Raw genomic sequence first — 72,089 nt, forward strand, 5'->3', positions numbered from 1 at the left:
CAGAAAAAAAATGTTGTCTAACACTGGATAAATCTATCTAACACCGGTGATTATGCGAGAAATATTAAGCCGACATATGAACTAAAGTATCTATTGTTACTTGATCATACGTCATCGTTTTTTTTTCTAAATGTTGAGTTTCACCCCAAAGCAAGCTTTCTTCTTGTCATGTAAATTTTTAAAAAATATATTCTGATTTTGCTTCATAGAAATATTAAGATAGGAGCACAATAATTGTACATCGATAAGTTTTAAGAAAGGAAATGATCTTCGAAGACTGCAAAAAAAGGTGTCTTTAAGAAATTCCAGCTTCCTCTAAATATCAACTTTAGGATTCTTTTAGGAAGAATCAGGGTAATTTTTTCACAGTGATTTTCGTTGATGACCTATCACAAAATGAGAAAATTTCTGAGTTCCATTTTTATTAAGAAAGCAGTCGTCTATGATGTAAAAATGTATAGTTTTAATTTTTTTGTGAGTAATGCTTGTTCAGAGATTACAAAAGTTGTGTGTTTTGATGCTACTGATTAAAAACAAGAGGCCCACGGGCCTTATAGGTCATCTGAGAATCAAATAACAACTTTCCTGCGATTATATTTGGTTTGTGTTTTAATCCAAAAGCCATGAAATTCACAAATTTGAAGAAGGCACCATTGCTTATCAAAGGGCAGATTTCAAAGCATTAATTTAGTTTTAGTCAACGTACCCGCCTGGTACCCCTGACCCAGCGGGCCTGAAATTATCTAATTTGAAAGAGGCCCTTATCTTTATTATAAGGAAAGCATTTTTTATGTTTAGGTTTAGTTATGAACGTGAGAATAAAAAAAGTCCCGAAGGAGAAGGAAATAAAAAAAAATTGATAAATCAATTATGAACATTTGAACATTCTTTTTTATGCTATTCAAATAGGCTCCTGACCACTGAACACGTAATGCGTTAAAACAAATAGGAACGTAGAACATTTAATTGTTTATTTCATCATTTGCCAGTTTGGGCCAGTTATATAAATTTTGTGATGTTGGTTAAAATATATTTTAAAAAATCAATTCTTCAAAAGCTTTGCAATATATCTTCATTTTTAATATGTGTTAGGTGAATGTGTAGATATTGTTCTAAAATTTACTTGATGCCTAAAATTATAATTCCTATCATAAAACAGACACGGAGTATTGGGGAGTAGGGTGAACATTTTTATAATTAAGTGTAAAATAATTTTTCTGGCTGATACAAATGATACTACATGCCTGTATATACTTTGTATATTCTTGCCTTTGAATATTTGATTTTTTAAAAATTTCTTCAGGTTATTGTTTATTCTTCCTCAAATGGACTTAACTTCTCCCATAGTTTTATTCATTACATCTGATGCATAAGCAACCTTTTCCTGAAGAATAATGCTTAGACTGTAAGCTATAACACAGACCTAATCAATGTCACTGGCAATATGCAATAGCTACCACGGGCAGTTTAAAACCTGGGGGAGGAAAATAATTTACAGACAGATACGTTCGAAACGAAAACAAAATTATCTCACCAGCATGTCATTGTGCAACATAGTTGTCAGCATTTCATTTGTCCTTTGAACGGATGAAACGCTTTGAATGGCACTCGTATCGATGAATTTTACACTAAACCAAGCTTTCTTCTAACACCCTACTAATGTGTTCGGAACCTTTTACTTATCGGTGTTCTGCAAATTATAAGACCCGATGAGTTCAGAGTAGCTTTAGCAGTGATTCTAGCGGGATTTAGCGAGACTTCAACGAGATAGGGTAAATTATTCACGGAAATGTGGCTGGGAAGTGACTAGCACGTGGAGACACGGTAAACAGAAAAGTTATTTTGCGTTTCAGCTTTTACCACCCTAGAATCAGCTGTGTCAGAAATGTCTGTAGAATTATGTGCTTCAGTCAATTGATCTCTCTTACATTCATACAAACTTAAATAAACATTCTCTATAATACAAATTTCTGCAGTCGTGAATTAAAATTTCTTTTTGGAAGAGTATTTTTGCATGGGATCTGGGACTATATTTTTGGCGTCAGTTAGCAAATGAGGCACCAGTATGATTTTAACTGACCAATCAGCTGAATGAGTATTGCATTATTGGTTACCACGAACACTACAGAAATTTTACGCTTGAAAAAAGGAAAATCTTATCTTATTGTAAAGGAAAAGCATTTTCAAAAATATTATTTTCATGCTCATAATGACAAACAATTCATTTGTTCAATAAACGGTGGAAGTCTAGGTTTCTGAAAGTCATACTGAAAAAGCGATTTGCGTCTGTATTAATTCCTTTGTTGTACTATCGGTGAATACAATTGCCAGGTGGATTCCCTAGCGTGACCACAAACGTAATCAAAGTTTTTGCCATTTATATGCATAAGAGATGCTGCTCGTTTCCCTTACCTTTAAGCGCTGGTGTTCTGAACTAGACACAAACTGCATTTTATTAAACATTTTTTCCAGTTAACAATAAATTAAAAAAAACGCCCGTACCATCTTTATAACTTTCTTATCTTTGTATTTTGTTATTTTATTATTATTATTTTGTATTCCATTGACATGACCTGAACCACGTGTTCGAAGTAAAATTTAAACATGTATTTGGCGTAAACGTTGCTATTTATTCCAACGATTGGTCAGTTGCTCGTGGTAAGATCCTCTTTGCGCATTTATAACAATAGCCATATAAGGCAAACAAAGGTTTGTCAGTTAAAAGATAAAACACATTTTTACCAGCGAATCGGTTACTAGTGAGCTCTTATTTTCGCCGAAAAGTATGATACATGTATATTGTTATTTTAACGCCCCCTCCTTTAGCCATCCCCTTTCTGTTGAAAATCATGAGAGTCTTTCAGAAAGGCCTGAAAACATTTATTACAGGACATGTTTTCAAAAGAAACAGGCTATAGCAATATCCTGTTTACTGCCAATTTTATTTATAAAACCGGTTCTACACTATTACCTTTGAATAGATCAACCTAAACCACGTGTCTTGAATTTAAATCACAATAACATTAGTAGGGGTGACTCAGATCTACCTTTATTTACCCACTGTTTCATTTTAAAACCGGAAGTGCAAGTTCGTAAATTTGAAACCTCGATCCCGACTCAAAATTGACATCGGAAAGGAAAAAAAATTCTCTGAAAATTCAAAACCTTGAGTAGAGGGTTTGTTAAACTGAAAATAAATTAAATCCTGGCCTTAAATATGTAATTAGATCATTAGTATATTAACCAAGAGGAAAGGATAAGATGTTCTAAGAATTCATGCATTTCATTATATAATCATAAGAGCCCCAACCTAAAGCAAGAACCCCTGACCCTGGGGACCTAAAATTCACAATTTCGGTAGAAGCACTCTTGCTTATCATAACTATGTACTTAACTTGTTTATTTAATACCCAGGAGCAGAGAAGAAGATTTTCAAAGAATTCATGTATTTTCACTAAATAATCAATAGAAACCCGCCCACCAGAAACCCTGACCCTGGGGCCATAAAATTCACAATTTTGGTAGAGGATCTCTTGCTCATTATAACTATGTACTTAATTGGTTTATTTAATACCCAAGAGCAGAGAAGAAGATTTTCAAAGAAATAATTTCACCACCTACTTATTTAGCCCCGCCCTAGCACTAGAACCCCTGACCCCATGGCCATGAATTTCACAATTTTGGTAAAGGACTCATTGCTGATTACAATCCTGCAAACAGTGTGACTGTTTGATGTCCAGGAGTAAAGAAGAAGATTTTTAAAGATTGCATTAATTCTAAAGGTTTTGGCCCCACCCTCAGGACTAAGACGGATTAAATCACAGTTGTGAAAAAACAAGTCAAAATTCCACGACCCGGCCCAGTTTTCAACGGATTAGGGTCTTAATTCAACACCTTTGGTCTCAGTATTCAACGTTGAAAAATGACCCCCGGGTCAATTTTCAACCCAGGTCAAATTTCTAAGTTACACCAGAACTATGAAAGCTATAAAAATGTTAGCCGAGAAACGGTTTGAATATGTGTGGAAGTGTGATTGTTGGAAGAAAATAAATCGATGTAACTAATTTAAAACAAATCTTTGTTTATGCAGAATTCATTCGGCTTTCTGTCTGGAAGTAAAAAACTTAATTTTGAAATTCAAATTATCCATAACATGAATATTAATTGACATGTGAAAATGTAAGATATCGGGTATCTTATGGCGATCTGTTTTTGATTTTTGTTGTCTTCCACTTTAAACATTAGAATATTTTAAATCCATTTCTGATTCTTGGAATATGTACAGTGTATCTCAGTGACGGTTAACATTTTAAGGTCGATGCATTCCTCTTTGAGTCTCAGGAAATGAACAACAAAGAACAAAACCCTGTTTGTTACGAAATTTGGACAAAACACTCATGAATCAATCATTAGATAACAACATGTATATATAAATCCATAAAGTACCATCCAAATAAAAAAATTATAGAGCATAGACTAAAAGTACTAGTGTTTTGCAATTTTGCATATTGATTCCTTGTTGTAATATTTCATGCTATTCTATCTAAAAAACTAAACAACAAGATCATTTCTGATTTTGGTTGTTAATTTTTGAAAGTAATTTCAGGCACACTTCAAAACTAAACTAAAGGTGAGTATAATTATGATCCAGATATCAACATTTCAAAGACTCTCCCTTCTTTCTCAATGACCACTTGCCAATGTTTTGTGTTTTTTTATTACTGAAATCAGTTTTAAAAATTTAATATTTTTATCGCAAAAATATGCTTATTACACAAGACACGTGCCACAAAATAAAGATTTATTGTTTTTAAGCTTCGTCACGGATCATTGGTTTTCATCGGGGATATCTTATTTTCTTTCAACAATTGTTAATATAATGACAGTTAATGCAGTATAAGACAGTTCACGATAAAAATTATACAAATACTTTGTCTGTCTTATTTCTAAAAAAATAGTTCCTAATAAACATTTGTGTCTGTTGAAAATAGTAAATGCTAATGCAATTGTTTTGTAAAACACTTTTTAAGCGGTTAGCTTCGCTAGCCGCTATATGGCATGTGTCGGCAACCGGAAACCTCCATAAGGCGCTACCTATCGACAACAGAAACTTCAACAAAGCCTCTACCAATGATTTGTTTCTAACACATAATAACATATGTTAAATAAAATCAAGACTATCAAAACAACATAATCTTTTGGTTTTTAATTTTTATCTGATTTTGTTTGTCAATGAAATAAATTTATTATTGTATTTTAAAATTTTATGTATAGGAGCATTTGGTGTCGAGATTAAATTTCCGTGACGTCAGCTGATGGCGATCGGGCCCTGTGACGAAATTTGAAGTCAGCATGAAGTTTAGCTGATAACATTATTAACGCGTTGGATTTAAACTTAAGGAAGAAATATATAGCGAGAAATATCATATTTGAACCCAATGCTACACGAAAATCAGTAGGCATATCCGTTGTATGTGTTAAATTGAAGCCTGAATTGAACAGGGGGTCAAAATGGCGTTGCACACCTTGTGTATCTAAACTGTACATAGAGGGGTAGAATGTTTCGATATTTGGCTAATTTAGAGACTTACTGAAAAAAATTCAGGTGCCTGTGATTAATTATAAGGCACCCCTTAAGAACAATAAATATTTGATTGAATTATGCTACTGGCACAGAAAGGACGGGTTAATTACTGGCTTAAGGGGTTGAAGGTTATTACAGACTGCAAACCATCGGAGAATCTCTCGATCGAGTTTCATTGTCCTTGCCAAAATATTTAGCCATCTCTTTAATTAACTTAAGTTATACTAGTACATGAAGAAAGCTTTATATATGAAAAAACTGAATACATCTGCAGGGTTCTCCATCATTTGAAATTTTACTGTGTTGCAGAGTTTACGTGAAGCACTAAATTCTTGCGCTATTTTCGAGATCAAATTCGCAACTGAATTACTTTTCATAAAACTTATATAGGAACATATGCGCACACTTTTTAAAATAAATCACTATTTCGATGTACAAATATTTTCGTCTTACATAAGTAAAAACACGTGCTATGAAAAGCAGGGGAAATTCTGATCGATACAATCAAACTAATTACCACTTTTGAAAATAAGTTTGTTGTACTTTTATGTCAGTTTTTTTTTATCAAATTACCGAATTGCAAAGGAAAAAATAGGGAAACTTCAGGAAAGGATGATATTCTTACGAGTTCCTTAAAAATGTGTCGCATGCATAAAATTTTAATTGTCACTGTGTCGTAGAAAATTTTGCTGTGTCGGGAGCAACACAGTAAATAGGCCTTTCACCTGCCGCTAGGGGTCGGTGTTATGAACGATAACTCACTGCTGAAACTTGTTTAGAGCAGGCTCGGGTTATCTTAACTGTTTATACCCAAGGCAATTTTAAGCATTCCTCAGGTGTTTCATTGCTTTCAGTAGAATCTAGTGGTTTTAAAATTTAGCACCAATGTTAAACTAATTTACTATATAGTTGCCGACACCGGTTTACTGCAAATAATTAAAATTTTTAAATAAAATAAAAAGTGAGATCTACCCTCCTTCTTAGTTCTAACCTATTTAATTTTTTATACTCGGTCTTCCCCTTCGTGCTTAGTAACAGATTTAAGATGATCAATTGTTGCATTTACTTGTAAAGTTATATATATTTACATAGGAAGCGAAAAAGCGCGAACACAAAAAACATGACATTAAATTTTCTTCTTCATAATAATCGTTAAACTATTGAATATAGTCTGTTCCCTATTCATTTGACCCTGTTATTTCAGGTAGAGAGAATGCATTCTCTTTCTCTTGGTCAAAACTTTTTTTGTGAACAAAACAATGTACAAGGAACCCTTTTGTGTATATAACAATACCTATGCTGAAGCAGCCTACATGTCATTCTTATAAACGATAACTCATGAATCGGCACAAAGTTGGTCATTTTTCACACCTGACTTACCTGTCCTTAAACACAACATAGTAAAAGTCAAGTATAAATGATTAAACTTTTTAATGAGTTAATTAAAAGTATGCACAAGTTATTACCTTTTTTGATAATTTTATGTACCTATAAATCTATGTATACAATGTTTTTTACCATATGTGCAACTTGAAAAATTAGTTGAAAGGCCTACAGTAAAACAGCTCGTGGAGAACCCTGCATCTGTAAGCTGTACAGTTATAGATTACTTCTATAATGAAACGTTTGGTTTCTTCTCCTTTTTTTCTCAATTGAAATTATTTAAAAGGTGATGAAAGCTTTGTTTCCAGGGATAAATGGGTACATCCCACTAATTATTTTTAGAATCGGTAGGAGAAGAAAGTAGTGCAGAAAAAATTCCAAGTTCCTTAATTTGCAGACTTGCATAAAAAAAATTGGGCAGATGTACTAAACTGAGCCTCACACTTGTTGATAAGGAGTATCTTTCCTACCAAAAAAGCTAGGAAAATGTAATTTATCAAGAAGATCAGCCGAATTATTTTGTGTATTATAATGCCAGTTAGAATTCTGAAATTCCCCTACTTTCACTTTCATTTTTAGAGGTTCCCGCAGACAGACGCATTTTGCCGGAAAACGAATCTGACATGCCACCTCGAGATTTTAACCAAGGAAAGACAAGTTGATGTGCTTTGATTTGAGGGGTCACTCACTTCTGAACGAAAATTAGGGACATCGCTATGAGAAGAAACGTTAACATTGTCGCCTATGGGAAAACAATTAGTGGACTGTACCCATATTAGGAAGCCTATAAGTAAGTGAAAGATGTCATAAATCTTGAATTTATTTCAAAGTTGGTGTTTTCTATTATTTATAATTGTTCAAATTTATGAAAAAAAACAATTCATGAATTGTTGATACACATTTTTAAACAAATTGATTCATAAATACAGTGTCTAGACACCCCCCCCCCCCCCCCGGGACAGACAACATACTCATACCCATTATTTACACAAGTATCATGTAGATTAAATGTATGGATATATATAATTTATTTATTCAGAATCACAAATGTATAATTTGATTAAGAAGCAATTGTATAGAAGTATATGCTCCACTGTGGTTTATTTTCAATACACAAAAAAAATTCACAAATGTGTTCGGGATCGGTATTCAATCGGGGTCAAGGTCGAAGTGAAAGTAGACTTAGCAGAAAGTTGTCAAAATTGTTCAGTGCATTGTTTAGCAGTATATAGTATCGTCACATACGTGACATAACATACATCATTTCAGATCAGTTGCGCGGTGAAGCTGGTTACAGTTGTCTGGGAGTTAAACGATGTGTGTAAACATGCACATTAACTGATTTCTCTCATATTTTTTAGCAATTGCATTACATGTATTTGTTGAATGTACAATTATTGTCAGCAAAACATGATTTTTATATATTCTGTTGAATTAACTTAATTACCTATATATGTTAACAGTGTGATTTGAGGTGGAGGCCAATTAATCATTTTTAGCTCACCTGAGCCGAAGGCTCAAGTGAGCTTTTCTGATCACATTGTGTCCGTCGTCCGTCCGTCCGTCTGTCCGTCTGTCCGTCTGTCCGTCTGTCCGTCCGTAAACTTTTCACATTTTCGACTTCTTCTCAAGAACCACTGGGCCAATTTTGACCAAACTTAGTACAAAGCATCCTTTGGTAAAGGGGAATTTAAATTGTTAAAATGAAGGGACACATCCCCTCGCAAGGGGAGATAATCAAGAAAAGAGAAAAATAGGGTTGGGTCTTTAAAAAATCTTCTTCTAAAGAGCCACTGGGCCAGAAAAGCTGAAACTTATGTGGAAGCATCCTGGGGTAGTGTAGATTCTAAATTGTTCAAATCATGACCCCCGGGGGAAGGGCGGGGCCACAATGGGGAATCAAAGTTTTATATAGAAATATATAGGAAAAATCTTTGAAAATCTTCTTCTCAAGAACCACTGGGCCAGAAAAGCTGAAACTTATGTGGAAGCATCCTGGTATAATGTAGATTCTAAATTGTTCAAATAATGACCCCCGGGGGAAGGGCGGGGCCACAATGGGGAATCAAAGTTTAATATAGAAATATATAGGAAAAATCTTTGAAAATCTTCTTCTCAAGAACCACTGGGCCAGAAAAAGTGAAACTTATGTGGAAGCATCCTGGTGTAGTGTAGATTCTAAATTGTTGAAATCATGACCCCCGGGGGAAGGGCGGGGCCACAATGGGGTATCAAAGTTTTACATAGAAATATTTAGGAAAAATCTTTGAAAATCTTCTTCTCAAGAACCACTGGGCCAGAAAAGCTGAAACTTATGTGGAAGCATCCTGATATAATGTAGATTCTAAATTGTTCAAATAATGACCCCCGGGGGAAGGGCGGGGCCACAATGGGGAATCAAAGTTTTAAATATATATTTAGGAAAAATCTTTGAAAATCTTCTTCTCAAGAACCACTGGGCCAGAAAAAGTGAAACTTGTGTGGAAGCATCCTGGTGTAGTGTAGATTCTAAATTGTTCAAATCATGACCCCCGGGGGAAGGGCGGGGCCACAATGGGGTATCAAAGTTTTACATAGAAATATAGAGGAAAAATCTTTGAAAATCTTCTTCTCAAGAACCACTGGGCCAGAAAAGCTGAAACTTATGTGGAAGCATCCTGGTATAATGTAGATTCTAAATTGTTCAAATAATGACCCCCGGGGGAAGGGCAAGGCCACAATGGGGTATCAAAGTTTTACATAGAAATATATTGGAAAAATCTTTGAAAATCTTCTTCTCAAGAACCACTGGGCCAGAAAAGCTGAAACTTATGTGGAAGCATCCTGGTGTAGTGTAGATTCTAAATTGTTCAAATCATGACCCCCGGGGGAAGGGCGGGGCCAAAATGGGGTATCAAAGTTTTACTTAGAATTATTTAGGAAAAATCTTTGAAAATCTTCTTCTCAAGAACCACTGGGCCAGAAAAGCTGAAACTTATGTGGAAGCATCCTGGTATAATGTAAATTCTAAATTGTTCAAATAATGACCCCCAGGGGAAGGGCGGGGCCACAATGGGGTATCAAAGTTTTACATAGAAATATTTAGGAAAAATCTTTGAAAATCTTCTTCTCAAGAACCACTGGGCCAGAAAAAGTGAAACTTATGTGGAAGCATCCTGGTGTAGTGAAGATTCTAAATTGTTCAAATCATGACCCCCGGGGGAAGGGCGGGGCCAAAATGGGGTATCAAAGTTTTACATAGACATATTTAGGAAAAATCTTTGAAAATCTTCTTCTCAAGAACCACTGGGCCAGAAAAACTGAAACTTATGTGGAAGCATCCTGGTATAATGTAGATTCTAAATTGTTCAAATAATGACCCCCGGGGGAAGGGCAAGGCCACAAAGGGGAATCAAAGTTTTATATAGAAATATATAAGAAAAATCTTTGAAAATCTTCTTCTCAAGAACCACTGGGCCAGAAAAAGTGAAGCTTATGTGGAAGCATTCTTGGTAGTGTAAATTCTAAATTGTAGGAATCATGACCCCCGGGGGAAGGGCGGGGCCATTATAGGGGAATCAAAGTTTTACACAAAATTTATAGGGAAAATCTTTGAAAATCTTCTTCTCAGGAGCCAATGGGCCAAAAAAGCTAAAACATATGTGCCAATGGAAGGATCATGGGGTAGTGTAGATTTCAAAATGTCTAAATTATGATTTATCAGTGGGGTATGGTTGGGATGCATTATGTATAACAAGGGGGAAATCTGGTGAAGAACAGAATGGTCAAAGCTTCTCAGGTGAGCGATGTGGCCCATGGGCCTCTTGTTTAAATTAAAGACGTACAACACACTGGGGGAGATAACTCTTGCAATTTCAATTGAACGTTTGACTTGACGTCAAATTTAACGTCAAAAAAAAAAGCGTCAAAGCGACGAATAAAACGATCCCGATGTATATCAATCATGAAAGAAATTGGGATATGGGTCTTGGCTGTAATTTTGCGTACCATACTCAATCAATAAGTATTTTTTTTTTAATTAACCCGATTAAACTCCGGAAAAAGCAAGATATAAATTTCAATCCCTAAATTTTTATTTCATTTCATATACAATGAATTGTACTTTTGAACAAAGCGCTGCATTTTTTTTATTCTACATTGCCGAAATTCTCATTATGTACAATTGGCTATATAACATTCCAATTAATTATTTGTGCATACACGATATATAAATTGTTTTCCTTCTTTAATTAAATAAAACAACAATAAAGAAACAATAAACATTTTACAATGTAAAATCGATGTTGTTATCAGACCCTTACTGATCAAAGAGGAACAACTCTGAAAATATAGGAGATGTTTATTTTCCACCCTTTTTTCACGGTTTTCCACAGAATCAGATACATTTTCAGCAAGACCTCTGATAAATCCGACAATTGAATACCTCATATACACAATGTAAGTAATAGAATTGAAAAGAATTGTTCACTTGTAATGAAATCTTCATTTATGAATATCCTATTGCAGCAAATCGTAACTTTAACTTTCTGTCAACAATGTCGGTTCGCATTTCCTCGAATCAAAACAAACGTAGCTTATAAAATTTTGAAAACATCAATGTGGGATTTGATATAAATTGAAATAGATGAAGGGTTTAATGTTTGATATTTTGAAGTTAATGTGGACGAATATGGAATTTTCATTTTAACTTTAGAAGCGACGACATTGAAAGAAATGTGTACAATCACGAGGGGTGTACCCGGTATGTACATCTATGATCTAATGCAAATTTCGATGCATCCCCACGGCCACATACTGTCTCGTTTGAAATAATTACATGAAAGAAACTACAATTTTTCCATTTATATCACAGAAGAGTTGAACATACACCATTTTTATAATGAATAAAATTAAAGAAATAAAATTAAAAATCAACATCAAATTCAACAAAACTTGAATTCGTATCCAGGTTTCATGTGATATGTAATGCATAACGCATACGTATATGGACTAAACACTAAAGTCTTTCAGTAATTTTTTCCTGATACATATAAAAAGAGTAGTGACCTATATTTATTCTGTTATCATGAATTTAAAAACTAATGCATACCTCCGGGATTCTTGACAAAGTACCGGTATATTTGCACTGTAAACGACGTTTCTTCTAACGCTAATGGTCTGAGACGCAAAAAAGGAAGGGGTGGGGGTGATAGGGGTATTCAAAAATTGCCTAAAATCTACATTTAAATACGCTTTTCATATGAGAACTTTTAAATTAGTTAAGTTAATATATTTTTGAAGCAAAAGCAAAATTCCAATTTTTTTTTTTAAATATGGATTAGAAGATTCATATAACAAAGTGATCGGCCCCCTGTCTGAAAGACGCGCGGGAACGTGATTTATTGAGAAAGGGGGAGGGGTAATTTTCCGCTATTAAATTAAAACTGGTCGAACAAAAATTATACAAAAAATTATGAAGATTATTTTTACTACCAGCTACCTAAAGAATTTTTTTAGCAAAATTAAACGACAGGTTTTTTCACAAAAAAAATTTGAATTTAAAAAACACGCAATTTTCAAGGCTAAGGAAATTCATAGTTTTTCAGTTAAAGGTCTTTAAAAATTGTTTTGATGATATGTATATCAAAAATATGACTATGTTTTTGTGTTAAATGGTTAAATGAATAAGTGAATAAAATTTGACATTGATATATAATCTGGTTTTTCGAAAATCAAGGCTTGAGTAGTTCTTTGATTAAAACTTTTCTCTCCTTGTAAACAACTAAAGGGGGGTAACTTTCGGAAGTTCCTGTCCAAAAACCACTCGAACGATTTTGTCAAAAATATGCATACATGTAGTAAATATAGTCATGTACTGAATATATAAAAATAACGAAAAAAAAACGACAGGAATTTTTGGGGGTAGGTGTGTTGTACATCCTTAATTAATTTCAAGTAATGGTTATAAAAGGAATATGGTAAAATTGTACGTGTTGAATGTCTGTGTTTCTGTTTGTCTGCAAATGTGATATTGTGCCATTTATTGTATTAATATTTTTTTTAGGTCCATGCAGATGGTGTTTAAAACTATTGGCCAGAAAATGCACACCCATTTGAATAGATCTTGAAACAGCACCAGCAAAGTGTGACAGTCCGCAAAATGTGTAAGTTAAAGTTTTCTAAAAAACAAATTCATTGAAGTGGGGGATGGGGTGGGGGTGAGGAAATTTACATATTGAATAGGTGATCAGAATGTGAAAGTATTTAGCTATAACTAATCTGTACATGCACTGCTATATACATTTTGCAGCTCATATACGTATTATTTATTTATTTATTTAAGAATTTCAAATTAATTAGATCTACATCTTTGTTTTGTAAATTATGCATTATTAACATAACACGCATATAAGAATTGAAATTTCATGAATATTTGACAGTCAAAATTATGCGATTTGTCAGAAAATTCAAAATTTTGTCTCATTTTCCTACAAATCGCAAAATGGTTACCATGGAAACAAAACAACTTTAGTGGATTATTTATTTAATCTGCAAAACCACATATTTTCATTTTTTGAAGTTTATAATAGTATATAAGCACTGCTTTTGTCTTAAATAAAAAGTACGGGAAAAGTAATGATACACATGTCTTGAGGTATCCATTATTATGATGTCATTGTGACGTCATAGATGAGTAAATTTTCATTGGTATAAAAATTCCTTTGAAACAAATGATTCTACATAGGATTATAAAGGCTTATAACTTTTTTATTCATAGACCAAATTTCATGAATGATACCTCAATGGAAAGGAAATAATCAGTATTTTTTTATTTTACTACTTTCGGGGTATTTGTGAACTTCATTTTTTGGTCATTTCTGGAGAAACTATGAATTAGAGGGTGAAAAGTGGTCATATTTTGTGCGGAAATACATTAATTTTTTAAAATAAGTGAAATTGACCCAATTAAGTGCTTGATTATGAATTGACTATATGTATTTAAAGTTATGAAGGGGATTAAGAATAGTATAAATGTGTTAAAAGGCTAAAATTTGACTTAAAACTTGGGAGCAGTTTTGGCTAGATGGGAGCATTTTTTAAGGATATTACACATAGAACTGTAAATGCTGTAAAATCTTAATAAATCGATGAATTTTCATGAAACTTGGTATGATGTCTCTACTTATGCTCTAGATTGATAAACAGTATGAAATATTGTAAAATCAAAAAAATGCTTTTCCATATTGGGTACATCCCACTAATTATTTTTAGAATCGGTAGGAGAAGAAAGTAGTGCAGAAAAAATTCCAAGTTCCTTAATTTGCAGACTTGCATAAAAAAAATTGGGCAGATGTACTAAACTGAGCCTCACACTTGTTGATAAGGAGTATCTTTCCTACCAAAAAAGCTTGGAAAATGTAATTTATCAAGAAGATCAGCCGAATTATTTTGTGTATTATAACGCCAGTTACAATTCTGAAATTCCCCTACTTTCACTTTCATTTTTAGAGGTTCCCGCAGACAGACGCATTTTGCCGGAAAACGAATCTGACATGCCACCTCGAGATTTTAACCAAGGAAAGACAAGTTGATGTGCTTTGATTTGAGGGGTCACTCACTTCTGAACGAAAATTAGGGACATCGCTATGAGAAGAAACGTTAACATTGTCGCCTATGGGAAAACAATTAGTGGACTGTACCCATATTAGGAAGCCTATAAGTAAGTGAAAGATGTCATAAATCTTGAATTTATTTCAAAGTTGGTGTTTTCTATTATTTATAATTGTTCAAATTTATGAAAAAAAAAACAATTCATGAATTGTTGATACACATTTTTAAACAAATTGATTCATAAATACAGTGTCTAGACCCCCCCCCCCCCCGGGACAGACAACATACTCATACCCATTATTTACACATGTATCATGTAGATTAAATGTATGGATATATATAATTTATTTATTCAGAATCACAAATGTATAATTTGATTAAGAAGCAATTGTATAGAAGTATATGCTCCACTGTGGTTTATTTTCAATACACAAAAAAATTCACAAATGTGTTCGGGATCGGTATTCAATCGGGGTCAAGGTCGAAGTGAAAGTAGACTTGGCAGAAAGTTGTCAAAATTGTTCAGTGCATTGTTTAGCAGTATATAGGTGATGGGAATTTGTATGTTACACAGAAGGCAAGAGGTATACCTTAGTACAATATTTGTAAATAACAATTTAATGTTTTTTTTGAACATGTCGATGATCGGCACGTCACATACGTGACATAACATACATCATTTCAGATCAGTTGCGCGGTGAAGCTGGTTACAGTTGTCTGGGAGTTAAACGATGTGTGTGAACATGCACATTAACTGATTTCTCTCATATTTTTTAGCAATTGCATTACATGTATTTGTTGAATGTACAATTATTGTCAGCAAAACATGATTTTTATATATTCTGTTGAATTAACTTAATTACCTATATATGTTAACAGTGTGATTTCAGGTGGAGGCCAATTAATCATTTTTTAAATTAAAGACGTACAACACACTGGGGGAGATAACTCTTGCAATTTCAATTGAACGTTTGACTTGACGTCAAATTTAACGTCAAAAAAAAAGCGTCAAAGCGACGAATAAAACGATCCCGATGTATATCAATCATGAAAGAAATTGGGATATGGGTCTTGGCTGTAATTTTGCGTACCATACTCAATCAATAAGTATTTTTTTTTTAATCAACCCGATTAAACTCCGGAAAAAGCAAGATATAAAATTCAATCCCTAAATTTTTATTTCATTTCATATACAATGAATTGTACTTTTGAACAAAGCGCTGCATTTTTTTTATTCTACATTGCCGAAATTCTCATTATGTACAATTGGCTATATAACATTCCAATTAATTATTTGTGCATACACGATATATAAATTGTTTTCCTTCTACAATTCAATAAAACAACAATAAAGAAACAATAAACATTTTACAATGTAAAATCGATGTTGTTCTCAGACCCTTACTGATCAAAGAGGAACAACTCTGAAAATATAGGAGATGTTTATTTTCCTCCCTTTTTTCACGGTTTTCCACAGAATCAGATACATTTTCAGCAAGACCTCTGATAAATCCGACAATTGAATACCTCATATACACAATGTAAGTAATAGAATTGAAAAGAATTGTTCACTTGTAATGAAATCTTCATTTATGAATATCCTATTGCAGCAAATCGTAACTTTAACTTTCTGTCAACAATGTCGGTTCGCATTTCCTCGAATCAAAACTAAACAAACGTAGCTTATAAAATTTTGAAAACATCAATGTGGGATTTGATATAAATTGAAATAGATGAAGGGTTTAATGTTTGATATTTTGAAGTTAATGTGGACGAATATGGAATTTTCATTTTAACTTTAGAAGCGACGACATTGAAAGAAATGTGTACAATCACGAGGGGTGTACCCGGTATGTACATCTATGATCTAATGCAAATTTCGATGCATCCCCACGGCCACATACTGTCTCGTTTGAAATAATTACATGAAAGAAACTACAATTTTTCCATTTATATCACAGAAGAGTTGAACATACACCATTTTTATAATGAATAAAATTAAAGAAATAAAATTAAAAATCAACATCAAATTCAACAAAACTTGAATTCGTATCCAGGTTTCATGTGATATGTAATGCATAACGCATACGTATATGGACTAAACACTAAAGTCTTTCAGTAATTTTTTCCTGATACATATAAAAAGAGTAGTGACCTATATTTATTCTGTTATCATGAATTTAAAAACTAATGCATACCTCCGGGATTCTTGACAAAGTACCGGTATATTTGCACTGTAAACGACGTTTCTTCTAACGCTACTGGTCTGAGACGCAAAAAAGGAAGGGGTGGGGGTGATAGGGGTATTCAAAAATTGCCTAAAATCTACATTTAAATACGCTTTTCATATGAGAACTTTTAAATTTGTAAGTTAATATATTTTTGAAGCAAAAGCAAAATTCCAATTTTATTTTTTAAATATGGATTAGAAGATTCATATAACAAAGTGATCGGCCCCCTGTCTGAAAGACGCGCGGGAACGTGATTTATTGAGAAAGGGGGAGGGGTAATTTTCCGCTATTAAATTAAAACTGGTCGAACAAAAATTATACAAAAAATTATGAAGATTATTTTTACTACCAGCTACCTAAAGAATTTTTTTAGCAAAATTAAACGACAGGTTTTTTCACAAAAAAAATTTGAATTTAAAAAACACGCAATTTTCAAGGCTAAGGAAATTCATAGTTTTTCAGTTAAAGGTCTTTAAAAATTGTTTTGATGGTATGTATATCAAAAATATGACTATGTTTTTGTGTTAAATGGTTAAATGAATAAGTGAATAAAATTTGACATTGATATATAATCTGGTTTTTCGAAAATCAAGGCTTGAGTAGTTCTTTGATTAAAACTTTTCTCTCCTTGTAAACAACTAAAGGGGGGTAACTTTCGGAAGTTCCTGTCCAAAAACCACTCGAACGATTTTGTCAAAAATATGCATACATGTAGTAAATATAGTCATGTACTGAATATATAAAAATAACGAAAATTAAACGACAGGAATTTTTGGGGGTAGGTGTGTTGTACATCCTTAATTAATTTCAAGTAATGGTTATAAAAGGAATATGGTAAAATTGTACGTGTTGAATGTCTGTGTTTCTGTTTGTCTGCAAATGTGATATTGTGCCATTTATTGTATTAATATTTTTTTTAGGTCCATGCAGATGGTGTTTAAAACTATTGGCCAGAAAATGCACACCCATTTGAATAGATCTTGAAACAGCACCAGCAAAGTGTGACAGTCCGCAAAATGTGTAAGTTAAAGTTTTCTAAAAAACAAATTCATTGAAGTGGGGGATGGGGTGGGGGTGAGGAAATTTACATATTGAATAGGTGATCAGAATGTGAAAGTATTTAGCTATAACTAATCTGTACATGCACTGCTATATACATTTTGCAGCTCATATACATATTATTTATTTATTTATTTAAGAATTTCAAATTAATTAGATCTACATCTTTGTTTTGTAAATTATGCATTATTAACATAACATGCATATAAGAATTGAAATTTCATGAACATTTGACAGTCAAAAATTATGCGATTTGTCAGAAAATTCAAAATTTTGTCTCATTTTCCTACAAATCGCAAAATGGTTACCATGGAAACAAAACAACTTTAGTGGATTATTCATTTAATCTGCAAAACCACATATTTTCATTTTTTGAAGTTTATAATAGTATATAAGCACTGCTTTTGTCTTAAATAAAAAGTACGGGAAAAGTAATGATACACATGTCTTGAGGTATCCATTATTATGATGTCATTGTGACGTCATAGATGAGTAAATTTTCATTGGTATAAAAATTCCTTTGAAACAAATGATTCTACATAGGATTATAAAGGCTTATAACTTTTTTATTCATAGACCAAATTTCATGAATGATACCTCAATGGAAAGGAAATAATCAGTATTTTTTTATTTTACTACTTTCGGGGTATTTGTGAACTTCATGTTTTGGTCATTTCTGGAGAAACTATGAATTAGAGGGTGAAAAGTGGTCATATTTTGTGCGGAAATACATTAATTTTTTAAAATAAGTGAAATTGACCCAATTAAGTGCTTGATTATGAATTGACTATATGTATTTAAAGTTATGAAGGGGATTAAGAATAGTATAAATGTGTTAAAAGGCTAAAATTTGACTTAAAACTTGGGAGCAGTTTTGGCTAGATGGGAGCATTTTTTAAGGATATTACACATAGAACTGTAAATGCTGTAAAATCTTAATTAATCGGTGAATTTTCATGAAACTTGGTATGATGTCTCTACTTATGCTCTAGATTGATAAACAGTATGAAATATTGTAAAATCAAAAAAATGCTTTTCCATATTGGGTACATCCCACTAATTATTTTTAGAATCGGTAGGAGAAGAAAGTAGTGCAGAAAAAATTCCAAGTTCCTTAATTTGCAGACTTGCATAAAAAAAATTGGGCAGATGTACTAAACTGAGCCTCACACTTGTTGATAAGGAGTATCTTTCCTACCAAAAAAGCTTTGAAAATGTAATTCATCAAGAAGATCAGCCGAATTATTTTGTGTATTATAACGCCAGTTACAATTCTGAAATTCCCCTACTTTCACTTTCATTTTTAGAGGTTCCCGCAGACAGACGCATTTTGCCGGAAAACGAATCTGACATGCCACCTCGAGATTTTAACCAAGGAAAGACAAGTTGATGTGCTTTGATTTGAGGGGTCACTCACTTCTGAACGAAAATTAGGGACATCGCTATGAGAAGAAACGTTAACATTGTCGCCTATGGGAAAACAATTAGTGGACTGTATCCATATTCTGTACTCTGTCTAATCATTACAAACGATTATAAACGTCAAATTATTTAAATATTTGCCAAATACTCAGTATATGTTCGTTTATATTTATCGTGTTTACAACTCTTTTTTGAATTATTGTCGTGTACCATTTACTAATTCGAACATTTATTGTATTTAAAGTCAATAGTGTACATTTCTTAAAACTTTATTATCTTGTTTACTTGTCTTTCTTCCTGTGAGAGAAATAGTTCATAATATTAATAAACAGATGTACTCAGTATCTGTATCAAAATACAGAATGAATAGTGATCGGTCTCAAATGAAAAACGGATCCTTGAAAGTTCCGATGCCTAGGAGAAGTAAGAATCCCCAATAACAGGTCACACCTGCTAACCCGCAGTGAGACTACGAAATTAAAGCCCTCTGAAATTTAATTAATTTACAAATTCTCTGCTCGTCCATCCGTTTTTCTCAGACTAGCCAGCTAAAGATCTATTTACAGAACTCAAAATAGATTAATCTTAAGAATTTGAATTATCATTACCGTCTTCCTTAGAAGACGGTATTGTATAGTTGAAGTTTTTTTTACAGTCGTCGGACTTTGCACTTCCTCTCTTTTGTGATTGGTAGAAATTGCATGATGAAAAATTTTTCAATTATTTCATTGGTTGACACGCTGTTCAAGGCAAGGGAGATAACTTTCTGATGATATATTTTTCGAACAATTCCAGTCTTAAAAAAATGACAAATCGAACAACAAAATCAGCAGTAACTAATTCTTAATAACAGTGTTTTTACTGTTTTATAGTGATAAAAGTGTTTTATAGCGATAAATAAAAAGGTCTCTTAAATTTCATTATAAATTAAATTTGATAGTTATTGCTTGCAGGCTTTACAATTTGTAATTAATCTTTTCCCTTTTCTTGTTTGAAGAGTGAATGGGAATCAGCCGAGGTTTGCCGAAAGCTCTCGGCCAGTCAACGTTCACGGAGATGACCAAGCGACAACCGTGGTAGGGCTAGGGCCCGTAAAAAGCTTATTAAGAAATACAAAATCAAGAAATTCAAAAGAAGTATAGATCTGTTTACTATTTAAAATTGTTGCTAAAGACGGTAAGCTTTTTTGAAAAGCTCTACTTGTTTTATTTTCTTTTTGAGTATGCTTTACAGTTACCTAATTTAAGAGTCAATAGAGCATGAAAGACAATTAAATTTGCAACATCAACATTTTTTTTCGTTCTGAGCACATCTGGACGCCACCAATGGAGACAATTAGGAAGAAATTTTTGAAGTTGAACTTCCTGTCTTTCAAACTGAAAATCTCGGGTTGATATTTTGAAACATACATTTGTGACATCAGTCTGGGATGTTATTGGTTTTTCCGTTTAGTTAAGTTGTACAAAAGTCAGTGTGTCTGCTTCTTCGCTGATGACATTGGACAAAGATATGCATGCTTACTTTAATATCATCGCTGAATGCATTTTTGTTATTCTACACAGTACAGCGAAATTCTATGAAAGCATGCTATCCGGTTTTCAGTACTTTCAGTACTTTGATTGATTGGCTAATGCACTGATGTTTGAGGCAGTAAAACGAGCATTAACGAGCGTGAAAGCTTTTTCATTGTGATGTCATAATAGAGCGACGCAAATAACACAATGCTCCGTGACGTATTCCATGTAACAAAATTCATCAAAATAAGACATAAACAACAAACAAAATGAATAGATTGCATTAGAATGGGAATAACTAATCTTCTAATTTGGTATTTGCGACCGTTAATGCTGATTTTACGGTCGCAAACATCCGTTTTACCGGCTCCGCTTACGCGTCGCCGGTAAAACTCAGTTTGCGGCCGGTAAATAAGCATTAACGGTCGCAAATACCAAATTAGAAGATAGTTATTCCCTAATTTAATAAATAAATAATTTCATGTTATTCAACATGTAAAACACTTATACATATTACTTTTCATTATAAAACATAACAATGATTAATAACATTTATTGTAATATGGACATAAAATTAAATATTATGATTGTCACAGACCCTAAGTAAGGATTTAACAGGGGGTGCACATGTAGGTTGAGCCAATATTCAACACACTTATATTTTCATCAACCTGTCATCAATAGTAACATCATATAAGCTATTCATCAGGTGTAATGTTTTCAATAAAAATATCAGAATAATTAAAATATTTCACATTATCACATACACTGCATTGTTATACATACACAAATAAAACATTTAATACCACAATTTTACTTACATTACAGAACAAGTTCTAGAGATTTTCTATGTACTTTCTAAAGATCGAACAAAGCAAATATTGCTTCTGATTATTACAGGAAGTTTGTTACACAAAGAAAATTATATTTTGAAAAATCATTTTCTACATTACTTTTCATTAAGTTTACACTGTAGTTATATTCTTAATATACCAGGTTCTATCATTCAAAATTATTGTTAATATAGGATTCTGAGTATTTTTATCCAAACATGTATCTATATTTGTATTAATTAAATGAACATTATCTGCAAGGTGTGACTGGTCAAGTGGGTCAGCACTCGCCCAACAATCCAAAGGTCCTCGGACCAAACACCAGCAGGGGCAACACCTTTTTATTGATAAAATTTATTCTATCATGTTTAATAGTTCATACACTAGCTTAGATTTCTATATTTGATAATTAAGTTTACATTATTATTTTTGATAATTAAAACTCTATCTTACACTTGCAAATAAAGTTTAAATTACTAAGACACCCAAAATTTGTTAATAATTGATTCGATATGTTCGTTAAAGGGATAAATCAACACAAACAACACTCTTTTTGCAAAGAGAATCATATTAGGATTGTCGACTCGAACCAAGCGGTATTATTCTGTGTTTTTATAGATTATTAGTTCTTTGTTTCAAGACCCACATGTTCATAGTCAGGAATGAAACAAATATGTAAGAATTGTAACTGCTCGAATATGACTACTTAATATAAAAAAGAAATGAATGAGAAAAATGTTTATGGTTGCTTTTTGTGTTTGTCCTCTAAAGGAAAATATATTAAAAATATAAGTTCTTAAAGTTCAACATCCCTCAACTGATATGAGACAACTTTTCAAGGAAATTATTGCTTGTAATTAAAAGTATATCAATGAATAAAAAAGCTTTCACTTCTTTGAGTCTGTAAAGGAGTTCATTTCGTGCCCCCCCCCCCCCCCCCCCCCCCCCCCCCCCGGATAATCCTCAGGGTTATTAAACACATGTCATATGTATAGTTTTGGTATGAAACCAATAGCTTATACAAGAAAACATGAATGTGAGGTTATTATTCCAGATATATTTCAAGATGCTTTTTCCGATCCCATGTCTTCTGTTTCAAAATGTTCTGTGAAAAACTATAACATTTTTAATATCACAAAGAACCAAAACGATTTTGAACTACCTATTATATATATTGCATTCCTAAATTTCATTAAAATCCTTATAACGAAAGATATATTGCAGGTTCCAGTAAATGCTCAACCAAACCTCTCTCTTTTTCCTCACTAAGATATTAACAGTAGTGAAGGAGAAACTTCAAAAGCACATTGTAATAATGTATCCCAAGAAGTTATATAAATCAGTCGGGATACTTAAAAATTCCAAGAAACATTTGGACAATTTTAAATCACAAGATCTTACAAATTAACAGCTTGAAAACTTACATGTGTACGACTTTTCAACTTTATACACAACCATTCCTTACGCGTAAATTAAAGTCCAGGCTTTTTTTTTTATATCATTGACAGCTGCTTCTTCAATAAAAATGAAACTTGTAAATTTACTCACTTTGTCAATGGTCAACTGCAAAATTATTTTGTTAAAAAACATACTGTTTGTACACACAAATACTCTGACGTCGACATAAAAAAATTGCTTGAATTTCTTGTTGACAATATCTATGTTGTTTTTGGAGACCAGGTCTTCCAACAATAATTTGAATTCTCATGATTACCAATTGCATCCTGTTATTAGCAGACGGATTTTGGTACTGGGCAAAATAAATTAGGGATTATATTTTTACACAAGAATTTATGTGACAACAAGGTTTAAGTAGTTTTAAAAACATGTCATTTACATGATTCGATAAATAAATCACACGTGTTTATTGATTTTTTGGACAAATTGATCAAGATAGTACGTAGCGTTAAAAAAGTAAGTGGAACAATGGAAGCATAAAAATATTAAAGAGGGTTTTCTTCAGTGAACATAAGAAAATTTCAGTATTTCTGGCCAGAACTGGTGATAAGACAATATTAGGTGTCATATGAGTATGGACGAACATTCCATGGCAGCAGGAATTCTGGAAGCTGGCAAAACGCAACGTCACGTTGCAGAGAGACTTTATCTTTCCAATATCAGAATTAACGATTATGGAACCGATATTTACAGGCAGAAAAGTGTCAGAAAAGGCTGAAATTGGGAAATCCAATGTGTACGGCAGTCCGTGAGGATCGTTATTTGACCAATTTTGCTGAGACGCACCATTTCCAAAGTGCTCTTAAGCTTAAAACTGGGCATCAGAGAGCAACGGACAGACGGATTTGTATTCAAAGGGTTTGAAACAGACTTCAGGAAGCAAATCTCGGGGCTTGCCGACCAGCCGCATGTCCTGTATTAAAATTAGAGTGCCGCAGAAATCTACTACAGTGGGTAACCGAACACAAAAAATGGCAATAACGTCATTGGTATTCTGTTCTCTTCTCAGACGAATTACGATTTTGTTTTTGACTTCCATGATGACAGAAGGCTTGCTTGGATTGCAAATGGGAAAAGATATGCTGATTGTTTCATTTCTTAGCAATACAGAGTAAATGGATGTTTGGTGATGATTTGGGCAGGCATAACTATTGACTGCAGAACTGATCAGTACATTTTGGAAGGCAACCTGACATGTTTAAAATACCAAAATGATATTCTTTAGAAAGACATTTCAGTTCGTCTTACACTTTCCCAAATTGACGGGAGCTTCAGACAGCATTGCAGGAGGAATGTCAACATATCCCTCAGGCTAGCCTTGGACGGCTGACGGGCATCACGGGTCTGCGCTGCAGAACCTTTCTGGGACTTCATACTAAATGCTGGCAATCACTTTCGTAACGTCATATGACTCTTCGGAAAAAAATCTCATTTTCAGGTCTACCCCCAACATGCTGAATTCTAAAGTGACCGTGATAAACAATTCGTATTGAGTGTTTGAATAAATTTATCACATTCGATGTTTAATGTTCACTTTTTAAATATAAAATATAATACTAAAAATAAAACTGCATTCTGTTTTCTATGATACAGTATTTGTAAAACATATTTAAATTGATAATCCCTAACTTTTTTGTCCAGTTTATTTTTATTATATGAAGCGGAATTAGTGCAAAATCTTATGCGTGAAAAAATGAAAACATTTGTTCTGGCTTCAGCTCGACATTTAGATATATTGACGACGTTTTGTCAATCAACACAGGTAATTTCCATCCCTGCGTCGATACGATATATACTGGTGAGCTTGAAATAAAAGATACCACAGAGTCTGACATCTGTTTCATATTTGGATATTTTATTTGAAAATGACGTTAATAGTAGTGACTTTAACTTTTATATCATCACCTTCCCTATCTTATGCAACACACGGCGGGTGCTTTGTATTGTGGTGTTTGGATATTGAATACTCTAAAACAGACGCTCTAACCACTGCTCCATGCAGGTGACTATCCAAATCGAAAAGAAACTCCTGAAAAGGTTTTACAAAAAAAGCTCTTCAAAATAGCCTTTGATTTTATATAAAAAAAAATGGTCTGACCCTTGAATGACAAAGGTCTTTAATATATCTTTCTTTTGCAAACATTATTTTGTTAGAAATTACAAAGCAAAAAATATTGTTTATCAAAACAATGCAAAGCTATATATTATAAAATTTTCAGGAGCAGTATTGAATATGTATCCTTTCAAATTTTGTAAAACGGCCCCATGCAGGACTTGAAGGAGTGGTCCCTGAATAGTTCCATTCAGCATATCTCCACACAGAATAGAAATCTCTGAATTGGTGTTGAACAAAAAGTTTCAAACTAGGGGCCCAGAGAGACAAAAAGCCTGACACCTTCAGCTCTTTGATAATATTATATAAATCAAAAGAATTAAATCAAATTAGGGAAGTCTTATCGGGGTGCTATGTTTTACTTACTTTGGCGTTTTGATGGCATCCCGCTAAAAATTTAAATCGCTTAATATTCAGCACTCTTCTTAGTGTTCATCTCAAAATGCCTGAAACCCTGTGTCTGCTGAAATAAATTACGCCAAATTATTGACTTACATCTGATCAGGCTAAACGCCAAATTTTACACCCGCCAAAAAAACCCGCGTATTACCTTTTAACAAAAATCCTGATAGTCAAATCATTTCTTATAAAAAAAAATCGCAACGAGATCTCATCTAGATAGTAATATTATTATGCCGCTGCAAAGATTCAAAACCAACTGCTACATTTAACTCCCTTTGATTGAATTGAAAAAAAAAAACCAAATATGCAACAATCTCGCTTGAGAATTAATCTAAGTTTAATGGCTGTATGATTATTTGTTTGGTAATTCAATAAATGACATGAAATTGATTTGGAAAAAAATTCATTCAAGTGATTTGCAGTGGATTTTGCCTCATGACAAAGAACGAGTGCACTTTATTAAAATCAACAAAATCCACGAATATACAAAGAACAAAACTATACAATGTGGTTGGGATCAGCCGACATTTGTGTTTTTCTATAGTAAATTGAAAACGGTCATTCATTTCAAAGCTTTCGTTAACTAACTGACAGTGTATGGCCCATGTTGAACCCACGTATGGAATAAATTATTCAAAATACTGAAAGTAACGTGAGTTCTGCCCAGGTAAACATTCCTCATAAGAGCTGAATGTAAAACATAGGCAGGATTTGTTTCAGTGAGTCAAAGTCATGCTGCTTAGAGATGTTTGTATGTATTTGTTTTTTAGAGCACGGAATGGTAAAGAGAGCTTAGTGTCGTTCATAAAGTGTCGAACATTTTAACCTTCATGCAAGACATTGAAATGGGTATTGAAAGCCATCTATAACACTTCTTTTTAATTTCAAATTCAATGGAACTTTTATTGTTATATTTCAAATGCAGAAGTACTAATTTCTTAGTTTAATCATCTTAGCTACAGGCAACTACATTACTTCATTCAATAATTTTAAAAACAGGTTTGGCAAAGAAATATCATTCCGCTAACGCACCCGACTATGATTCACCATCAGATTGTTCAAGTATCGATTTAAATATCTATTCCCCTTGATTTACATAAACGAAACCAAAAGATGGTTCGGTACGACTTTTTATAGGGTATCCATAGGTATTTAAAATATTCAATTGTTTCAAATCCATGCTGATTTAAGTGGTGCTGAACATGCTTTTTGATTAGAAATATCCAATAGTATCTAACTACCGGTATTACCAATAGACAACGGTTTGGTAATATATTCTGAAGTAAAATGGCACATAAAAAGGGCCCATTAAGTAAAGCACTTGTCCTTTCACCATCTATTTTTAAACGGACGTTCCTAATGTGTTGAATTATCTTACATAAAAAACAACATTTTTGGTATCATTTGTTTGGACGTTTTTATTTTTCTCAATTTTAACAAATATGCTTTCATTTTAATTTTAACGTCCATGTCCATGTCTCATTATGTCTCTACAGAAGCTTTGTAACTTCATTTACTTTTTTTTATTTTTCCCTTTTCTATATAATATATTTATTTCAGATACCCCCCTTCACATGTTCAATACGAACATGGATATAAAAAAGTCAAGGATATAACGAATTATTATCGGGTTCCCTGGAAAAATTCTCAACAATTCTTTGTAAAAAATTACAGTTATAACGAACTTTAATGTAAGGATATTCACAAATAATATTTAATATATCATAGCAAACCGATTTTGACTCCCATTTAGGCTAAAAATAATGAAATTAAAATTTTGTATATATAGACATAATCTCTATGTTTTGGTCTCAATATTTTTGAGCGGAAGGTGTCCTGATTTTTTACTTTGACCTGTCCGTGAAAATTAATTCACCCTTGTTTTTAATCAATGAAAATTATGTTTTTTAATCTATCTGGTGAAAAATAATTTTGTAATCATTTTCCTACTCTTAATGATTATATATATTTTTCAACCATAGCATTTTAAAAATATTCATAGTATTTGAATTGTTATTCAAAAAATTGCTTGTTCCCATAGATTTTAATGCATCTTTGTTATTAATTAATATTAAGTAATTACGGCTTGGGAAATTATATTTTTGTACATTTATCCTGGTAAATCCTGTTCTACTTTAAACTGCTTTAAATTAGTTTCAAATTAAATTATTTATAGGAAATGGACACAGTTTCAGCTAAATTTCAAAATTTATTTTCCATCTTTACATATATTTATTTAGGGTCTTTCTAATGATAATGAAAAATTCGAAGGCCATTCGTGATGAAAAACAGATTTAGAGCTCCAAAACTTTGTTATGTAAACAAGGACCGTGTTGTGTTTTTGTTGACATGGGTTAATATAAAAGAATATATTAGATCAGAATAGATAATTTCAATAACAAATTTTATGTAATACCTGCTAAAGAAAACTTCCACTTCCTCCTGGATAAAATATTACAATTCCAGATTTTTGTGAATTGTCATTTATTGAAAATGACAAAGAGTATTAAAAAATACGATAAATGGAGAGACAAAAAAAGCTTTATACAAATATTCTTTTACATACCCAAGTAGAGTTGTCTAATGATCTCCCCTGTTACATGTCAAAATCATTTACGAAATAACAAAAAAATAGTAAAACATACAGTGTATAAACATTACAAGCAAAAAGGTGGCTTTCAAAAAATGAAAACAGAAGCCCACAAAAAAACAAACAACGTTTGCAAAAAACGCCAAACAAAATGGACTAGCCATCTAAGGGTAGTCAACACAAAATGCAATTATGGTTATGGTATGCATACACATATCAACACTTTTTTGACACATGATAGTTTTTGTAAATCTTAACATACATGAAAAAATGTAAATAATTTAACAATACACTCTATTTGGGAAAAATCAGTGATAATAAATCCAGATGTACAGTTTTGGAGAATAGATAACACAACATCGCATTTTGATCCATGCATTGAACTATTTGTAAGAGAAAAAAAATGAGAACCAGCAGGCACAGCTGCCAAATGTGGGACTAGATTAATACATGTCACTACAAATATCTGCAAATAAAATGGCAAAGAAACACTTTACCAAATATAAAACCAACTAATATATTTACATGAAAACATGTTTACCCAGCAGTTTACTTCTGACCTGTGTATAGTTTTAGCTACACTTCAGTGTACTTCTGACCTGTGTATTGTACATGTATACAATTATAGCCTTTTGATGAGGTCAATCCCTCGATATATATGCTTTCTCTAAGATCTATATATTAAGGGATTGATCCAAATCAAAAGGCGACAATTGTTTCATTATTGTTTATTAGTTCATAAGTAATGACTTAAATCCGTCTTTATAATACCCAGTACCCTCTCCCACAAGAAATGGTTATGTCATTGCATTATGACGTCACAGTAATGAAAACCAGCTGCAGTATCTGTTTTAGAAACATCCCGTCTTTAAAGACTATCGTGACGTCAGCACTATTGTTGCTTCACAGAAGAAAATTCCAATTTTAGAAACAGAAGGTTTATAAATTTTAAAAATAAAAACATCCAGTCTGTAACACTTTTTATACTTTATACATGTGATCCAGTTTGAGCCAATCAGATAGTTGGAACAATAAAGAAAACTATTAATTTTAGTTCCACTGCAGTTTACTTCTGACCTGTGTATAGTTTTAGTTACATTGCAATTTACTTCTGACCCATGTATAGTTTTAGTTGCACTGCAGTTTACCTCTGACCTGTGCACTTGTTACTAGAATAAATGCTTTTTCAATCCCCCAGCAGTTTACCTCTGACCTGGTGGATGGAGAAACACAGCATTTTGTGTTCGTAAAGAATAGCAGTTTACATCTGACTTGTACGTACTTGTTATTTCAACAAAGATAGTTATGCACTATTTTGACAAAAGTTCTATATTTGAAAGCTTTCGAGGCGCACGTACCTACGAATGGCATCTGAGTTCCATTGGCCCATTTTTTGAATACTATTTTCATAAAAGCCTAACTTTGCAGCATGTGTAGCAGCTCCTATCCTGAAACTATGGCCTTTGTAAAAACAGGATTGAGACTAATAAATTGAATTGTATTTTGGAGATGTTTTGCTACAAAAGAATATGGGACTGTTTTCCCCCAATATTTTGGTACAAAGGCCCAGTGTGATGACCAAACATATTCATATATTCATACAAGGGATGCACGGGGCACATGATGTTGTAGTGTCTCAAGATAATTGAAACTTCAATGGGTGATTTATCACTTAGGATAAATGAAATATCTTCTCATTGAATGACTGTGCTAGGTAGACTTTTTGACTCAATCACTACTTCAAATGACTGTGCTAGGTAGACGTTTTGACTTAATCACTACTTTAAATACGATTCGACATGTTCTTTAATTTCGATTTATTAAATTTCTTCTGTTACAATTATGACATTTCCTTTATTTTAATAAAAAGAAGGCACGAGCCTTGTTAACATTATAAAGAAGTTTAAGTTCTATATCTTGTTTGTCAATCAACAAATGATATTGAAATTTGTGCTAATCATCATGCCTTAGGTAGGAATTGTAAATAATATTAAAATCGGTTTAAAAAATTCAGTTGAAACTGTGTCAACGCCCCTTTAATACAGGATGGATATTTAAGGTTATAAAATTATGTTCTTTTATGGATCGGGTACCTTAACGCCCTTGAAGCGATGTTTGACTGGGCGTACGACATGATGAAAAGGGATTACTAATATTGGTAAACCTCGTAGTAGGCTTAGTCATTCAGATTAATCTAAAAAATTAAATACAAATAGATTTTGTAACTTTATCTTAAAAAATGTGTGACACACAGTCCTCCCAAATTTAGTATTCCGTCGATAATTAGCAAAGTTAGTGTGAAAAATATATTTTAAAAATATCATTTTTTTTTCTTCTTTGATATAAAACTTTGATATTGATTTTTGCTGTTTTTCTCGGGTTATTCTGACCCATAGCATATAAAAAAGTCATTAAGTGACATAAGATCTTCCAGGGTAGCTACAAAGTGCCTTATTACTGCCATATCATTACAACTGTTATTTTAAAGTTAAATTAGGACGAACAAAATAAATAATTCATAAATCTAACCAAAAAAAAAAAAAGCAATCGTTTTACAAAAGGAAATTGCTTTTTCTTGGAAGATAAAGGTTTTATCTTCCTTGATATCTATTTTATCTTCCTTGATGGTATAATTTCTTGGTAAAAGGAAGTTTTTTTTCACAGAAAGACGTATTCTTATGATAAAAACAAATTTCTAAAGTTAACAAATATTTAAATAAACACGCTTTATTTTTAGGAAATCGGACAATGTTGGCAATGAAATATCAAAATTTTCCCTTATGTCACGTTATAATGGAATATATTTCTTCTGATTCCTTTAGCTATGATTATCATACTGTATAGATTTTATTATTAAAAATGAAAGAACAGAAATATCCTTGAATTTGAAAAGTAGTTTACTGCATTTGTGCATCAATTGGCCGTTTGATTGTCCGATTTTCTTAAGACGCCTTCGCATGATTTAGGATCTCTCATATTATCTGTTCCCTTAACCTTATGTCTTTGCTTACAATAATTTTGACCTGAATTGGTATTTACGAAATAACCAATGAAGTACACAAGGATTCCGATATTAGATGATGTAGGATGTGAAATCAACAGTCATCCACTAAAATCCTTGAAACTTTGGGATAAGCACTTATTAATTGTTCGCACTGGACAGGATTTATTTCGTTACTCTTGCTTTTTACTCCTTTTGTGTCTTTTCCCACTTCCTTATTTTAAATAAATGTTACCACCTCATAACATCATTTCAATTTCGTCCATTTGTTCATTGTATTGAAGCAATCCCTTTGTCGCATTCAAATTTTTGGATTTAAAAATTTCTATTATATTGGGTTGTTGAAACAACAATAATGAAATATTAAGATTGATTTATATTTACATAAGGTGTCACTCAGATGCATGTTTATTACAAATCAGGTAAGAATAAAATGCAAAAAAACTTGAGTAAAAAATATTTAGCTTCTGCAAAGTTTTCTTCTTCATTATAATTTAAAGGAGGTCCTTAGGCCTCGTCGCTCATTTGAGCATATTGGCCATGAAAAAGCACTAATCAGTTCAACATTAAAAAGTTAACATGCTTGGGAAGGGGTATTGGCAAACTTACAACTAGATGCTGTCATGAGAAAGTTATGAACTACACTTATGTTGTTGCCTCTAAATTAAGACTCTTTCGAATTTGGATTTTCCAGGGAAAAAGTCAATATAATTTTATAATTTACACATTACATGTATTCGTCAAATGAAGTATATTATGCGCAGGTGACCATGTGACCCATATAAACCTCTAATAGAACTTTTTAACATTGTTGTTTATTACATTTAAGACGCATAAATTCCTGGTAAAACTGCATTTGTTACTCGAACAGACCGCTGTATTGAAATGTTGTGACAATCAATGACAAAAAGTAGTTTGGTCTTGAAAAATTCAGCTCATTTCAACGTTTAAATGTTTACATTCATGGTTGGCAGTTCAATTCAGGTATTCAATATTAACGAGGGCTGTTCAAAAAATAATGTCCGCGGTGCTCAGAAGGAAGCAAAAGACGCTTTTCAATGATTTTGTCCTCACAATTTTACTTATTAATCTCTATTAAACCAAACACATGTCCTTAACATTTCTTATTTAATTTCTGATTGTTTTTAGAACTCGTTTTTGGGTATGACCCTTAGTATACTGGAAAATGGCAGATCCTATGATTTTCTGGATTTGTTTTTTTCCTTTTGTAAGGTGTTTTTTAAGTTTGGAATTTGAAAAAAATCGAAAGGTCAAAGACCTGGCCAATATTGTTAATGTGAAAAAATACTAATTAATTTTTCTGTTTATCCCAAAACCCCCTTTACTCTTCAGGGTATGCGGGTTTGGACGCTGTCATAAATGAATTCAGTGTAGTGGATTCTTGATTATGGGCCCTTCCTTTAATAAACGTTTGATCATGATGCCAAAAAATTGCTTTCTAGACTCTTCCAGATATTAAACTGTCTCCCCGAATATAAATTGGAACAACAAAACCACAAATATTTCAGAAAATTGCATATAAACCAGTCTAGGTGCTCTTGCATACCTTTGTTCTTGTCAGACCTTCGCTGTTTTTATCTGGTACTTCTTATGGTAAATTTTGTTTTGATGGTTTTAAGCAATATATTCATGTTTCAATATCTGTTTGAATTTAAAACAAACGTGGATAACTACAATTACTTATATTTTAAAGTAATTGTTAAGTCTTTCGTATACGCTGTCGTTTTCACTCATTTTTCAAAATATTGGGTGACCTTTGCGTAACAAGCTTTTTTACTGTGAAACGTTTCATAAACACAGTGTAAACTACTCCCGATATGATGTCAGTTGAATTTGTTATGTGTCGTAAAGTAAATCATACATCATCAAATAGTATTTGTTGAAATTAGGCAAACAGTGCATAAGTTGTTATAATTTTTGTAGGCATGGAGAGTACCCATTTTTGATGCCCATTATATAATTTTTTATCATTGAAATTCACTTGCAAATTTGTCTAAAAACAGCCTTTGGGTGTTGTGAATGTATCAAGTTTCAGTGGATATTTCTTTGGGATTTTTAACAAGTTTTACAGAAGCTTTAATGAAGCTTTTATTTTCACTCTAGTTTACTTGTTCTTTACCATTGATTATGCAGTGTCTCGAAAGGCCCTTGTTTCCCAGCTTCTCACGATGAAACTATGTGATAAAAAGTGGTCAAATAAACTGTTATAAATTCAGTAAAGATTCAATGATTAGAGAAAGTCAGGTTTAATGTCATATGATATCTGTATTGTTTGTCATACAGTTCAGGACATTATTTATTGAACAGCCCTCGTATAATGAAAAAAACAATAGGTGTTGAGAAAAAATCTAACTATTTCATGAGATCTTAAGCAGCACATCGAAGGTAAAAAAGGGGCTGCACAAAAATACATCAAAATGAGGTGATGTGCTATTTTAACCCGTAGAAAACGATCTAACTACAGTATACTGATTGTTGTTAGTTAAATCCCACATTAAAAGTAATAAACAATTCCATGATCGAAATGTACTTGTTGATGTGACGTCATTTCGTAAATCTTGACGCAGTTTATATGCAGTGAGAGGCAAATCAAGTAATATTTTCTCTAACAAAAAGTGTATTCTTTACTTTAATCAAATAATCAATACAGATATTTCATAAGCCATTATCTCGGATTAAATGTCTTCTTCACGATTTTATTAATATATTTTCCGTATATCTCCCATAAGTATCTGCCATAAATTTGTATTCAAATAATTTAATTTTTCTTTTAACGTGTCATTTTATTGGATAAAAGATTTTATCAATTTTTGTATAATATAACTTGCCTACGTCACAATGAGTCAAAAACGTAAAAATACGTCAAAAACGTATTACTCCGCTTGACGTTACTTTTAAAATTTTATCAATGTGAAGCCTTATTCTGGGGAAAAATATCTCATTGTCTGTACTGAAATTAAATTATAAGGAATGAAGCTTATTTCAACTTATATTACATGATATAATAAAACTTGGGACAGTTTCCGCTTTCTTGTAAAGCGCAAAGCGATTAATATCTATAAAGCGCAAACTGTCCCAAGTTATGTTATATCGTATAATATAAATTGAAATTAGCTTCATTCCTTTAGTACATTGGGGGTGCAATGAGGGTCTTAATAAATCGGTGTAGTGCAAGGGCATACACTCAATGCATATGATAAATCAAACCTAGAAGTATAAAGGTATCTGAGAAGTGCAACGATCCTGATGAAATCTTAAAAAATAATTCAATTATATCAATATTGAATTCCCTGACGAACAAATAATACAACATTTGATTATACAAACATTATTTTAACATTGAAATTGCAGAATCTAGATAGGATCGCAGAACTTTTCCGAAACTACAATGCGAGATGAAGATATTTATAAACTTAAGTTAGAATTTTGGTTATGCCCTCGCACTATTGAAAGTTTTAGATGACCTCAATACCAAAAGTAAAAGTGATAACATCACATGATTGCTGCATCACGTGACAAGTTAAATCTTGTCGTCTTCAATGTGTTATTATTGACCATAATTATAATTATCTGATATGAATAATGTGCTAAAAATAATCTCCATCCTGAATATGAACACAATTTAAATTACAAAAAGTCGATATTTCCATTGCGCACCTGTACTGTGTGATGTTTTGAAGTCAAAATCGATGGTATTGCCTGTTTTAGTTTATATGCATATAAATCCAAAGGGATTTCGGGTTAAAAAAGTAAGTGTGGTTTTAGATTAATTGTGGTATTGAAGACATTCACATCGAAAGAAAATCTGTTGTATATCTTTTGGTTGAAAAGTATCCATATGTTTCAAAAATTTTATCTTTTTCATCACTTTTAATTAGAAATATTTAAAACCACTTGACAGACAAAAATCGGGAAATATTAACTTCCCGAGTGATTAGTTCGCGCTATGACGTCTGACCCCCAAATTAGCTCAGATTTGAACATATTTTCTCTTCAATAGGTTCATCTAAGAATAATATATGCAAATTTAAGTGTTTGCAATTAAACGCATACCTATCGCGTTATAACACATAACTTCTGCTGGTTAAACATTTGCATAGGTCTCAATTTTCCTATGATTTTGTGATCTAGTTTATTCATTTAAATGAAAAAGGGCTATATTTTTTTCTTAAACCATCACAAGGTACAATTTTAAGTTTAAAGTTACTGAATCCATTTTACCGCCACATTTTGTCTTTCTCAGTTACACGTTATATGCGAATTATTCGCGTTATAACCCGAAAGTTTCGTGTATATTTGTGAGTTACAAATTATAATGCGAAAGTTTTGCGTTCAAACACTTACGTTATTCATCATAGCACGGGGTTTTGCATTTTTTTAGCGAACCTTTGCGTTATAAAGCGTAAGTTACTCGTTTATTCGTGAAAGTTTTACCGTATAACTCTAACTGTTTATTATACATTATCAAAAGATGCCCTTACCTTGGGCCTTTATACCACAGATAACAAAAAAACTTCTATTTAATTATTTATAATTATTTGGCGATATAGGCCACGGCTGCATTAAAACAAATAAGGGAGCCCAGCATCAATTCTTGCCTTGGTGACGTCCCCACAAATGAAACTAGCATAATGGAGAGCCCTGGGAACAGGTGCTCGCCTTCTGCTTGGACAATAATTGCAAAATTCAATCAATTGTGCACCAAGTCATATATTAAGAAGAATCAAGGTTAGGCACTACTGGTGAGCTAAATATCCGCCACGAGCCTATGCTTTGAGCATTGGCTGCGCCACTAGTAGGGTCAGACGGTAGGGGGGGAAAGGGGGTGTGTGTGAAATTTTTAAGATTGATAATTGCTTTAGTCATGTTTATGTCCTCAAATATTGTAATTTATGGCAATGATCAATATTTAGTAAAATAAAATGACCAGAAAATAAGAAACTATGTCAATACAAATACATAAACTCTCAACAGTCTATGAGCAAGAGCAAAAATTGACTTGGTGCATGACAGTACAAATAAATAAACCCTCAATAGTCTATTGACAGTAAATAAAATAGTTACAATGACTAAAATCTTAGTCATGGCGCAGCCATGGCCCAATTTCCCCACCTCTTGGGGACACGTGAACTGAGTTATTAATCAAAAACACTTGCAAAGCAAGTTATTACCCATATCAGAAAGGTGAACCTTATCTTTAGAAAACATGCCTGTGTTGATCATATGTAACTCTAAGTACTTGATGTACTTCACCCCGGACCTTAACAAGTGAGTAGCCACATGGCTATTTACTCTGACTCTTATTCTTTCCATAGCAGACTGGTTGATACCCCTCTCCAATGAAGACGTGGCAGTATTTGTGACAATATAAGTAAAGTAAATGGTAGCAATTTTCTATTTTTTTTAAATATTTCTTTTTATCAGAAACGTAGATCTGCTGATTTACCCCCATTATACCATCGAATGTTATTTCCCCCGCAATGAATAACTAACATGTGAGGAACATTTTCTACCTTGAGTAAAGTTCTAATTTTGGGTAAAATGTCCTCCACCTTCATACCCCCTTTGCCTTGCCAGAATATGGTAGCATTGTGCCGGTCTAATTCTAAGTTGGTGCCAAATACTGATTTTCTGGCATAATAAAATGCATGTTTAACAATAATGGAGGATCCAATGATCCAGATTCTCTTTACACCTACAAAGATTTGACAACAAAAAAATTAGCGAGTTATGAACATATTACTTCCTTATGTACTTGTACAGACACTGAGATTTCCATCTGCCCTTACTAGCAATGTCTTTTTCACTGGCCCCATTGACCCAAGCAGTTGAGGCTGCGCCTATGCGGAAGGAGTGAGTTTTATAAGTTTGCTTGCTTAACCCCAATTTGTGTAAGGCCATATTGAAAACAGCTGACACCTGATACCTTGTCACTGGACTACCTGAGATGTGGCAAAAACAAATAAAATGCTGAAGGGATGCTAGGTCTTAGTTGCATAAATGATAAAACTGGGCGCACTAGGCATATATATTGCCTGTAAAGTGGCTGTTAGTGAAATTGTTGCCCCCTCTCCTCTTGGTCAGTTTTGGAGTGTTTAAGGACAATGAAGACTTTATTTGTCTGTTTGTGATAAATTACATCCCCGGCCTGAATGGCATGACCAGGGTAATGCAATGACTTTTGAACCAGCTCCCCCATTCTGAAATGACCAAAAAGGCTGTTGAGAAGAATATGGTTGAGAACAGCATCGATACCGCTAAGGTATCCGACCCATATAAGGATTTTTTTTTTCACTCTAAATATCCATTCTGTATTAAATATTATGAAAATAGTTAAGAGCAATTAAGAATGGAAAATTATTTACCAGGAGAAATTTTCAAAATATAATTACCTGAGCAGTTATTAATTAATGAAGAATGCATCTGGGTCTATGGGAACAAGCAAATTTAAAAAAATAAAAACTTAAATTCTATGGATATCAAGAAATGCTATGGTGAAACGGAGTATATTATTATTAAGAATAAATAAACATTATAAGAATAAATTTCACCAGATTCTTAATCAATTTCATGATTTAAAGCAAAAGGGATAACTCCTCAAGGACGGGTCAAGCTGAAAAATTAGGACACATTCTGCTCTTACATATTGATACTAAAACATGAAAATTATGTATACATTAACTGTGTATTCAGCCAATAAATATCTTAATGCAGTCAAATCCATTGAATCTGAGGCTCTTATGGATCGGATACCTTAAACATAATATTTTGTACGACTTCTTAAAGTTGTTTGACATGGTTACATTCATGAAATAAATGTTTCTGACTCTCGGTATTTGATTTACTGAAAAATCATGTTCCATTTGATATACGCAAGGCATTAAGCTTAATATTTCCTCAGTGTATAAACTGTTATGTAAACATTATCATTGAAAGCCATTGATCTTTTGTTTTAAATTAAATTCATGAATTGAGCCACAAATTCTTTTCAATATAATTTCAATTTGTAGTAATTTCTTTCATTTTTCTTGAGATTTTGATGTGATATTTTTGTTTAATACTCTTTGTATATATTTGAGTTTTATACTTTACAAATTTATGAACTTGTTTGTTTTTTTTGCAAATTTTAAAATTATCATACGACACAAAATAAATATCTATTTCTTTATCTATCCTATTTGCAGTATTTATCCCTTCAAAAATGTCAAAATATATTTTAAGTATCGCGAATTCTTCTCACTGTATTCAAAAATGCAATTCCTTTTATCAAGAGGTTTTTTTTAGACTAATATGTAAACATCTAAAATGTCTTTATTACTATCGTTATTGTCTGTCAGCCTGTGCATCTTATTGAGTGTGTTTGTCACAATAAATTTAACCAAGGTCATAACGTTTGAATAATAAGAGATAGGGCTTTAAAATTTCACATGTACATTACCAACAAAAAGTTTGTCAATATATAGTGACTTTTTAACCATGACCTTGAAGTTTATCTTTCTTTCCAAAAGAAAATGATATTATTTTTAATTGATCATTTTGAAAGAGAAAAGATAAGGCATTCAATTGACTGAACATCTATATTACCTGTGAATAGACTTTCTAAATATATCATGACTTTACTCTTTGACCTTGGCATTGAAGTGTAATGTTATTGACATATGATAACGAGTTCATATTTGACACAATCTGTCATAAATCATTGCAACTATTCACTAAGACACAGAAAGCAGAGAACCACTATTCTTGGAATTTGTGTGTTAGTCATCTTAAAATGGAAACATCCTCATATAATGTAGATTTAAGTGTTATGTCATGCCATGATAAGGTTATGATCATTATAAAAATGCTTAGATGACATAAGTTTTTTTTCTTTTGGCATCTAAAATTCAACAGTAGAATAAGACGACAAAATCCTTAATTAAGTGCCATGCGCCCCGACATATTATCCTACGCCTTTCAAATGTGAAAATTCATTTTTCCCCAACAATTACTAGTCACCTACAGCCTATTAATTCAGGAAATTATACAAAGTTTCAAAAAGCATTACAGAAAACAACAGTTGTCTCACCTGATAAAGTGTATCGATCAAACCGAAACACCCAATATATTTTTAGACTTTGCTGTTCGATACATGAGCATTGCTTAGGATTCAGTACCCCCCCCCCCCCGAAACTATCATAATTTTCTGAAACATAGTGTGTTGATAGATAAATATGAAAGAATAACAGAATCTGACGACAATTCTCAAGGTACTGTCGAAATTGAAAAAGTGTCTCGACGGCTTGAGGAAGATTTAGACATGGGCCCCTACATGAGACAGACTAATCCTCAGTTCAACGACTCAGATCGTGATGCACATCCGACCGAAGTATAAACTGACTCTGAAATTCTAGAGAAGTGAAAAAACCTACATCCGAATCAGAATATAACGACAGTGACAATTAACCTCAAAATATGCATATATTGTAGATCTGAGCTGCTAAACCTGGTATTGACGACGTTCTTAAATTCAAATTAAAAACCAAAGAAGGGCAGAACAAGAAATTAATACGTGTTTAAGTACACATGCATTTTATATCATCGAAGTAGAATTAATCAACATTTAAACAAATCTAAATCTTCACTTTCTGCTGTGTCTGCAGTGTCTTCTACAGCAATGTATCTAATCTTGACATTTTTTTCTGTCTTTTCAGATGTTAAAAAATTAATTTCACTATCAATCATGATCATGGCTTTGTTTGAGTTATAAAATCCGACTCTATATAAATTTTTCTGATTCTGTTTGCTGTTCTTGCGAAGAATTTTCATATTTTATTTCTATATATACCTTTGTTAACCTTTGATCCTAAATTTTAGCACCGCAATTCACTGGGGGTTATTATTTAAACAAACTTTAATATTCACTACCTTAGGATGCTTCCATATGAATACACCTTACTGTATGACTGATAATGGCATTGTTGCTCTTGATATTTTTTTCTTTAATTTATTCTTATGTAAAGCCCACATAGTAACACAACTTTATCACCGGGATGATCATTTGAAGAAACTTTATTTTATTTTATGTCAAGAAGATTTACTGTAAGGTTGAACTGATTTGCTATATGTTGTTTTATAGAAAACTTTAAAAAGTTGCCACCATACGTTCACTATTTCTCAAACATATCCGTTTGAAGGGCATGACCCTTCATATGACAAAATTTGAATTCTGCTTTCCTTGGGAATTTTTAGGTAAGTTTGGTTACAAATTGTAGCCGTGGCGCTTGAGACGAATAGTAAAATGTGAAAAGTTTACATTGACGACAAGTACTACAGAAACAACAACAACAACTACAACGACAGACAACGTACAAACTAAATTTGATTAGAAAACTGCACTTGAGCTTTTGGCGCAGAAGCGGTAAAATGCAAGAAAAGAAGTAAATGATTAATTTTATCTATTCTTAAAATCTTTTCCTGATAGCTATGTCTACGTTTTTACTATTTAACTTCTGTTCATACCTGAGCGAATATCTTCCTGACTGCACAATGTTTCCTCGAAAAATGATTTCAACGAAAGTCTCCATTTATCTTGTAACATATATAAAGAGTATATTATATCAAATCATATATAAAGAGTATATTATATCAAATGAAAAGTTCATATTTTTAAGGCTTAACATGTTTCGACATCTACGCTTCATGATTCTGATTGCTTTGAGGAGCAATTTTACAAACACAACTAATTTGTCGAACTTTAATCTTTACCCTGTAGGAGACATAAAACAGTGTATTGCAATTCTTGGCGATAGCGTTGAAAGGTTTGAAGTTCTGCCAGGTATCGGATGGGACAATCTAGAAAACAGAGATAGAAGTGTCCTGGTATCCTTTAACTTTAGCAAATGTCAGACGACCGATGATGGACAATTTATTATTCCGGACAATGTATTTTCAATACCACTTAAAACTAGCCATATTGAACTATTCGGAGAAATGTTTCGTCATTGGTCAGACTTTACGTCTACTACTGCATCTTCTATCAATATCGAAACTGGATTACAGCACAACAAATTTAAAATTAGTGGATCATTTTCTTCTGAATTCGAAAAAGTGAAAGGGAACCAAATCACAGACAAATCGGTAACTACACGTGTTCAGGCAAAATATGTGCGATATTCAGCCAAGTTGCAACCTGATGCAAAACTACATCCTGCATTCCAACAAAGATTGAAGAATATTGCCTTCTATATCCAAAAAAATATGACCAGAGTTGCATCCTACGAGAGTCAATTATTAGTCCGAGACTATGGAACCCATATCGTATCCAGCACAGATGCTGGAGCGATAGTTATGCAGATTGATGATGTGAAGACCTCATTTACGAAACTTCTAGATAAAGATAAAAGCAAAATTATAGCTGCAGCAAGTGTCTCTTTTCTAGAGAAGTTCAAAATATCAGGTGAATACAAAACTACTGCTTCTTCAGAACTCGTAAAGGAATATGAGGCCAATAGAACTTATTCAGTTATAAATACTTTTGGAGGACCAATATTCAAGCCACATGGCTTTACCTTAAGTGAATGGGCATCCAAAATCAAGACAAACTTGGTTGCCGTGGATCGAGTTGGGTTTCCTATATATGAACTCATAACTCTCCAAAGCTTACCCAATCTTCCTCCATTTCTCCTATATTCTGTTGTGGAGCATGTAAAAGATGCAGTGGAGGAATACTATAAATTCAATACATATCGTGGATGCACAGACATTGACTCGCCCAATTTTTCATACATTGCTAATGTTGATGACGGAACTTGCTCGTATAAGGCAAGTAATTTTTCATATGGAGGCGTTTTTCAAACCTGTACACAATCCGGGCAGTTGCATGAAAATCTTTGCACTAGTCTTATGCAGAAAAATCCGTTGACGGGTGATTTTTCATGCCCAGTAGGATACAAATCTGTTTTCTTATCGGACAGTCAGATAACTTCTTCTGAGCTTCGCTCCAAATGCAGTTCTTGTGGATTTTTATGGTTGAAAACATGCTGTTCAAATTACTATGTGCACGGGACTGCCTATTCAAAAGCCTATTGGTGCGCTGCATTTGGAAATACTGCGACTGCAAATCATAATGGATTTCTTTTTGGGGGAACATTTTCCAGCTCAATTGAAAATCCGTTAACTCAAACCCATGGCTGTCCACTTTATTATTATCCCCTTACATTTGGCACTGATATGCATGTTTGTGTAAGTGACGACTTTGAACTAGGATTTAAATATGCTGTTCCATTTTCAGGATTTTTTAGTTGCAAATCAGGGAACCCTTATGCTATTGTAGAAGATACATCATTAAATGATACAAAAGATTTACATGCGTATCTTACATTAGGCGATTCGTACCTATGGCCACGTGGTTGTCCGTCGGGCTATAGTATGCATTTAGCTGCGGTAGAGAGAGAGGCTTGTGAAATCAATTATTGTGTCAGAGCGCGTGCTTTTTCTTCCAGAGAGCTTCCAACAATACGCAAACCTCCGTTTATGGAATTACCAACCAATGCATTTAGTGATGGCGATGATTCGACAGAAGTTTATCAAGTAAATGATGATAGGAAAACATGGATTCATCTCACACCGAAACCACTGCTGGCGTCCTCAGATTCGTTCAGTCCATGGAGACTATTTTTATTTCAGATGCTCAGTCTGGTGTTGTTTCTTAATGGTTACCTTTAGGTAAAGTTGTTGTTAAGTGGCGGAAAGCATTTCAGCTTCTGTTTTTGTCGAAAACTTCTTACGTGTATTTTTATACTAACGAACGCTATTAACTGTTTTTTTTTCACAAATGTGAAGTATAAATATGAGAAATGCTTGTTTAATAATGCTGTACCTCTGGAAAGTCGGACATCGATATAGAAAGCTGACTATTTAAGATTGTTTAAAGTCTACATGTGAACTTTAATTATCTGTGCATCACGAACCCAGAGGTACATCAAATCAATTTGACAATTTGACCTTAAAAGTATATAATTGACTACAATGAAACTAGAATCTTTTTAAAATGAGTATGTAAATTTAAATATTAATTAAGTTTGATTTGAATCCTATCAATAATTACATTTTCTAACAACATCATAATTTAATATAATACTAATATGATGCAACAGACAAGAAAAACACAGTAAGGGTTTCAAACTGATTTCGACATATGTTTCACAAAAATGTAATCTAAAACTAGTATATTATGATCAAGTTGTCGATACTTATTTAATATCCCAAAATGAAATGTTATCTAACCCTCAACAAAACTATGTTCTAATATAATAAAGTAGAAAGCGCTAAGAAAAACCATTGGATATACGTTTATAATTTTGTAACGATAGTTTTTTATACACTATTAGATTGAATGCATAAATGTTACGCAACTCACAGACTCATGTGTAAATATTTTCTTGCTCGTTTGATAAATCTTTATGTAACTAGAATTGAAAAAGGAGAATTGAGATACATGTGTAATCCAATGATAATAAATTTTCTTTTCATTCTTGTTATTATTAGTCATATATCATGTATATTGAAATAGCTATTCAATTGAAATTTTTTGTTGACAAGTTTTGCTTTTTATGATTAAGAATAATTAGATGAAGAACAGATTAAACTCTCCCTTAAATTATAAAAAAAATGTAATCTGACATTGGATATAATATATGAAGAGTGTATTTATTACAGTGTATTTCTTGCAAACCGTATATACCTATATTCAAATAGACTATGTGTCAAAATGATAGACTGTATATTGCTTAACATCCCTCTTGAGGGTTTAACACTTAAATTAAGACGACACCTCTTGCCAGTGGAGAGGTGAAAATTTATACCTATACTCGGCACTAAGGGCAATTGAGTAGACAGAGATCTTTTTTCATGCCAACACCTTCTTCGATTTATCCTCGGTTTATTTGGTCTCATGCGAAGAACCGGTTTCCAAGTCCCACAGTGGGATTCGAACCCGCGAAATAAGGATCAATCTAAGGATTTACTCATTTGCGACTCTAGAGCAGAAAATCTAACCACTGCGCCATGCAAGAAACTGTGTCAAAATGAGAAAGTTTAATTAATCGAAAAATTCATACCAAATGCATTCGAACCAAATATTTAAACACACCAAACACAGTGCACCATCAAATAAGCCGATATCATATGAGAGACAGGGCTTTTTGAATGAGCAGGTAACTATATCAATATAAATTAGAGGTACTGAGCAATGTGCACACTAAATGATAACCCCCGCCTCCCATATGTTATATGTTTTATTATATAATGATAATGTCTATGTTTTGCTGTGTCCGGGAAACCCGATATGTTTGTCGGATCAAATAGTAAAATAAGAAATACACAACAACAATATGTAATAAAGATTCTGTGAAAGTTTCATTAAATTCACTCAGTGGTTTAAGAGGAGCTGCGGATAAGAGATGGGTACCCCAAAGCGTAACCGAAAGACGTACATTCTGACGGACATACCGATTACTTTATACCCTCCCACTTTTCATGCGGGGGGTATGATAATGCAACACTTCAACTTATTGTATCAACAAATATTTAAAGATATAGAATATCAATAGTTTTTACAGTCTTACCTGCGACACATTTGTTATACGATTATTAAGTGAGCATATATTTGCATTTTCTTCAGATTATATTAATATACAAAATTAGAGGTACGGTGAAGAATGGGCTAACTAAATGATTCCCTCGCCTCCCATATGAATACTAGAGGTACTGTAAGCAATGAGCTCTCTAAATGATACCCCCTGATTCCCATATAATTATTAAGTTTTGGTTTTGCAGATCCGAAATAAGTGTCAGATCGAAAAGTGAAAAAGGAGGTGTACAATTTCATTAAATTTTGTCCAGTGGTATAAGAGGGGTTACAGATTAGAGATGGGTACCCTTCAATAGTATAGAAAAAATGGCAGTGACAATGTTTCGCTCTGTAAAACCCGAAATATGTGTTCCATCCAAAAGCAAAATAGGAGGTCACAATGTTATTATATATTGAATTAAGATTCTGTAAAAGTTTAATCAAATTTCATTCAGTGGTATAAGAGGGGTTGCGGATAAGAGATGGATACCCTAAAGACAGACAGACGTACAGTCAGACGTACAGCTAGACGGATGGACATGCCGACTACTATATACCCTCACGCCTTTCAAGCGGGGGTATAATAATGGGAGTGTCCATGGTTGTTAAGGGAAACCCCAAACCAAGTCAGATCAAAAAGTAAAATACAAGGTGCACAATGGCAATATGTAATACACATTCTATGAAAGTGTCCTTAAATTTTATTCAAAGGTATGGGAGGAGTTGAGAAAAAGGTATGATCAACCCAAAAACGTAACAGACAGACGAACGGACGGACATGCTGCTTTCTTTACACCCTCCAGCTTTTCAACCGGGGTATAATAAACATGTATTATAAATGACGTCTTTGGGGTTGTTTTTCTCATCTCAACCGCCATAAGCATAAGCATATTGCACACTTTTTACTCACCTGACCCAAAGGCTCAAGGGAGCTCTTCTGATCAAATTTTGTCCGTTGTCTGTAGTCGTCATTGTCGACATTGCCGCTGTTGTTAGTTTTTCACATTTTCATCTTCTTCTCAAGAACCACTAAACCAGTTTCAACCAAACTTGCCACAGAGTATCCTTGGGTAATTGGGATTGATGCATATGGTTGCTCAAATGAAGGACCATGCTCTCTTCCAAGGAAAAATGATGATGAGTTGGTGAAAAATTAATGGCATCTTTTGAAATTCTTCTTCTCAATACCTGCGGGGCCAGAAAAGATGAAACTTGGCGAAGGAACAGTCGCTTCCCATTTTTACACTTTAGTTTTGACAAGTCGCCGCGAACGAGAATCGAACCCGGGCCTCCCGATCACAAAGTGTACGTTCTACCACTAGGCTATCTTGAACAGTGGAATAAATAGGAAAAAAATAAGGATAGAAAGATAAATCAGATGTAGAATAATCCTCAGGTAATGTACATTCAAATTTTTAGCTCACCTTAGCCTAAGGTTTAAGGGAGCTTTTTCTGATCACATTTTGTCCTTCGTCCGTCCGTCTGTCTGTCTCTCTGTCTGTCCGTTTTTCCGTCTGTCTGTAAACGTTTCATGATTTTTACTTCTTCTAAAGAACCACTAGGATTATGAAACCAAACTTAGTAGAAAGCATTCTTGGGTAAAGGGGAATTAAAATTGTTAAAAGGGTTGGCCACGTTTCCTTACAAGGGAAGATAACCAAAAAAGACAAATATAGGATAAGTTCATTAAAAAACTTCTTCTCAGGAACTACTGGGCCAGGAAATCTGAAACTTTCTTGGGTAGTGTCGATATAAAATTGTTAAAATGATGACCCCAGGGGTAGGGCGGGGCAACGATAGAGAATCCAAGTTTTACATAGAAATATATAGAACAAATTCTTTATAATCCTCTTCTCAACAACCACTGGGCCAGGAAAACTGAAACTTATGTGGAGGTATCCTTGGGTAGTGCAAATATTAAATTGTTAAAAATATTACCCCTGGGGTATTGCGGGGCCAAAATAGGGAATCCAAGTTTAACATTGATATTATAAGGAAAAATCTTTTAACCCTTTACAACTTACTAAATTGTAATGCAACATACATATAATGTTCAAGTCATAGAAATATGAGGTTACCATTTACCTGCGAGCACAATATAGCGTGGTGAAAATTTCTCTAAGGTTTAGCCTAAATATTATTATGAAGTTATATTTTAATAAAAAAAATAACATTTCTTACTTTATGAGATTTAAACAAGTATAAAATAAAAGGAATTTGACAATATTGAAGATTAAATCAACTTTTTAAAGTGCGAAAAAATGCGATATTGCGGGGAAACGGTATATGCGTGATTTTGCGTTAGAAATAGGAAAAGGAATATGAGTTAAAATGTGCGAAACCGTGGAAGGGGTTAAAAAATCTTCTTCTAAAAAACCACTGGGCCAGGAAAGCTGAAACATATGAGGAAGCATCCTGGGGTAGTATAGATTCTAAAGTATTAAAATCATGAAAGGGGATGGGGTATGGGGGCACCATAGGTATAGCAAATGGGGAAATCTGGTAAAGAACTAGATCAGCCAAGTTACCTAGGTGAGCAATGTGGCCCATGGGTCCCTTGCTTTCAAATCATGACATTTGGGGCTAGGGTGGGTCCACAATGGCGGATCAAACTTTTACTTAGGAATATTTAGGAAAAATCTTTTAAAATCTTCTTCTCAAGATCAATGAAAGGGATCGCGGCTTTGCATCATACCTAAGACGTAAACAAAGGTAGTGACTCTACCTTCACCAAGCGCTAGGCACTAGAAGTGAAAGTCACTGGTTTTCGGATATGACCTTAAAAACATATGTCCCGTGTCACGGTAGGCGCTGGCACGATAAAGAACCCTCACTGCTCAATGGTCCTGATGCCGAGTATAGGTCTAAATTTGAAGCCCTTCAACAGCATACGGTGACATCTCCATATGAGTGAAAAATTCTCAAGAGGGACGTTAAACAATATACAATCAATCAATCAATCAATGATAGGGACAGAAATGATGAAACTCATGTGCTTTCTTCCTCAGGTAGTGTAAATTCAAGTTTGTTCAAATCATGACCCCCGGGGATAGGGTGGGGCCACAGTGGCTGATTAAATTTTTACATAGGAATCTATTGGGAAATCTTAAATAATTGTCTTCTCTAGCACTGCAAAGCCATGATTAGTGATTTTTATATTGAAGCATCCTCAGATAATGTAGATTCTTGTTTGTTCAAATCATAACATCTATGGTGGGGCCACAATGGGACTCGGAGTTTTACATTTAAAAATATTTCAAAAACTTTTTTCTATAGAATAGCAAAGCCATGGTTAGTGATATTTTTATGGAAGCACACTCAGATAGTTTATAATTAAATTTGTTCAAGTCATAACCTCCAACGGTGAAGAAGGTTCTACAACGCGGATCAAAGTTTTACATAAGAAAATAAGAGAAAAATCCCAATAATATAAAAACTATGTTTTGTCACATTGACATTTAAGCATCCTCATGCATTGGATATTTAAATTTGTTCAAATCATGAGTACCCTATGGGGTAGGAAGGGAAGCAATGGGTAGTCAAATTCAATCTATTACAAAGTAATATATACACACAAAATGTTAAAAAATCTATATATTTTTTCTCAAGAAGTTATATGCAGTATTGATATGGAGGCATTCTGGAGTAGAATAAGAATTCAAGCCCCTACCGACCCCCACCTCCCACTCCACCCATGTCATTAAACGTTTTAGTTCTGATCTTATTAATGTGCTTTTTCCTAACTGAAGTGCTCAGGTGAACGAAGTGGTCCCTAGCTGGGCCTCTTGTTATTCTCTGAATTGTCTTTGACAATTCATTATACCCCCCTCCGCTTGAAAAGTGGGATGGTATATATTAATCCGTATGTCCGTCTGTCCGTCCCTCCGTCTGTCCGTATATTACGCTTTGACCAATCAATGGAATTTTATGAAACTTTCAAGAATCTTCATTACTTATTGCCATTGTTCACTTCCTATTTTACTTTTTGATCCGACATAAATATTTGGGGTTTCCTAAAGCAAAACAAGGACACTGACATTATATTCATATAGAAGAGGAGGTATCATTTAGTAAGTTCATTGCTCGGAGTACCTCTGGTTTAGAATTATATTCCTAATTTTATGTTCTAATTCGACCAATCTCAACCGAACATAAATTATTTATACCCTCATTGAAAATCTAAACAAAACACCAGTTTCATGGATAGCAGCTCCAAGACCTGCGCATTTAATTGACGACATTGCTAAAATTTAATAATAAAGTGCTTTAATAACATTTACAAATACCTATATCACAACAACATAAGACTTTAAAAATAGCTTCTGGGAGGGAGGGGAGGCGTCAAATTGTGACTGAAATGCACACAGTCCTCAGCTCGATGTCCTCGTCTAGTAGAACAATGGTACAAACACGTCTTTTGTACCATTGTCATAGATGAAACCAGAAGAAATTGAAAACATTTTTGCTCAGACAAAAATATCCTACCGACTTAATAGAGATAGCAATTGAAAAGGCCAAGTCAATACCGACTGCAGATCTCCGTTCTAATAGACGAGGACGCCAGGAAAACAATAAGGAAATCCCGCTGGTTGTTACCCATAACCCACGGAACCTTAATATATATAACTCCGTAAAACAGTGTTTTCCTATTTTACAGCAATCCCAAAATTTAAAGGAATTAATTGACCCGAAGAACATCATCTATAGCCGACGCCAACCTCCAAACCTAAAGAAACTCTTAACAAGAGCCAGATTCTCATCGGATGAGGAAAAACGCACTGTAGCCAAATGTATAGATCCCCTGTGTGGAACCTGCCCTTATTTCAAAACCGGAGAAAATTTTACATTTAAATGTGGTAAAACGTTTACCGTCAATGCGAATATGTCATGCAAAACTAGAAATTTAATATACTGTATGACTTGTACTTCATGCGGGGAAGCCTATATTGGACAGACCGGTAACAAACTAGCTGACCGTGTAAGAGTCCATAAACAACAAATACGAGACTCCTCCGTCAGGAATACACCTTGCAGTGAACATTTTGATTCATGTGCGAATGGAAACTTTTTGATATTTCCGTTTTATAAAATCGCAGAAGATGATGAACAATTACGGAGGGCCAAGGAAAATTATTTTGTTAAATTATTTCAGCCTAAATTAAATGTAAATTGAGCATTTTAGCTCTAAAAGAAATGTTCCATTTTATTACAATGTACATGTGTTTAACTCTATACATTTGGCGCTTTTTTGACATTTACCTGTCCCAATGTATAACGCTTCCTTTGTGACGTCATAATAACGACGTCATAACATATATATATATATATATATATATATATATATATATATATATATATATATATATATATATATATATATATATATATATATATATATTGAAACAGAAAAAAATCCACAGTGCTCGGTAGTTTACAGGTAAATCTTTCTAAAAAAGAAACACGAAAACCTTTAGTTTAGCTTAAGCGCTTTCATTTCAAATCTTCAGAAGCTTTATAATACGTAACATAGCAACATAACGTCATAACGTCATAATAAGCGGAACATTACATACAAAAGTGTATTGTGACGTCATAGTCAAACTTTGCGGGAAAACTGTAGAATGAAAATAATAAATACAATTTTTACAACGATTATGCTCAATTGTTCAGTCTAGGTTTGAACACATGTATAAAATGTTTTTCTTTCTCACGTCTCTGAATATCACTTTCACTTGAAAGTTTGTAAAAAGGAAATATAGTGAATTGTTTATTTCCACAAGTATCCAAATGTTCACTCAGAGGGATTTGCCGATATTCCGGAGAGTTAATATGTTGTCGGTGGACACGCACCCGGGCACGCAATTGATTGCTTGTTTCCCCGATATAAAATTCTTGGCATCCAGCACACGTTATTACATATATTACATTTTTAGTGGCACAAGACATGTTCGCATTGACTGTGAATTGTCTTCCATTAAAGTCATAAGTTGATCCTTCCATTATATGTGTACACGTCCCGCAACGCGCGTCTTCACACTTAGTCACTTTGTAACTATTCTTAAAATGGGACGAACACAGAATTCTTCTAAGATTTTTGGGCTGTCTTCTGTTGTTAATAAATTTTACATCTCTATATATTTGTTGTGTTGACCGGTCCGTTTTCAATATATATATTTATTTAAAGTTACATACTGCTGCCCAAAAACTTTGAAAACTTAATCGCTTTGAAAAACTTTAGCAAAAACTTTACCACTTTGAAAAATTTATCGAAAACTTTGACACTTTGAAAAACTATTAAAAGATTTTGAAAAAAAATTATCGAAAACTTTAACACTTGAAAAATTTTGTCGAAAAATTTGACACTTTGAAAAACTTTGCAAAAACTTTGACACTTGAGAACATGTTGACAATAAATTTACACTTTGAAAAACTTTGGCGAAAACTTTGACACTTTGAAAAAAATTGTGAAATCTTTAACACTTTGAGAACATGTTGACGATAAATTTGACACTTTGAGGATCTTTGGCGAAGACTTTGACACTTTGAAAAAGTTTGGTAAAAACTTAAACGCTTTGAAAAACTTTAGCATTGTTTTACCACTTTGAAAAACTTTATCGAAAACTTTGACACTTTAAAACACTATTCAAAGATTTAACACTTTGAAAATTTTTATCGAAATGTTTGACACTGAAAAAATTTGTCGAAAAGTTTGACACTTTGAAAAACTTTGCGAAAACTTTTACACTTTGAGAACATGTTCACGATATATTTAACACTTTGAAAACTTTGACGAAAACTTTGACACTTTGAAAAAGTTTGGCAAAAACGAGTAAGTTTTTGAAGTTAAAGGTGAGTAAAAGTTAAAAAGTAAAGTAAGGGTTAAAGAAGTATTTAACCAAAAAATTTACATGAACCCCGACTGTAAATGAGGAAATTTCATGGATACAGTTGATGTTGATTCAGCGGGTTATAAGGAGATGTGTCCCCATACCAAACTAAATTATTTAGTATTCCTTTTTGGATATCATATAGACTAGAATACAAACAGAATTAAATAATTGAAATATAAGACTTTAGTATATTATATTATACACCACACTTGTCAACCTAAATTCTACAAACATAACATTAAAACATCACTGATTCAATTTTTTTTAAAATGGATTAATCCACACATCATCATTAATAAAGAAGAATATATTTGTTTTTTAATTTATTAATTATTCTAAAACATATATTTTAAATGTATTGCAATTCCTACATTGCTAATTTTAGTGTTATAATATTTTATTAAACGAGCTAATAAGAAAAGGTGAGGTGACTTGCTGCCCCTCGTATACTGATGAAAAATAAAATGTCTACATGTTACTCAAGTTTTTGTATGTTACTAACCACTGATATGTGTACATTTATAGAATACTATTACTAATAAAAATAGAAACATGATTTGGAAGATATACAATGTAGATCTTTTATTCGGGTAGGGGTATCATGTTTACATTCAATTCCCATTGCATTTTAACCCCGACCCACTCTTTGAAGCCCTTAAAATATACGAGCGCAGGTAGGTACAATCTCCTCCTTTGGCTGGTCACTGTATTTTATTGAAATCTACCTATATGTGAAAGGAGAAATTTGTACATAACTGCGCTCACATGCTATTTTTTTTAATTGTAAAAACTAGTTAGCCTTTCCCATTATTAACAGATCGACGGAACTAGATTTTCTGACGTAAGAATGAATTCATATGCTAATGGAGGCTTGGGCGATATTTTCGAACTGACCAATAAGCGCAATAAAATTCGTTACAAGTGAGTACCACAAAAATACTATGGAAACATGCTTGGAATTTTACTGCTTTCCGATATTTCTTATGCATTTGAGTCACAGATTAGACACGGATCTACATATGTACCATTTCCGAGACCACAGTAAAATTTATATCGGTTACAAACAATGGATAGAATATACGAGTACATGATATGAATTAGTTTAAAGTTTTGTAGCGTGTTTGGTGAGCAATATTGCTAGATCTACACGTATTCCCGAGTATAGGTGAATACAAGTTTTATTTGCATTTCTTGTCCTAAAAACCTAAATGCTGAAAATCCATCCTTAGTATTAAGTATAAACAGCAATGGATGACCATTATAAAAGTTTGAAATGTAGAAAAAGATAACAGGTAATGCCTAGGTCACATTTCCCGGCCGGTAGCCGTAGACCGGTGGTAATCGGTGGTAATCCGTGGTGTTAACGATGCCTCAACATCTGTCCACATCGGCCAAGTAGTCCTTAAGGTAAGGTTTGCGTTTACAGGGAGATAACTCTTGCGAATCACCAAAGCCTTTGAAACAGGCGAATTCAAACCAGCGATGCTAAGCATCTCGGTAACGAATTCCCTCTGTCATATTTGATGTTTGTTGACACTTATTGTTAGGAGTAAAAACAAAGGACGTTTTCAGGAAAAAGTCATATAACAAATCAAAGCATAGGAATCTTGGAAGCCTTTGAGATTAGCGTGATGCAAGTGGATGAACAAATAAAGGAGGACATGTTTATTTTCGATACTAAACGTGGCCATTCCGATCAGAAGAAAGTCATTGACGCATTGTGCTGTTGTGTGTTTCTCGTTTCACCACTACACCTAAATTTTAAGTGAGAATGGGAAAGAAAAAAAAAGACCTGAGAGTATCCTGTAAAGTATTATGCTATATGCAGTCCGAACAGGGAAGAAAAGTCACGGTGCATTTGACCCAAGTTCAATGATGATGATGTTGACAGTTTGATTGTTGATAGTATTTTCATTAGGTAATTATTTCACAATTCATTTTACTGAAAGTTATGAATGATCTAGGCCTACTGATTACGGATTTAAAATGATGAATAAACTGTACAAGGATGTCAGGATGTGACTTATATCCCAACATTGCTAAAAAAATAAAAAAAATGCATTCGTCCAAGAAACGATGAAAAATAAAATCCTTGCTTTTTAGGCTTAATATTTGTAAAATTATTGGATAAGGTATTCAATTGTTCATGTTACTTTTTTAAATGAAGTTTGATTTTAATTAATATCTCATTTTCTAACTAATTAAAAGGAGATACAGATGGTGCATGACAAGAACATTAATTAATAATTTTCTTGATCAAGCATTTGCATTTCACTAATTCAATCTGTAAATTTTACAATAATTTCATTGTTTCATCATTGATTAAATTGGAAATTTATTCATTTCATTGAGTGAATGAAACTCAGTGTGATTCCTTATAAATGCAATTCCAAAAATGCAATGCCTTAAATGTTATTATTATACCTCTATTGATAATACTCGAATTTGATTGGCTGGTAAGAAAACTTTAAAACACAACAATGACTCCAAATGGTACTGTTTACAGCAACTGACCTATAGTAATCATCGCACGTGGGATATAATGACCCGGTCATTATTTTTAATGACCGCTAAAAATGACCGCTTAATCAAAAAATTCGTTTTTGAGTGAAGTTAATGCATAAAATAATAATTATGCGAAAAAAACAACATGTTTTTAAAATTGTGCATGGTCTGTTTTGCATTACCATACAGAATACCGAAAACTTTTATCGTAACAATAGGCTATATCGTTTCAACAGTTCAATAGGCCTATACCGTTACAATTCAGTTCAATAGAATGGAGAAGCGGCTCTTTAAAGAGTTGAAATCTGTGTTAAATTTTGATTGTGCAGAGGAAAAGTAATCGTTAGTTATAACATTGTATGTCGCAATCAAGCAGATATTGTTTTAATCAGTATAAATCATGATGCAAAAACTTACACGACTTGCAGACGTCAATGTAAACAACTTCACTCTCCGGTCTGTAGCGAATCCCGATCCAGATCAAAGGAAGAATTGATAACGGTTAGAGATTCATACTTTTCAATATATATCGGTATAATAAAACAATTAATTACCCCTTGTGAGTTCAACATGGTGAAAAAAGGACCCTCGACCTGGCCCACTCGGTGACCTGCCCTGACCTCGGCCGCTACGCGGCCTCGGTCAGGTCAGGTCACCTCGTGGGCCAGGTCTCGGGTCCTTATTTCACCATGTTGACCTCACAAGGGGTAATTAATTGTATATTGTAAAAATGAACACCTATGATTTCAGATCATGGGTCATTAATTGGAAAAGATAAGAACAAAAAAAAAGTACTTCAGTGTTTCCTTAAAAGATTGTATCATCAATCAAAGTACAGGTCATGCACCCCAATATCTCCGCTCAAGAATATTAAAGAAAGTTGGATGGATCAAGCTAAGATGTTGAACCAGACATGGCAAAATCAATGGAGATTTGGAGAAGAACTTCTGACTTGTACCCAATGCATATTTTTATATGTCTATAGGTGATCATTTAATCATACAAACAGCAGCTTCGTGGATGCAAATTTGCTTACAACATGTGACCAAGTAATTACATACTTTATTCATATATTTATTTAGACTAATACCGTACTTACTTTTGTTAACTTATTTCTTATTCGATTATTGAATTTTGTGAGTATGATTCTAATATTTTGTAAAGGCTTTTGTCGAACACTCTTTGTAATCTCATTCCTGACTGGCGTATTTCTAAAATCAACTCAATCCACTTGTGCAGTAGGTCTGGGTATAAATACTCATGTTCGATTGAAATTACTTGTCCCGCCAGCCAGTTTTTCAAGGTCACACTTCTCGAGGCCGTGCTGTCCGTAAAGGTATTTGCTATTGAAATCTTTTCTTTTTTCATAACTTGTTATTTTTTCTCATAATTTATTATTTTCATTCTATTTTGTTATAATTTATTTATATTCTTTTTTATAGACACATGCCATTGTCGTTTATTGCTGTTAATAAAGATTTAAAAGTGACCTGGTCTTGTTACTGCTCGGTTACATATGGCGCTGCGAGCAGTCACTTAAAACGGCAATGACAAAGCACGTAAATCCGAGGACTGGACGACTACAAACTACGGAGGTCAACGGGGGAAACAGTTTCAAGGCGACGACAAACTACGACGGACGATAGGGAAATCCAAGATGGCTGGCGGTGTACCACGGACTTGACCCATGAACTGTCTATGACTTGAACTTTATTTTTTTTCCTCAAATTTGGACAGTTAAATTATCATTTCATTTGACATTTATTTATAGAAGAAGGGGTTTTATTATTTAAAAGGTGATATTTAGATCTGATTTTTTTATATCAAAATAAATCTTTTGAAAAATATTATTGTGAAATAAGCAAAATGAATAAGAGGGAGTTACAAAAACGTGTTCATGAGCTTGAAAAGGAATTACTGGAATGTCGTTTATTGCTGTTAATAAAGATTTAAAAGTGACCTGGTCTTGTTACTGCTCGGTTACAAACATTTCACTCAAAAAATGGCAAACATGTATGATGACAGTCACCAGCCATAACTGAATAAAGATATTTTGCTACAAAGATGTCTATAAGTTACTACATGTTGGTATAACTAATTCAGCATGAGGTCAAATTCATAGGCTTTCAATTGGTTTAGTGCAACATGTTCTGAAGTATGTTTATATACATATACATGTACTTCTAAAGGTGTTGCAGTATAATTCATGGACAATTTCATCAGAATATTCAAATGGAAAGATTGCCAAGAAAACTAGAGGTATTCCATGGAATAATTTTTTAAACCATCATGTAGCACAGGAGGAGTTTTATTTTGAATATTTCTGGCCAATTTATGCCTAAAACCAATATCAGAAATAACATTAAGTCTTTAATATTTACCATGACAGGTGATATCAAAGTCGTCTTTAAAAGTGTAGAAAAAGCCTGATTTTTATGTTCCGAACCAATAATATAGCCCCTGTTTCCATGGAAATAATACTGGGGACATACAACTTTTTTTATTTCAAATTAATAAAAATGATCAAATAAATAACGTCATGGATTTTGCTGGAAGCGGTAGATATGTAAAATGTTGATTTTTATATTTTTGTTGCCATGTCAACGGTTTTACTTTATCAAGGAAAATTGGGATTTTGATGGAAGCGGTAGATATGTAAAACGTTGATTTTTATATTTTTGTTGCCATGGCAACGGTTTTACTTTATCAAGGAAAATTGAAAAATCTGCTTTTTTACCCAAATTTTCACATTTTTGATAACGGAAAATTAAAAGTTTAAATAAAAGAAGCATGAATTATACTAATTCATGTCATTTTTATTATAAAAGTTTGATAATTTATAAAATAAATCAATTTAAAAAAAAAAAATAATATTCGAAGTGAAATATAATATACGTTAAATTTGGCATCTTTTACTAAAAAAAATGGGACGGGCAATATCTTTGAATATCATATTTTATGATGAAGCTAATCTCCCTGAATAAATTGATGTATAGCATGTATGCAGATTTGAAAAAAATATGAGTTGGAGGGAGACGCAAACCTTACCTTAAAGTATCAGTCACATTATCCAACGAGGGGTATTCGATGGACAACCAATGTGTTATATGAGAAAAATGGCGTGGTTGCCAGCCGGACTTACAAAGGCCCAGCGATGCATTGCTAATCATAAAACGATGTTCTAGGACGATCGGCCGATGTATATTACATCGATCATACATTGGTGAACATTGTTCATACATCGGTCGACTACGGGCCAATGTTTGGTCAAACATCTACCAATGATCGGTCGTTATCTGTTGAACACCACTAAACTCCCGGATGACCTCAGATTCAACAGATATTGGACGATGCTTGACCATACATTGGCCGATCCTTGAAAGATGTGTTAATGATGGGTTGCCGATGAGGAGCGATGTAAGGCATCGTTGGAAACATCGCTGAATTTTAACTACGAATTATATCCTACCAATGACCCCAACGATTCGCAAAAAGACCCAGTCACCGTCCGATTACTAGTGGTGGCCGGCCGGCAACCACGCCATTTTCATAAAAAACGCATCTGTTTCTCATCGTATACCCCATCGTTGGATAATATGACTTATACTTACATTGACCTAAACCACGTGTCTGCGATAAATGTAAACGTACTTAAACCGGCATGTTTTGTTATTCTGTCATCGGTTTGGAAATGTCTATGAACGAAATAATAACAATAGCCATATAAGGTGTATCCCTCTAAGTAATGCCTAGGTCACATTTCCCGGCTGGTAACAGTAGACCGGTGGTAATCGGTGGTAATCCGTGGTGTTAACGATGCCCCAACATCGATACACATCGGCCAAGTAGTCCTAAAAGTATCAGTCACATTAGCCAGCGATGTGAATACGATGGGCAACCAATGCGTTTTATGAGAAAAATGGTGTGGTTGCCGGCCGGACTTACAAAGACCCAGTGATGCATTGCTAATCATAAAACGATGTTCCAGGATAATCGGCCGATGTATATTACATCGCTCATACTTTGGTGAACATCGTTCGTACATCTGTCGACTACGGACCAGTGTTTGGTCGAACATCGGACGATGATCGGTTGTAATCTGTTGAACACCACTAGACTCCCCGATTACCTCAGATTCAACGGATATCGGACGATGCTCGCCTATACATCGGCCGATTCTTGAAAAGTGTGTTAATGATGCGTTGCCGATGAGGAGCGATGTAAGGCATCGTTGGAGACATCGCTGAATTTTAACTTCGAATTATTTCCTACCGATGACCCCACCGATTCGCAAAATGGCCTCAGACACCGTCCGATCATTAGTGTTGCCCGGCCGGCAACCACGCCATTTTCATAAAAAAAAACGCATCGGTTTCTCATCGTTTACCACATCGCTGGATAATGTGGCTTATACTTTAGGGATACAAGACGAAGATGGTCTAATATGTCAGTCCCGTATCTGACATAATAGACCATCTTCGTCTTGTATCTTACTTAAAACATTATTTCAATGCACTTTTGTATTGCTATTGTCAAAATATGATACTTGTGACGGTGACCAAAACAGATGGATGGGGCGCTGAAAGGTTTTACATATTACTTTCAAAGGAATCCCAATCATATATTATTTATCATTGCGACACTCTACGGACGCATTAAGAAGAGCTGAGCAACTTCATGATAATAAGCGATTCTGAGGGTAAAGTGAACGATCTTTTATTAAAGTGTGAAGATTGTAAGTGACCACTAGGCAAATAAATTCCAGGAATTGAAGTGCCGTTCTTGTCCCTTAGATATCGAAAGCACCACACCTTTACTTAAACGAAATTGGAAATACATTGTGAATTGTAAAATTTTCGGTAAAAAAAATCGGAGTTATACGGGATATATTAACAGATCGAGTGTAAACTTGTCTGAATGTAATGTTCCACAATGGACCACTTTACTTGGATTTATTTGGATGTGTTTTGGGAAAAATCACAAGTTCAAGGAAGGATATGGAAATAAGGAACAGTATTCAATCTCAACGTCTATTTAACAAATATACAAAATAAGAGCAGAGCAAACACGGACCTCCAAAACATCAGAGTTGGGTCAGGTGCCATGGAGGAGTGAGCAACCCCTGCCGACCGATCACATCCGCCGTGTGCTCGTTGTCATAATCAGGAAATAACGGAAACAATCCGTGGTCAATACAGTGTATAAATAATGGACTAACAATTGGTATGAAAAACGTCAGTCAGCATTTCATTCAATGATAAATTGTATTTGCTGACAAGGTCATTGTATCGACCATAGAATTTACGAAATGATGACTTGAAACGAGATTGTTGATATTCTTGTTTCATCAACTTGCTTGTCAATGATTTACCTCGTTTAAGAAATTCTTCATATGTAGAGCATGCTCTTGCGTATCGAATCAACTGAGATATAATTACTCCATATGCAGGTGATGAAGGTATATTGCTGCATAAGTAAGGGAAGTTGACGATAGAAAAGTTAAAGTCATCACGTTTATTATATAGCTTGGTTGTTAGATTACCATTAGTGTATTGGACTCTGTGGTAGCTTTTATCTCAAGCTCACTAGGATATATCGTGTCGACGTAGGAATGGAAATCATCATTATTAATTTACAATACGTCGTCGATATATCTAAATGTCGAGTTGAAGGCCACAACAAGTGTTTTCTTCTTTTCACGTAAAAGATTTTGCATAAATTCTGCTTCATATGAATATAAAAATAAGTCTGCTAATAACGGAGCGCAATTTGTACCCATGGGAATTCCAATAGATTATTAGAATACCTGGTCTCCAAAAACCACATATATATTATCAATCAGAAACTCAAGCATCTTCTTGATGTCAACTACAGAGTACTTAAGATAAGTGCTTCAATATCGGTTGTTTTACAATCAGTGACCTGTGTGGGCGGAGTGTAAATTCTACTGGATTTCTGAGATACTTTATTTTTTGATGGTTTCTTTAAAGTTTAAACTGGATAACGAGATGTTGATTTCTATATAAAATGTATAATGTTTGTTTATTTTCTGCCTTATTCATTTGCAGTGCATAATCCTTTGTTTTACACAGTCCAGTATTATTTTGGAGTACAATATTAGATATAATGTAGTCCTGACAATAATATTGGACTATAGCTCTTTGAAATACGAGACTGTAGAAACAAAAGAATGATGTCACAAAAATTTTTAATGTACTAAGACCCGTCAATTCTCTTGCCATAAAAGAGAACATTCGCACAAACCTGGTCGAATTTAGCTGAGATAGGGTCTAAAAAATCAAAAAATAATGCTGTGTTCCTTATAATTAAAATTTGTCTGAACTACTGAAACTATTCAAAAGGCGTCGTATTTATTTATTCACGTTTGAAAACTACCAAAATCGTTGTAGATTAAATATAATTCGTCGTGAAAAAAGGGCCCCAGATAGCAGTTATGTTACATCATCCCTACACAATAGTCTGTCAGTTCCATTACTTTGATACATTCAACCTACTGATCTAGAAAACTTTTTTCTGAACAAATCATATAAAACCTTTGATTTTTCTCATAGTGTTTTTATATTATTATTTTTATTCATTATTTCAAAATATACTTTGTTGCAGTTTACATAAAATAATTATACATTAGTCTAATCAGTTTCATTACATTTAAGCATTCAATATACTAATGTAGAAAAATATCAACAATCATTTGAGTCCCTTGCTATATTTAGCTTCCTTTTTCAATGTCCGACTTTCCGCCTGAAAAGCATTAGTAAACAAGCATTTCTCAGGATCATCAAGTTCGATTAAGTTTTTAATATTTCTTAGAATATAATTGTTAATACAGTCTATTAAAAATACAAAATTGAAAAAAAAAATTCACGATGATGACGAAAGGCGAAGTCACCCCTTTTAAATCAATATAAGCTAAAGAACGGCAAGTAAGAAAAACATGAGGCAAAGCATTTTAATAAAAAACATTTTCTGTGGGCTTGAACAATCCGAGGATGCTGTCAATGGTTTAAGCGTTGTGTCAATCTGTGCTTGAGGTGTGATATGGATCCATTTTTTTCTATTATCGTCTACTTGATAAACATCTGTCGAATCATCACCATCACTGAATGCATTGGTTGGTAATTCCATAAACGGAGGTTTCCGTATTGTTGGAAGCTCTTTGGAAGAAAAAGCACGCGCTCTGACACAATAATTGATTTCACAAGCCTCTCTCTCTACCGCAGCTAAATGCATACTATAGCCCGACGGACAACCACGTGGCCATAGGTACGAATCGCCTAGTGTAAGATACGCATGTAAATCTTTTGTATCATTTAATGACACATCGTCTACAATGGCATAAGGGTTCCCAGATTTGCAGCTAAAAAATCCTGAAAATGGAACGGCATATCTGAAACCTAGTTCAAAATCGTCACTGACGCAAACTTTCATATCAATACCAAATGTAAGGGGATAATAATAAAGTGGACAGCCATGGGTTTGAGTTAAGGGATTTTCGATTGAGCTGGAATATGTTCCCCCAAAGAGAAATCCATTATGATTTGCAGTCACAGTCTTTCCAAATGCAGCGCACCAATAGGCTTTCGAATAGGCAGTCCCGTGCACATAGTAATTTGAACAGCATGTTTTCAACCATAAAAATCCACAAGAACTGCATTTGGAGCGAAGTTCAGAAGACGTTATCTGACTGTCCGACAGGAAAACAGACTTGTATCCTACTGGGCATGAAAAATTACCCGTCAACGGATTCTTTTGCATAAGACTAGTGCAAAGATTTTCATTCAACTGCCCGGATTGTGTACAGGTTTGAAAAACGCCTCCATATGAAAAATTACTTGCCTTATACGAGCAAGTTCCGTCATCAACATTAGCAATGTATGAAAAATTGGGTGAGTCAATGTCTGTGCATCCACGATATGTATTGAATTTATAGTATTCCTCTACTGCTCCTTTAACATGCTCCACAACAGAATATAGAAGAAATGGAGGAAGATCGGGTAAGCTTTGGAGAGTTATGAGTTCATATATAGGAAACCCAACACGATCTACGGCAACCAAGTTTGTTTTGATTTTGGATGCCCATTCGCTTAAGGTAAAGTCATGTGGTTTAAATATTGGTCCTCCGTAAGTATCAATAACCGAATAAGTTCTATTACCCTCATATTCCTTTACGAGTGCAGAAGAAGCAGTAGTTTTGTATTCACCTGATATGTTGAACTTCTCTAGAAAAGAGGCACTAGCTGCAGCTATAATTTTGCTGCTATCATTATGAAGACGCTTCGTAAATGAGGTCTTCACATCATCAATCTGCATAACTATCGCTCCAGCATCTGTACTGGATACAATATGGGTCCCATAGTCTCGAACTAATAATTGGCTCTCATAGGATGCAACTCTGGTCATATTCTTTTGTATATAAAAGGCAATATTCTTCAATCTTTGTTGGAATGCAGGGCTTAGTTTTGCATCAGGCTGCAGCTTGGCTGAATACAGAACATATTTTGCCTGAACACGTGTAGTTTCTGAGTTATCTTTGATTTGGTTCTGCTTTATCTTTTCGAATTCAGACGAAAATGATCCACTAATTTTAAATTTTTTGTGTTGCAATCCAGTTTCGATATTGATAGAAGTTGCAGTAGTAGACTTAAAGTCTGACCAATGACGAAACCTTTCTCCGAAAAGTTCAATATGGCTGGTTTTAATTGGTGTCGAAAACACATTGTCCGGAATAATAAATTGTCCATCATCGGTCGTCTGACATTTGCTGAAATTGAAAGATACCAGGACACTTCTGTCTCTGTTTTCTAGATTGTCCCATCCAATACCAGGCAGAACTTCAAACCTTTCGACACTATCGCCAAGAATAGCAATACATTGTTTTATGTCTCCTACAGGGTACGACTTTAAGGTGGACAAGTTAGCTGTGTTTGTAAAATTGCTAATCCAAGCAATCAAAATCATGAAGCGTAGATTGTGCAACATTTTGAAATTCAAATTATGAACCTTGTAGTTGACAGATACCCTATATATATGCTACAAGATAACGGAGTTTCGTTGAAATCATTTTTCGGGGAAAAATTGCGTAGTCAGGAAGATATTCACTCAAGCATGATTAAACCTATAATAGTAAAATAAGTAGGCAGAGCAGTCATAAAAATGTAAAAAATTCTGTTAGGTCTACACTTCCTTCTTGTTTGTTTCGCTCACCTGAAAAAAAAGGTTCAAATAAACTTTTCTAATCTTACTTAATTTGCCTGTTGTCTATCATTGTTGTTGCTCTGTCCTTGTAGACATTGTCTTCCTTGTAAACTTTCCATATTTTGATTTCAAGAACCACGAATTAATTTTAATCAAACTTACTATAATGGATCCTTAACGAAAGTTAATTCAGGTGTGTTCAAATATAGGACAATGTCCTCCTTCAAGATGAGATAATTCAGAAACATGGAACATTTGGTAGCATCTTTTAAAAATCTTTTCTTTGAACCGCCATGTCAAAACATTAAAACGTACAGAAAACCTTCATTACATACAAATTCAAGTTTGTTTAAATAATCACAATTAAAGTGGGGTCACAAATGGAGTCACATTGGTTTTTGATGTCCATTGTATCATTATTGTTCATTGAAATCCACCTGTTCATGTGTCTACTATAGTCTGTCCCACCAAGTCACTGTAATCACTTTTTGCATACTATCTCATAATAAACAAATACCTTGACCTTCAACCCAGGTCCGATCAATAGATCAGTGTTCTCCAACCTTCCTCCGTTTATCCGAACCCTCGAGGTCAAACAGTGTTTAAACACGGCGGCAAATTGAAAGTCTAGATCTACAGGGATTTAAGGTGTTTCCACACTCACAATTTCATAGGTTCAAATTACAAAAACTGCATTTATTTTCTTTTTATTTACTTTAAACTTTCCAATTATTGCAAAAAATGTATAGGTCACCATATTATTTAAGGTGCAAAACATAAATGAACAGAAGTGTATGTCAGCATAAAAAATCGTACATTTTTTGTAAACTGTATTATGAAAAATATGTAAAAACTGGTTAAAATGCATAATTCTGATGCTGAGTGTCCCTAAATACTTCCTACTTAAAAGATACTTTTGAATTGTGAATACCAGGGAAACTATTTTACAATAAAGCAAATGCCTGAATGAAAAGACCTTAGAAGGAGTTATTGCCCTTGTCAACATTTTTTAAATATTGAATAATTGATTAAATAAAGAAAATATACATTTTTTATATTCTTTTACTTAACAATATTTATCATTACACCTATTGTAAAGCATTCTTCCAAACGATATTGTTCTATTAGGTATGAATTTAAAATAATTACAGTTTTTGCAAAAACTTATGACATCATTGGAGGGTGGAATTACCTTAAGATTGTCGAAATGGCCACCATTTCGGAAGGTGGTCATTCACTGTTCAAAAATTTCCGTTCGTTGCCGTCTGTAAGGAAAGAACGGGAGTGATCTATGGTAATAGGCGTCCAAAAAACCTATAACGCCCGAGACTGCCAAATATCTATTAATACTTCAAGAAATTACATCTTCAACAAAACTTCATACCCAGACTGAAATCGAAGGGATCAAAGATTCATCAAGGTTTATACATTGCAAAACTTAGCAAGAAGGTATGACTCAGTTCATACATAATATTAAGATAAAATTATAGGGGCTAGTCTACTGAAAATTTAGCTCGAATGAAATGAATGCGTTTATATTTCATTGCTAACACGTATAGATAAATCGAGGTAATATCACTAGTAGTGAGATTTTTATAAATCAAAATTGCTTTTTTACCTTAGAGTTTCTCAATGTCACATTAGCTTTCCATATAAATCCAACTCCCTATAGTTTGAAATTAACTGTAACACACGGTCAAGATAGAGAAAAACCGACATCTTACGAACGAATGTAACTCGCCCTAGCTTCCTGTATCTCGATATTTTTTTCTCGGGACCAGTTCTAGTGATTGCACCCACATAAAGTTTAAAATTGGGAGAAATAAGTATATGCGTAAAATAGAATGGATAGTTTTTTAACCAATTTGTAATTGAAAATTGCTCATGTCAAATTAATTGTAATCACTTACAATGTTTTAAACAAGAGGCCCACGGGCAGATACCTAGGAGCAGAGAAGACGATTTTCAAAGAAATATTGCATTTTCACTACCTACTTATTTAGCCCCGCCCTAGCACTAGAACCCCTGACCCCAGGGCCATGAATTTCACAATTTAGATAGAGGACTCATTGCTGATTACAATCATGCAAACAGTTTGACTGCTTGATGTCCAGGAGTAAAGAAGAAGATTTTTAAAGATTGCATTAATTTTCGTGGTTTTGGTCAGACCCCTCAAGCCCCAGGGGATAGGGATCATGAAATTCACAATTTTTGTTCCCCTTCACCTATAGTGGCTTTGAGCCAAATTTGGTTTAAATTGGTTCAGTGGTTGCAGAGAAGAAGCTGAAAATGCTTAAATGTTAACGCACGACGCACGACGGACGACGGACGACGCACGACGACGGACGAAAACAGATAGCAATAGGTCACCTGTGTTTACTCAGGTGACCTAAAAAGCTAACAAATAGAAGAAAATACACAATAGTACGAGGGTCATTCAAAAAGTTCGTAGACTTTTGTCATAACTTTTTTCTTTAACGTCATATTACATCAAAATTTGGTACAAATATTTTAACAACAGATTCCAATAATTTGAGTAAAAAAAATGGAATGTATCTTCATATTTATTAAAATTACTAAGGATTTAGAACAGCAAAAATGGGGTCACGGAGCACCGTCAAAATTGAGTAATTTACTAATTTTCACTTTACAGTATTTACAGCCATACCTCTAATAAATGGAGCTGAAACGAAATAAAATTTACATGTTTAAATAAAGTATTGCTTTATTAATTAAAATTAAATCAGGTTATGTAAAAAGTCGTTCCATTTAAAAGATATCAGTTTCTAAATACATATGGACTTGATTAAGAAAAGCAGAAAACCATGACGTTGGAGGAAGTCACGGAGCAGCAAGTAACAATAAAATTGTACTTTACATTCGGGAAACTTCTTCTACAAGCTTAAAAAATCCGTATAAACCAGGATCTGTATGAAAAATAATCTGTGTATTTGTATTAAATGGAAAATATAATTTTTGAGTGGTAGCGAGTTTGAATCGGACGATGGATTGTCGGCAAAGAAGCAGGTTAAAGTTAAAAATATTGTCCAAAGAGTTAGGAACGTCATTGAACGTGTGTGCTTCACTGTTGCAGAATTTATAGAGTTACATGGTAAATTAAAGAATTTGAAAACAATGACATTCTTATTCAAGCTATATTTCTACAGTTCTTCGCAAACTACGTGTTAAGTGTTATGTATATGTTTTTTAAATGGAGAAGACGCTACGAACCGTGTTTGAAATTAAGAAAATTAGTATAATTTTGCCAACTTGCTCAACGTTGTCTTTGACGTTACAATGTTGGTTAACCGTGCTCCGTGGTAACAAAACATGTTGGTTTAAATTTTGGCTAAAATGAGTTGTATTTAATCAAATGGAATGAAACTTCACACTTCGACAAAATAAATGTTTATGTTTACGAAAATATGTTGATCTATAATCTTGTAATAATTATATGACGATGAGATGCATTGTCTATGTATTTTTTGAATGACCCTCGTACTTAAGACGGATAAGCAAACACGTTTGTCATGCGTCTTAGCTTAAACGTTAGTGTGCTCCTTGTTAATATGGAGAAAGGTTCCTTTTTACTGCTTGAAAAAAAAACCGTGTAATCTAGTAAATAGGTTGGCCTAAGACACTTTATAAAATGTCTTGTAGTGAGACTTGAGAGACTTGAGAGAGAGAGAGAAAGAGAGAGAGAGAGAGAGAGAGATTTGAATTTAGTAAAATATAACTTCAAAGGAATAAACGACCGTTCATGGTAGACAGTATCTTCTAAGATGAATTTATTAAATGCCGATCTTAACTAAATTATCTTGGGCTGCTTTTATTTTATGTATAGAACAGGCATGAAGCCAGCAATTTCAATTGGGGGGGGGGGGGCACAACCAAACTTTTTTACTAAGCAATTCCTTGTGAGCCAAAATGAAAGATTTCTTTTTTATTGAGGGGGCACAAGTATACAGTGAGTTCAATGAAATATTACATTGTTTATTTATCGACTTCATTGGGGTGGGGGTTTATCCCCCGAAAACTAATAAGTTTGGACCCGAATTTATATATATTACGTGGCTTTAAGGTATGTTGTGAGAATTTAATCTATCGAAATCCCACTAAAATTGAAGAATTCAATAATGCAGCTGTGAATACAATAGACTACAATGACGGATCCTCGTAAGATGTCGGTAACCTAGCGGTAGAGCGTTCGCTTCGTGATCGGGAGGCCCGGGTTTGATTCTCGTTCGCGGCGCCGCGTCAAACCTAAGACGTAAAAATAGGTAGCGACTTTTCCTTTGCCAAGCGCTCGGCATCAGAAGTGAAAGTCACTGGTCTTTCGGATATGACCTTAAAAACGTAGGTCCCGTGTCATGGTAGGCGCTGGCACGATAAAGAACCCTCAATGCTCAATGGCCCTGAGAACCGAGTATAGGTCTAAATTTGAAGCCCTTAACTGGCATACGGTGACGTCTCCATATGAGTGAAAAATTCTCAAGAGGGACGTTAAACAATATACAACCAATCAATCTATCTTATAGTCCTAAGCATCATTTTGTTTCTATGTTAACAAGTGATGTCCTAACATGCACTTGCCTATGATGGCACCCAAATATGGAACTTGTTCTCATATATCTTAAATTATTTCAAAAACAGAAATCACAAAACTTCCATTTTTGGGCCGCCCCCCACCCCCCCCCCCCCCACCCCCCCCCCACCCCCCTGAAAGTTGGGGATATTAATTGCGGCCGTCTGTCACACTTTTGTTTCAAGCAATATCGCGAGAAGCGTTTAAGTTTTTACAATGAAATTAAAAAAAAAGTTTTTGGGTTAGAGACGTTACATGTAAGAACACGTTCTTCTATTATGTCAGCACTTTATAACTTGAAATCCAAAGTTCATTATGAGAAGTGAAAATATGTAATATGTTAACATTATGTTAAAACTTTATTACGTGAAATGAGTGTTTCTTTATATTATTTCATTTCTTTAATATGTGAGGTTAAAATTGCATTTCGTCATGTTTATTTCGTTTTACATGTGTTCTATGATTTAATTTATCATTATAGTTAAGTCAAAGTCCTTTCCCTTTTGTGAGTGTGTGTTTCCATTATAACAAAGCATTATTACGTGATGTTAATGCATCTTCATTTTACAGCGAGATCATCGTGATGTGGGGTGAATACTTCTTACCTTTATGTCAGTGCTTTATTATGTTAATTATGTAAAAAATATTATTACATAATGTGAACATATATTCTGGAGACAGTCCCGGAGTTCCGTATTATATCAACACTTTATTACATTATGTCAAAACTCCTTTCCTTTATGTGGATATTCAATAAGAATATGTTAACTCTTTCTTATGTGATATGAAATTATCTTTACATTGCGTTAACTCTTTATCATATAGATAGCATAATTATGTTCATTACGAGCTGAAAAAATATATTTACAATATGTCAAAGTTGATAACCCTGTTTTCACGACTGGGAGGGAAGGGGGGTCCTTATTAATTAGGACGAATTACAAACACATTATAAGAGGAGGGGTGGCTTCCTCTTTTTTTCCGGCATTACTTTATCATAGAAAATGTTCATTGAAATTCCGCCCCACTTTTTGATGAAGTATATATAAGGGCAATGAAGTATATTTTGAAAAAAATAGGACTGATTGAAGTTAGACCCCCCTCAACCGAAATAGGATTTTTCGAATTGGCCATTTTTTATTTTTATTTATTTTTTTATTTTTTTCTTTTTCTTGTGCGTTAGGCCTACCGGTATTTTTTTCTGGCTGACAAACCTCCTCCGACTTTCAAAAACGATCCAACGTCACTGGACTTGGTAATTTTTCAACCATTCCAGGACCAGAATTCTGTAACAAAAATCTGCTAGTCCCTCACTTAAATCAACTGACCATACTTCAGTAAATATGGGCAAATATCAGTGACGATCTCGGGTTCTTGAAAAGAGTAGCGATAGGGGGGCGATGTAGTGTCTAAGTTGGGGACCAGGGGATGAGATCCTTGAAGTTCTCGGGGTTTAGTTGTTTTTTTTTTATAAAACGTTTTCAACTTACTTCAGTAATACCCCCGGTATTTTATGTGAAACTAATACAGTGCCCCACAAAGTAAAACCAATTGATTTATTCCATTCATATTTTGGTCACTAAAGATGGGAGGGCAGAATCCCCCATCCCCCTCTCCCCACCCACTCGCCAGTGCACGTATGAAATACGATGCGTTTACACTTTCTTTTAAAAGGAGGGTTATAGACGAATAAAAATGTTAGGATAGTGTTCTGTATTTAGATAAAGAGTTTCGGACTTTTCAAAACAATTCAAAACAAGCAAATTCAAAGAATTGTGGTCCCCCGCTTTCGGAGTCTTTGAGGGTGAGATGTTATTTTTTATGACATATCGTGTGTAATATGAACATACTATCATATGTCATTTATTAAGAAAGTAACACTGAATTTGATTTTTTTAAGGATGAAAACCCTAATCCTGACCATTAAAAAGTTATGGCCAAAGTAAAATGTTTTTTTAAAAAGTAGGTCAACTCCAAGTTCAAGATCAAAGGGTAAAAGTTTTTGATATCCATTGAAAGGTTTTCTCACAAGGATTTCATATGTGAAGTATGGAAGCCCTAGCACTTACTGTTCAAAAGTTATGATCAAGGTTAAAGTTTTTTTCATAAGTACGCAAATCTTTAAGGTCAAGGTCAAAAGGTCAAAAATGCTGATATCCAATGAAAGGACTTGCCACACACAAAAAAAAACATATGTGAAATATAAAAGTCCTAGTATCTACCTTTCAAAAGTTGTGACCAAAGTTAAAGTTTTTTTTTAAAAAGTAGTTAAAACTCCAATATCAAGGTCAAAGGGTAAAAGTTGTTGGTATCGAATAAAAGGTCTTCTCAAAAGGATTACATATGTGAAGTATGAAAGCCCTAGCTCTCACCGTTCAAAAGTTATGGTCAAGGTTAAAGTTTTTTCATAAGTACGTAAATCTCAACGGCCAAGGTCAAAAGGTCAAGGTTGTTGTTATCCAAGGAAAGGTCTTGCTACATACAATACATATTTGAAATATGAAAGTCCTAGCACCTACTACTCAAAAGTTATGGCCAGAGTAAAATGTTGGAATTTTTGTGTAAAAGTGGGTCATACTCCAAGGTCAAGGTCAAAAGGTCAAATTTGGTGGTACCCAAAGAAAGGTCTTGTCACAAGGAATACACATGTGAAAGTCATAGCTCCACTAAATCAAAAGTTATGGGCAAGGTTAAAGTTTTTGTGACGGACAGAATGACAGACTGACGGACAGACGGACAGACAGACAGACGAATGAGATTTAATGTCCCATCGCTTTCGCGAAAGCGGGGGACAATAAAAAGAAAAATATTGCTGCATGACACATACTATGTGATTTGCGATAATTATGAGATTAAACGGCCATCAGAAATATTTCACGGGAACATAATCCGATTTTACAGATTTTAACCTAATATTTAATTATTAATAATGTTTCATTTAAATTATTTGCATGTTTAACATATGTGCATGTAACATTGAGACACATTGTGAAGATACGATGACACAATATAAAATGATTTGTGAGCAGTAAGGGAAAATTGACGTGACACAATGTAGTAAAGAATTTGCCACATGTGACAATTTTTTTTCACATCATGTTATGGAATTCTGACATCGTGTTATAGCGACTTGATATATATGAAATTAAAGAAAAATTCACTTCATGTAATTAACTACTTAGACCAAATAGTAGATAGTGCACATAATGTAATAATAAGTTGAAATTATATAAGAAACATCTTTACACCACATAAAACTGTTTTGACTTGATGTCATTAAGAGCTGATAAAATGCAATGGAAGATTGGCGCAATGTAATTGAACTGCGGGTTGATGCCATAAAGACTTGGCATAATGTAATGACAAGTTGACATAACACTATAATAGTATGTGTAAATGACATAAAGAGTTGGCAAAATGTAATATAAGTTGACATAACGCTATAGTAGTGTGTGTAAATGTCATAAAGAGTTGTCATAATGTAATGGAAAGTTGACATAGCGCTATAGTAGTGTATGTAAATGGAAAGTTGACATATCGCTATAGTAATGTGTGTAAACGTTATAAAGAGTTGACATTATGTTATGCAAAGTTGACACAATGTAATAATAGTGTTCTGCTATAAGGCAGTGACGGCTTTCCATAAACATGTTTGAAGAAGAAGCTTTATCAACCGAGAAATTACGAACGTGCATCCCCTGGATTTATAATATGGCTATAATACCAGTGTATTAAAGCCATATTAATTTTATTTTTCGCAGTCTATAATATTCTGAATAAGAATTTCTTTAAGGTTTTTGGGTTTTTGCAATTTTGTTTTAGAACATAATTCATTATTGTCCCGACAACCCTTCGAAAAGTAACACCCATCCCCCCTCCTTCTAGATCCGTACATACTATTTTTTTCATGTCACAGAATGACATTTTTAAAAAATTTCCTTTCATTTCCCTTCTTTAACCCTTTGCTTGTTAAATGTCCATTGAAATGTTTTGTAGCGTCACGGTAGCGACAACGACAGGAACTGGCTTTGAAATATGTTGTGAGAATTTTATCTATTGAAATCCCACTAAAATTGAAGA

The 72,089-nt window shown here is 33.6% G+C and overlaps 1 protein-coding gene across 1 annotated transcript; it reads left to right on the forward strand.

Annotated features, from left to right (window-relative positions):
* Nucleotides 1-40,861: 40,861 nt before the first annotated feature.
* Nucleotides 40,862-42,907, forward strand: LOC134278960 (macrophage-expressed gene 1 protein-like). Its single transcript, XM_062761266.1, has one exon. The coding sequence runs from the start codon at nt 40,862-40,864 to the stop codon at nt 42,905-42,907; it is 2,046 nt and encodes a 681-aa protein (XP_062617250.1).
* Nucleotides 42,908-72,089: the final 29,182 nt, after the last annotated feature.

This window comes from Saccostrea cucullata, unplaced genomic scaffold (assembly GCF_032062105.1).
Source record: "Saccostrea cucullata isolate Sc308-1 unplaced genomic scaffold, CSIRO_AGI_Scuc_v1 ctg404, whole genome shotgun sequence".
Classification (NCBI taxonomy): domain Eukaryota; kingdom Metazoa; phylum Mollusca; class Bivalvia; order Ostreida; family Ostreidae; genus Saccostrea; species Saccostrea cuccullata.

Coding starts and splice junctions, on each gene's coding strand:
- LOC134278960 (XM_062761266.1), top strand. CDS start 40,862: ATGTTTCGACATCTACGCTTCATGATTCTGATTGCTTTGAGGAGCAAT.